Below are 72,089 nucleotides of genomic sequence, written 5' to 3' on the forward strand. Positions count from 1 at the left end.
TCTTGAGAGTATGAAACTCTGAATTTCACGTTGTTGTGCTATTTTGAGGTGACGCACATGCTAGATGATGAGCGTGGGGTCGTGAACCGTTGGGTATTGTGATTTAGTCCATCTCGTATGACTATTAAACCGCGTATTTGATTGAAAACCGTTTGCTATCATTGTGTTTTGGAAAGTATCATCATATTTTTGGCTGAATGCCATATTTGGGCCTCGTGCCAACAGTTTTGGACCCTTAGAGGATTTTTACTACTATTCCTCGCTATTTTGACTTCATATTTGTACTCAGTCATGTTGTATTCTACTGTTTTCATAACTCAACCATATTTACTTCGTTTTGACATTTTAAATGATATTTTGGGCTGAGCATCATGTTTTAATGTGCCCCTGACTGAGTGAGGCTGAGGGCCTGTGTTGTGAGGATATTATGGGATTAGTTTGCGCGTCGTAGTGGTATTGTACTGATTCATGATTATGAGGCCGAGGGCCTAATTTGTTATGCCATGAGGTGGCTTGTTATGAGGCCGAGGGCTAGTTTGATTATGCCACGAGATGGCTTGATATAGCGTTTGGGCTGTAGGAGCCCCTTCGGAGTCTACACACCCCCAGTGAGCGCGGGTACCCAATGTGAGATGTGATATAGCCCGAGGGGCTGATGTTGTTTCATGTTATTGCTCGAGGGGCTAATACGAGTGATTGTGAGGTAGCCCGAGGGGCGGGTTCTATTGGTATTTTGACCGAGGGGCGGTTATGGTACTTGTTTTGCCTGAGGGGTTGATTTATATTACTACCCTTTTTTCCTCACTGTTTTTCATCACTCGTTTGAACTACTGAAAGATGTTTTAAAAAGGCTTTTACTGAACTAAGATGTTTTCACGAATTCTACTGGTTTACTGTATTGTTTTAAATTTATATTGTTTTGTTGTAGCATTATGCTGTGTTTTACATGTTTTCTTACTGCTCAATTGCCTTTACTTTTATTACTTACTGAGTTGGCATACTCACATAACTCCCTACACCCTGTGTGCAGATCTAGGAGTCTTGGGCCATGCTATCGAGTTTTGATTTGCCTTCCAGCATGCTTGTTCGGAGTTGACTAGGTAGCTTCTCGGCGTTCGCAGCCCAGTGCTTCTCCTTCCTATCTTTATTTCACTTTGTACTAACTTTGTATCAGACTATGCTGTCTTTTCATACTCTTAGACGAATTGTAGATGCTCATGACTGGTGAAACCCCGATGTCAAGCTGTGTTTTGTTCCGCACTGTTATATTCTACCTTATATTTTGGGATTTTTGGCTTATTAATGACTTAAAATGACTTATTATAATTGTTTTGGTTAGTTTGGGGTTTGTGTCGACTGGCCTAATTTCACGATAGGCACCATCACGACCGGGTCCGTTTTAGAGTCGTGACAAGTTAGTATCAGATCCTAGGTTGCATAGGTCTCACAAGTCATGAGCAGGTTTAGTAGAGTCTCGTGGATTGGTAAGGAAACATCTGTATTTATCCTCGAGAGGCTGCAGAACCTTTAGAAAAACTTCATATTCTTGAATTCTTGTCATGCGAATCTGTTGTTCTGAGTACTAAACTTCTATTATTATATTCTTTCACAGATGGTGAGGACACGTGCTATCGATCAGGATAGATGACCACCAGCACCACCAATTGGGCCCAGTAGAGGTCGATGACGCGGTCGAGGCCATGGTAGGGGCAGGGGTGTAGCCCGCATAGCAGTTAGGGCAGCACTTGTAGATCTACCAGCCACCCCAGTTCATGATCAGGTCCCAGTTGTGGACGCTCCAGCAACACCAGCTCAGACACCAGCTGTGCCTATTGTGATTCCAGGTCTTTAGGAGGCCCTGGCCCAGATTCTATCAGTATGAATTGGCCTAGCTCAGGCGGTCTCTGTACCACAGCCGTAGCTACTTCTCAGGCCGGGAGAGGTACTCAGACTCCCACCACTCACACACCTGAGCAGGTCATGCAGGGACTTCAGATACCGGGGGAACCTCCAGCCCAGCCAGTTGCAGCGGCTTAGGACTATGTAGCTCCTGTTATGCTAGAGGACGAACATCGCAGGTTGGAGAGGTTTGGTAGACTTCAGCCTCCAACTTTCAGTGGTGCAGAGGGCGAGGATGCCCAGGGTTTCTTGGACAAGTGTCAGAGGATTCTTTGTACAGTGGGTATTCTAGAGACCAACGGGGTCGCATTTACTAATTTTTAGTTTTCTAGAGCTGCCTTCACTTGGTGGGAGGCTTATGAGAGGCGTAGGCCTGTTAGTACAGAAACCCTTACCTGGTAGCAGTTCTCTGTTCACGTTTTAGAGAAGTATGTGCCACAGTCTTATAGAGAGGAGCTGCGCAGGCAGTTCGAGCAATTGCATCAGGGAGATATGATTGTGATGCAGTATGAGATGAGGTTCTCGAAGTTAGCTCGTTATGCTGTTTAGTTAGTTCCTACAGATAGAGAGAGGATCATGAGGTTTGTTGATAGCCGCACATATCAGCTTCAGATTCTTATGACCAGGGAGAGGGTGTTTGGTGTTACTTTTGAGAAGGTTGTTGACATTGCTCGCGAGATTGAGTCTGTTCGTTGCCAGGAGCGAGATGAGAGGGAGGCCAAGAGGCCTCGGTGATCTAGTAGTTTTGGTGGTGCTCCTTCGAGGGGTCAGTTTCAACACGGCAAAGGTCGTCCATTCAAACATGCTCAGTCAGCTCGCCTAGGTTATCGTGGAGCATCATCGGGTCATGGTTCTCACAGTTCTCATTAGGGCCATTCATCACTTAGTGCCCTTCCAACCTAGAGTTCGTCCCGTGCTCCATCAATCTAGAGCTCTTCTATGCCAGATGCATCTACTAGTTATTCTGATGCTAGGGGTTCCCTTCAGTCGCCATCTCCAGCACCACGAAGTTGTTATGAGTGTGGAGAGTTGGGTCACATGTGGAGGCAGTGCCCTCGTCGGCTTGGAGGTTCAGCTCAACAGAGGAGTTAGCCATCGGCTTTAGCGCAAGTTACTTTACCACTACCCACCCACCCAGCTAGGGGTAGAGGACAGTCAACTAGGGGTCGCCCTAGAGGGGGAGGTCGATTAGGTGGTGGTCAGGCCCGTTTCTATGCACTCCCCGCTAGACCTGATGCTATTGCTTCAGATGATGTGATTATAGGTATTGTCTCATTCTGCCACAGAGATGCCTTGGTGTTATTTGATACCAGTTCCACTTTTCATATGTGTCATCATATTTTACTCATTATTTGGATACGCCCAGTGAGTCTCTCGTTTTATCTATGTGTGGTGACTATTGGGAATTTAGAGACCCGCGTGGACCTATTATTGCTTTGTATGGTGGACTTCGATGTGATATTGGGCATGGATTGGCTATCTCCGTGTCGTGCTATTTTGGACTATCATGCTACGACATTGACATTAGCTATGTTGGGTGTGCCATATATTGAGTGGCGAGGTTCCACTGATTTTGTCCCCAGTAGGGTGATTTCGTTCTTAAAGGCTTAGCAGATAGTTGGGAAAGGTTGTCTTTCATATTTAGCCTTCATGAAGGATGTCGGTGCAGAGACTTCTAGTATTGATTCTGTTCCTGTTGTGAGGGATTTTCCTGATGTGTTTCCTATAGACCTACCGGCATGCCACCAGACTAGGATATTGATTTCGTTATTGATATAGTGCCGGTCACTCACACCATTTCTATTCCACCATATCGTATGGCACCAGCGGAGTTGAAGGAGTTAAAGGCACAACTTCAGGAACTCCTTGATAAGGGGTTTATTTGGCCTAGTGTTGCCTTGGGGTGCGCCGGCTCTATTTGTGAAGAAGAAGGATGGCACGATGAGGATGTGCATTGATTACAAGCAGTTGAACAAAGTTACAATCAAGAACAAGTATCCTTTGCCTCGTATCGATGATTTGTTTGACCAGCTTCAGGGAGCGAGAGTGTTCTCCAAGATTGATCTTCTTCAGGGTATCACCAGCTAAAGATCAGGGACTCGGATATTCTTAAGACAACTTTCAGGACCTGATATGGTCATTATGAGTTCCTGGTGATGTCTTTTGGACTGACCAATGCCCCAGCAACGTTCATGCATTTGATAAACAATGTGTTTCGGCCTTATCTCGACTCGTTTTTCATAGTTTTCATTGATTATATTCTGGTGTACTCGCGTAGTTAGGAGAAGCACGCGGAGCATTTGAGAGTTGTGTTACAGAGATTGAGGGAGGAAAAGCTTTATGCAAAGTTCTCCAAGTGTGAGTTTTGGCTCAGTTCAATGGCTTTCTTGAGGCACGTGGTGTCTAGTGAGGGTATTTAGGTTGATCCGAAGAAAATAGAGGTGTTTCAGAGTTGGCCCAAACCGTTCTCAGCCATAGAGATTCGCAGCTTTCTTGGTTTGGTGGGTTATTACCGCCGGTTTGTGCAGGGATTTTTATCTATCACATCACCCTTGACCAAGTTAACTCAAAAGGGTACTCCATTCAGGTGGTCGGATGAGTGTGAGGAAAGCTTTCAGAAGATCAAGACTGCCTTGACCACAACTTCAGTGTTAGATTTGCCATCAGCTTCAGGTTCATATACAGTGTATTGTGATGCTTCTGTAAGGCCCCGTGAAAACTTGTACTCAAAACTGGGTAGCTCGTGGTGTCAAGTCCCGAATATATGTTAGGAATGTGTAAATTTAAGCGAGCCGTGGTTCAGACCCTTTTGGTACTGATCTATGATGTAAAAAGTCAAGAAATACTATTTTCCAGGAAATGCAATTCTGCGGTCTAGAATGCGGTCGCATAATAGATATGCGGACCGCATAATTGCCGCAAAGTGAGTTAGTGTGTTGGTCGAATTGGAGGTTAAATATGCGGTCCAATATGCGATCGCATAACGGATATGCGGACCGCATAGTCGTCGCATATTTCCCTTGGGATTTTGTGAGGGGCAGTTCTGCGGTGCACTATGCGACCGGATAATGGTTATGCGGACCGCATTTCTGCCACTTACCCAGGCAGTGTGTTCAAATTTTGGGAGCACTTTTGCAGTCCATTCTGTGGACCGCATTTTCACTATGCGACCGCAAAGTGCGATCGCATACCTAACTCGGGCTCCTATTTTTCTAAATTTTAAACTCGACCCCTTCTTCAATAAAACACCCCAACCCCTTATTTTAACATATTTTCTTAACAAAACTAGAGAGAGAAGAAGGAACCCAACATTTAAATCATCCAAATCTTGCATCAATCCTCAAGAATCAAAGAACCCAATCATAAGTTCTTCATCTAAGAGGTAAGGTTCTATACCCTAGACTTTAATTTCGAGTTTGGAGTATAAGATGGGTTATTGAGGTATGATTCTTGGGTGTATTAGTATTATGTATACATGCATGTACAACTTATGTTTATGGGAAGATTATTGAACATAAATAAGTAAAGATTGGTTTAGGGAATGAAGGAAATCTTGTAAAAGAGATTAGAAATCAAGATGCTCAACTAGTATTTGATAAAATGCTCAAATGAGCTAGAATTATGAATATCTTCCTAATTTGTGTTCAATTTTGTTATGTCTCGAAGTAGATGGGCATGGCTAGAATTTCCGGAACGTTGTAGTATCTTAAGGAAAAGCTCTTTGAGGTATGTATGGCTAACTTTAACTCTTATAGAATTCCCTTGTTATGACGAGCATACGGTATGTGTACCTTTTATGAAGATATGTGAATTGATTGACTTAGTTGATTTCCATACTACCAAGTTATGTGTGATTGTGAGAAGTGATTTGATGTGCCTATCTTATTATGTGCATAGTTTGTAAATTCTTGAGGATGTCGACATGGAAGTATGTGTTAATGGATGAAATAATCTTAATGTGTCCAAACGTGGGAATGTGTATAGTGGCGTAAATAAATGGCAACAAACCAAGTGTGTGTGTGTGTGTGTGTGTGAATATGGTTATGTGGTAAGAGCTGTGTAACAAATGATAGAAAAGAAATCGTAATTGATGCAATTGAAACAACGGTGGTAATATCATCTGTGACTTATTATGGGCAATTATCGTTGTGACTTGAATTGTATATGATGGAATTGGTATTGATGTTTATGAAAATTCTTGTGAATTGTTGTTGTTGTGAAATGATATTCTAGATGGCCTGAAGCCATGTGATTGAACTGTGAACTACTGTTGTTGTGTAAAATGTAATTGTCCGGTGGGATCGGGTTGCGCGCCGCAACACGAATTTATAAGGTGTGGGTTGTGGTGATAAGAGTGGCCGAGGTAATAAGGGTGGCCAAGGTAATAAGGGTGGAAAAGTGATCTAAATCACTATTGAAATAAAAATATGTGAAAGTTGTGAAATCATTGATGTGATGAAATAATGTTGAAAGGGGAAAAGGAGAGATTGTGGAGTTGTTTGGCTTTGGTTGTTTCTTTCATGTGCATTTGATTGTTGATTCTATTACTGTTTGTTATCTGTGTATTTCTTGATTTTACTTGGGGTAAAGTTTGTTCATACATACTAGTACAATTCAAATGTACTGACGTCCCTTTTGTCGGGGGCGCTACATTCGTGTTATGATTGTAGGTGGTTCCATAACAGGTACTCCAGCCCACCGACAATAGCACTCCTTTACCTCCCGTCAGCTGAATTGGTGAGCCCCTTTCCTCTCGGGGCCCTGCGTGGCTCATGCCGCTTATCCTCCCGAAAATTTTATTTTGGTATTTGCGTAAGGTATAGCCGGAGCCTTGTTACAGGAAAGTATTGTAACACTCTTCTGTATCTCTAGAGGCTCCGTAGATAGGAAATGTGGGTTATGTACATATGTATTTTGGGTAGTATAACTTGTAAACCACGCTAAATAACTATGTATGTTATGTAAATCTCGTAAGAATGTGTTTAAATTTATAAATGGCTATTTCACTTGGTTAATGGGAAATGGAAACACAGGGTATCACGTGGAATAGGAAAGGCACCCAAGTCCGCTTGGCTGGGGGCTACTCGGTCGAGCGCCGGTCGCGCCCCTCGGTTTTTGGGGCGTGACAAACTTGGTATCAGATCCTAAGGTTTTAAGGTGTCCAAGGATGTCTTGGAGCCGTGTCTAGTAGAGTCCTCCTTATTGGTGTGCTGTCGACCACATCTATAAGTTGGAGGCTACATGAGCATTTAGGAAATTACCTTCTTCTTTGTTACTCTATATCGTTCGGTGAAGTGAAAAGTGGAAGCATGTACATCTAACTCGTGCTCTGTTCCAAATTTTCAATAATGGCATTTACGTCTTACTAATTTGATGGTGAATGAGGCTGCTACAGCGGCCTTACACTCAGATATGAATTATGGGAAGATCGTGAGGTTCGCTCAGGCCACAGAGGCTAGGAAGTTGAAAATACGGGCAGAAAGGGAGAGTAGCAGCAGGGCCCGATCAGCGGGTCACTCAGGGAGACCAGTTCCAGGGAGAGGGCCATCAGGGCCATCCCAGTCATATGCCCAGTCCTCAGCAAGCGCACCGCCATCTGTGCACAGTTATCAGCAGAGCAGTTACTTGAGATCAGGTTCAGACAGTAGAAGACCCCATCATTCTGGTCGTCCAGGAGGGAGATCACAGCAGCAGGGGAGGGCTTCATGCCCCAAGTGTGGGAGGTTCCATTTCGAGACTTGTTATTTAGATATTCCGGTGTGTTATAGATGCGGGATGAGAGGTCATATCCAGCAGGACTGCTGTGCGCCCAGTCAGGGCATGGGTAGGGCATTTGCTCAGTCATCCGGTTCTTCAGCTGCCACATCGTCTGTGCGTCCTCCAGCCCCAGTAGGGCACGGTGTAGTTAGGGGTGAAGCTCATGGTAGAGGTGTACCCAGCTGGTTTTACGCCTTGAGTGGTCGCCAGAGTGCAGAGGCCTCCCCAGATGTTGCTACAGTATCTTGTCTGTTCAAGCCATTGATTGTTATGCTCTTATTGATCCGGGGTCCTCTTTGTCTTATGTCACCCTATTCATTGCTTCAAGTTTTGGGGTAGAACCCGAACAACTTCATGATCCGTTCTCTGTATCGACTCCGGTTGGTGATTCTATTATAGCCACGCGAGTTTATAGGAATTGTGTTGTCATGATATGTGGTCGTGCTACCACGGCCGATCTTATTGAGCTTGAAATAGTGGATTTTCATGTGATTATGGGAATGGACTGGCTTTATTCGTGCTTTGCTAAGAGGGGTGTGGCAGACTTTGTATCTAAATGTCCGAATGGTTAGCAAGTAAAAGCTGAGCACCAGCGGCCCGGTGGGTTAACTAAGCTTATGGAAATACCAATGTGGAAATGGGAGATGATCAACATTGATTTCGCGGTAGGGTTACCTCACACTCAGCGCAAGTTCGACTCAATTTGGGTAATAGTGGATCGATTCACCAAATCAGCTCACTTCTTGCCAGTCAAGTCCACGGAAAATGTGGAACAATATGCTCAATTGTATATAAAGGAAATAGTAAGGCTTCATGGCACTCCACTTTCTATAATCTCAGATCGAGGGGCCCAGTTCACAGCTAATTTTTGGAAGAAATTTCAGCAAGGTTTGGGTACTCAGGTGAATCTCAGCACGGCTTTCCATCCGCAGACTGATGGTCAAGCGGAGGGGACTATTCAGACGCTTGAAGATATGTTACGGGCTTGTGTCTTGGATTTCAAAGGTAATTGGGATGATCACTTGCCACTTATAGAATTTGCTTACAATAACAGCTTTCATATTAGCATTCAGATGGCCCCATTTGAGGCATTGTACGGGAGGAGATGTAGGTCTCCGATAAACTTTAATAAAACTTTAATATTAATATGTATATTAATATACTTCAATAAACTTTAATAAAACAAAACCGACCCCTTCTTTAAGCCAACCCCTTCTTCAATAAAACACCCCAACCCCTTATTTTAACATATTTGCTGAACAAAACTAGAAATAGAAAAAGGAACCCAATATTTAAATCATCCAAATCTTGCATCAATCCTCAACAATCAAAGAACCCAATCATATGTTCTTCATCTAAGAGGTAAGGTTCTATACCCTAGACTTTAATTTCGAGTTCGGAGTATAAGATAGGTTATTGAGGTATGATTCTTGGGTGTATTAGTATTATGTATACATGCATGTACAACTTAGGTTTATGGGAAGATAATAGAACATAAATAAGTAAAGATTGGGTTAGGGAATGAAGGAAATCCTGTAAAAGAGATTAGAATCAAGATGCTCAACTAGTATTTGATAAAATGCCCAAATGAGCTAGAATTATGAATATCTTCCTAATTTGTGTTCAATTTTGTTATGTCTCAAAGTAGATGGGCATGGCTAGAATTTCCGGAATGTTGTAGTAACTTATGGAAAGGCTCTTTGAGGTATGTATGGATAACTTTAACTCTTGTAGAATCCCCTTGTTATGACGAGCATACGGTATGTGTACCTTTTATGAAAATATGTGAATTGATTGACTTAGTTGATTTCCATACAACCAAGTTATGTGTGATTGTGAGAAGTGATTTGATGTGCCTATCTTATTATGTGCAATGTTTGTAAATGCTTTAGGATGTCGACATGGAAGTATGTGTTAACGGATGAAAGAATCTTAATGTGTCCAAACGTGGGAATGTGTATAGTGGCGTAAATAAATGGCAACAAACCAAGTGTGTGTGTGTGTGAATATGGTTATGTGGTAAGAGCTGTGTAACAAATGATAGAAAAGAAATCGTAATTTATGCAATTGAAACAATGGTGGTAATATCATCTGTGACTTGTTGTGGGCAATTATCATTGTGACTTGAATTGTATACGGGTTATTGTATATGATGGAATTGGTTATGATGTTTATGAAAATTCTTGTGAATTGTTGTTGTTGTGAAATGATATTATGGATGGCCTGAAGCCATGTGATTGAACTGTGAACTACTGTTGTTGTGTGAAATGTAATTTTTCGGTGGGATCGTGTTGCGCGCCGCAACACGAAGTTATAAGGTGTGGGTTGTGGTGATAAGGATGGTCGTGGTAATAAGGGTGGAAAAGTGATCTAAATCACTATTGAAATAAAAATATATGAAAGTTGTGAAATCATTGATGTGATGAAATAATTTTGAAAGGGGAAAAAGAGAGATTGTCGATTTGTTTGGCTTTGGTTGTTCCCTTTATGTGCATTTGATTGTTGATTCTATTACTGTTTGTTATCTGTGTATTTCTTAATTTTACTTGGGGTAAAGTTTGTTCATACATACTAGTACAATTCAAATGTACTGACGTCCCTTTTGTCGGGGGCGCTACATTCGTGTTATGATTGTAGGTGGTTCCATAACAGGTACTCCAGCCCACCGACAATAGCACTCCTTCACCTCCCATCAGCTGAATTGGTGAGCCCCTTTCATCTCGGGGCCCTGCGTGGCTCATGCCGCTTATCCTCCCGAAAATTTTATTTTGGTATTTGCGTAAGGTATGGCCAGAGCCTTGTTACCGGCAAGTATTGTAACACTCTTCTGTATCTCTAAAGGCTCCATAGACAGGAAATATGGGTTATGTACTTATGTATTTTGGGCAGTATAACTTGTAAACCACGTTAAATAACTATGTATGTTATGTAAATCTCGTAATAATGTGTTTAAATTTATAAATGGCTATTTCACTTGGTTAATGGGTAATGGAAACGTAGGGTATCACGTGGAATAGGAAAGGCACCCAGGTCTGCTTGGTTGGGGGCTACTCGGTCGAGCGCCGGTCGCGCCTCTCGGTTTTTGGGGCGTGACAGCTTCGAGAGTTGGTATTGGGTGTGTGTTAATGCATGAGGGTAGACTTATTGATTATCTTCTCGTCAGTTGAAGCCCCATGAGAAGAACTACCTTGTTCATGATTTGGAGTTGGCTGCCATTGTTCACTCGTTGAAGATCTGGAGATATTATGTGTATGGTGTGTCATGGGAGGTGTTTACTGATCATCATAGCCTCCAGCACTTGTTCAAGCAGAAGGATCTCAATTTGAGGCAGCGGAGATGGTTGGAGCTGCTAAAAGACTATGATATCACTATTTTGTACCATCTGGAGGAGGCCAGTATGGTGGCTGATGCCTTGAGTAGGAAGGCGGTGAGTATGGGGAGTTTGACGTACATTACTGTTGGGGAGAGACCTCTTGCAGTTGATGTTTAGGCCTTGGCCAATTGGTTCGTGAGGTTGGATATTTCGGAGCCTAGTCGGGTATTGGCTTGTGTGATTTTTCGGTCTTTCTTATTTCATCGCATTAGAGAGCGCCATTATGATGATCCTCATTTACTTGTCCTTAAGGACAAATTTCAGCATGACGATGCTTGAGATGTTACTATTGGTGATGATGTGGTTTTGAGGACGCATGGCCGGATATGCGTGCCTAATATGGATGGGCTTCAGGAGTTTATTCTAGAGGAGGCCTATAGCTCGCGTTATTCCATTCACTTGGGTTCGTGAAGATGTATTAGGATCTGAGGAAACATTATTGATGGAGGAGAATGAAGAAGGACATTGTAGGATTTGTAGCTCGGTGTCTCAATTGTCAGCTGGTGAAATATGAGCATTAGAGACCGGGTGGCTTGCTTCAGCAGATGGATATTCCAGAGTGGAAGTGGGAGCGGATCACCATGGACTTTATAGTTGGGCTCCCACGGACTTTGAAGAAGTTTGATGCTATTTGTGTGATTGTGGATCGGCTGACCAAGTCCGCACACTTCATTCCTGTGTGCACTACCTATTCTTCAAAGCGGTTGGCAGAGATATATATCCGGGAGATTGTTCGTTTGCATGGTGTCCCAGTTTCCATCATTTCAGACAGGGGTACTTAGTTTACTTCACAGTTTTGGAGGTCTGTATAGCGAGAGTTGGGTACTCCGGTTGATTTGAGCACAACTTTTCTCCCTCAGATAGACGGGCAGTCCGAGCGCACTATTCAGATATTGGAGGACATGTTGTGCGCTTGTGTCATTGATTTTGGAGGGTCATGGGATCCGTTTCTACCGCTCGCAGAGTTTTCTTATAACAACAGTTATCAATCGAGTATTCAGATGGCTCCATATGATGCTTTGTATGGGAGACGGTGTAGATCTCCAGTTGGTTGGTTTGAGCCAGATGAGGCTAGGCTATTGGGTATAGACTTGGTGCAAGATGTTTTAGACAAGGTGAAGGTGATTCAGGAGAGGGTTCGTATAGCACAGTCGAGACAAAAGAGTCATGCTGACAGGAAGGTTTGGGATGTGTCCTACGTGGTTGGTGAGAAGGTTCTATTGAAGGTTTCACCCATGAAGGGTGTTATGAGATTTGCGAAGAAGGGTAAATTGAGCCCTCGGTTCATTGGGCCTTTTGAGGTGCTTCGGAGGATTGGGAAGGTAGATTATGAGTTTGCCTTGCCACCAAGCTTATCGAGTGTGCATCCGGTACTTTATGTTTCTATGCTCCGAAAGTATATTGGCGATTCGTCTCATGTTTTGGATTTTAGTACGGTCCAGTTAGATGATGATTTGACTTATGATGTGGAGCTAGTAGCAATTTTGGAGTGTCAGGTTCGAAAGTTGAGGTCAAAGGATATAGCTTTAGTGAAAGTGCAGTGGAGAGGTCGGCCAGTTGAGGAGGCTACCTAGGAGACTGAGCGAGAGATGTGGAGCAGATATCCTTAGGCTACCTAGGAGACTTAGCGAGAGATGTGGAGCAGATATCCATACCTATTTAAGACTTCAGGTATGTTTCTTGACCCATTCTAGGACGAATGTTTGTTTAAGAGTGGGAGAATGTAACGACCCGGCTAGTCGTTTCATGAGTTACCACTCTGTTTCCCCCATTTCTGCTTCTTATTGTCTTGTTAAGCTCTATTATGTGATATCGGGTTGGTTGGTTCGGGTTCGGAAAGGTTTTGGAAAGGAATGAGACACTTAGTTTCTTTTGAGTAAGCTTAGGTTGGAAAAGTCAATCGGATGTTGACTTATGTAAAAAAGGGCTCGGATATGAATTTTGACGGTTCGAATAGCTTCGGGAGGTGATTTAGGACTTAGGAGGATGATCAGAATGTGTTTTGGAGATCCGGAGTAGATTTAGGCTTGAATTGGCGAAATTGGAATGTTGGCGTTTTCCGGTTGATCGGTGAGATTTTGATATGGGGCGGTAATGGAATTCAAGAAGTTGGAGTAGGTCTATTTTGTCATTTGTGACGTGTGTACAAAATTTCAGGTCATTTAGACGAGGTTTAATAGACTTTTTGATCGAAAGCAAAATTTGGAAGTTTTTGGAATTCTTAGGCTTGAATCCGATAATGATTTGGCATTTTGATATTTTTCTTAGCATTCTTAGGGTTGGAACAAGTTTGAATGATGTAATGGGATATGTTGGCATGTTTGGTTGAGGTTCCGAAGGCCTCGGGTGAGTTTCGGGTGGTTGAACGGATCAAATTCATGTTGGAGAAATTGCAGAAATTTGTTGTTGGTGTTGCATACATTTGGCTTTTGCGTTCACGAGTGGGCTCTCGCGTTCGCGAAGGGTTAGCGTGTGAGGCAAGAATTTGTCCTTCACATTCACGATATATGTCCTGTGTTCGCGAAGGGTTAGGTCCAGTGTTCAACGCGAACGCGGTGAGCCTCCTGCGTTCGCGTAGAGTAAATGGGAGCGGCTGGGTCCAGGTCATTTGTGCTTCGCGTTCGCGAGCTTGGTGTCGCGTTCGCGATGGGTTGACGAGCTGAAGCTTCGCATTCGCGTACAGGGTGTCACGTTTGCAATGAAGTATTAAGTGCTCCATAGAATTTTTTGCTTCGCGAACGCGAGGTGTTGACCGCGTTAGCGAAGAAGGAAAGGGGTCACCTGGGCAGAATGTTTAAAAGGCCATTGTCCGCGATTTTGGGTCTAAACTTCACCATTGTTGAATGATTTTGGAGCTTTTTAAGAAGGATTGAAGAGTGAATCAAAAGGAAACACTTGGAAGTAAGATTTATAGAATTAATACTCGGTCCTATTGTGATTTCTACCTAATTAAACATGAAATTTGTGGAATCTAAAGCCTAAAATTGGAGAGTTAGGGCTTGGAATTTGAAACTTTGATTTGAGGATTTGAGAGGCCATTTGTGGTCAGATTTTAATGTATTTGATATGTATAAACTCGTAAGAGTGTAAGGATTCTAGTTTTGTAATTTTTGTCGAAATCTAAGGCGTGGTCCCGGAGGTCGGGTTTGGCCAATTTCTGGATTTTTTATGTAAATTGGTTATTTTCGAGTGGGCTTTGTCCCTTTAGCATATTTTGATGGTATAAATCTGTTTTTGGTTAGATTTGGAGCATCAAGAGACCGATTCGAGAGGCAAAGGCATCGCGGGCTAGAGTTTGGACTGAATAGAGGTAAGTAATGATTGTAAATGCTGTTCAGAGGGTATGATACCCTAGATTTCACATTGTTGTGCTATTTTGAGGTGACGCACACGCTAGATGACGAGCGTGGGGACGTGCACAGTTGGGGATTGTGACTTAGTCCATCCCGTATGATTGTTAAACCGCGTATTTGATTGAAAACTATTTGTTATCATTGTGTTTTGGAAAGTATCATCATGTTTTAGGCTGAATGTCATATTTGGGCCTCGTGCCAACTATTTTGGATCCTTAGGGGATTTTTACTACTATTCCTCACTGTTTTGACTTCATATTTGTACTCAGTCATGTTGTGTTCTACTGTATTCATAACTTAGCCATATTTACTCCGTTTTGACATTTTAAATGATATTTTGGACTAAGCATCATGTTTTACTATGCCCGAGTGGCTTGAGAGATTTCTGACTGAGTGAAGCTAAGGGCCTGTGTTGTGAGGATATTATAGGATAGGGCTGCGCGCCGCAGCGGTGTTGTACCGATTCATGATTATGAGGCCCAGGGCCTGATTTGTTACGCCACGAGGTAGCTTGTTAGGATGCCGAGGGCCAGTTTGATTATGCCACGAGATGGCTTGATATAACGCTTGGGCTGTAAGATCCCCTTCGGAGTTGCACATCCCCAGTGAGCGCAGGTACCCAGTGTGAGATGTCATATAGCCCGAGGGACTAATGTTGTTTCATGTTATTGCCCGAGGGGCTGATACGAGTGATTGTGAGGTAGCCCAAGGGGATGGTTCTATTGGTATTTTGCCCGAGGGGCAGTTATGGTACTTGTTTTGCCTGAGGGGCTGATTTATGTTACTACCCTTTTTTCCTCACTGTTTTTCATCACTCGTTTGAACTACTGAAAGATGTTATAGAAAGGTTTTTACTGAACTGAGATGTTTTCACGAGTTCTACTATTTTACTGCATTGTCCTTGATTTATACTGTTTTGTTGTAGCATTATGCTGCATTTTACGTATTTTATTACTGCTCATCTGCCTTTACTTTTATTACTTAATGAGTTGGCGTACTCACTTTACTCCCTGCACCATGGAGTCTCGGGTCATGCTAGCCAGTGCCGATTTGCCTTCCAGCAAGCTTGTTCGGAGTTGACTAGGTACTTGTTCGGCGTTCGTAGCCTAGTGCTTCTCCTTCCTATCTTTATTTCACTTTGTACTAACTTTGTATCAGACTATCTTGTCTTTTCATACTCTTAAACGAATTGTAGATGCTCATGACTGGTGACACCCCGATGTCGGGATATGTTTTGTTCCGCATTGTTATATTCTACCTTATATTTTGGGATTTTAAGCTTATTGATGACTTTAAATGACATATTATAATTGTTTTGGTTGGTTTGGGGTTTGTATCGGCTTGCCTAGTTTCACGATAGGCGCCATCACAATCGGGTCCATTTTAGGGTCGTGACATATTCAAGGGGAAACACGTTAAAGTAATATTTTTGAACTTAAAACTCAATTCTATGGTGATTTTCAATTGATTAAGCATGAAATTTGTGGGATTTAAGGGTGAAAAATTGGGGAATTAGAGCTTGAAACTTGAGAGTTAAAATTGGACGATTGAGGGGTCAAATGAGGTTAGATTTTGGTAAATTTAGTGTGTATGGACTCGTGAGAGGACAAAGATTTTGGTTTTATGATTTTTGTTGGATTCCGAGACATGGGCCCGGGGGTCGGGCTTTGCCAATTTTGGGATTTTTGAGTTAATTTGATAATTTTCGCATGAGCTTTGCTCCTTTAGCGTGTATTAATGATGTGATACTGATTTTGGTTAGATTCGGAGCATTTGGAGGCCGAGTCAAAAGGAAAGGACATCGCGGAGTAAATTTTCGTCTGGTTTGAGGTAAGTAATGACTGTAAATCTTATCCTGAGAGTATGACATATCGTTTCACTACTTTGTAGTGACGCACATGCTAGATGACGAGAGTGGAGGCGTGCACCGTTGGGGATTGTGACTTAGCCCATCCCATATGACTATTAAGTTGCATATTTGGTTGAAAACTATTTGATACTATTGTGCTTTGGAAAGTATTACTATGTTTTAGACAGAATGCCATATTTGGGCTTCGTGCCAAGTTGTTTGGACCCTTAGGGGCTTTTTACTACTATTTCTCACTGTTTTGATTTAATATATGTACTCAGTCATGCTGTGTTTTACTGATTTCATAACTCAGCCTTATTTACTCCATTTTGATACTATAAATGATATTTTGGGTTGAGCGCCCTGTTTTACTGTTAGCTCGAGTGGCTTGAGAGGTTTCCGACTGAGTGAGATCGAGAGACTATATTGTGAGGATATCATGGGATCGAGTTGCGCCGCAGCATGTCGTACTGATTTGTGATATATGAGAGGTTGAGGGCCTGATTTATTATGCCACGAGATGGCTTGTTATAGAACTTGGACTGTAGGAGTCCCTCCGGAGTCTGAACACCCCAGTGAGCGCGGGTACACAAAGTGAGTGAGATAATGCTGCCCGAGGGGCTGATCTTGATTCATTTTGTGCCCGGGGGGCTAATTACGAGTGACTATAAGGTAGCCTGAGGAGCTGGTTCTAATTGATGTTATGCCCGATGGGCGATTTATGATGCATGTCTTGGCCGAGGAGCTATTTATAATTTTCATCATTTTTACTCTAAGATTTATTGAATCTCTGTTGAATCTATTAGAAAGACATTTTTCAAAGAATTTTTACTGAAATTGGATTTTAACAAGATGATTTGAATTATTTACTGTTTTGAAAACATATTGTATTTACTGTGATGTTATGACATGTATTCATGTGTTTCTTGCTGCTCAGTCTTTATTTTCTTTTATTACTTACTGAGTTGGCGTACTCACATTACTCCCTACACCTTGTGTGCGGATTCAGGAGTTGCGGATCGTGATAGCGAGCGCTGATCTTTCTTCCAGCGGGTCTTTCGGAGTCGGCAAGGTAGCTGCATGACGTTCGTAGCCTTGCTCTTATCCCTCTTATCTTCCTTAGACTGTTTTTAGTATATTTCTATACTGTGATAGTCTTCATTATATTCACACCTTAGTAGATGCTCGTGACTTGTGCACCCTGATGTCGGGCTTATATTTTCTTTCTGCACTTGTTATTTAAACTTATGTTATGGAGTTTTACTAGTTAATGTCTTAAAAACACACTTATTATGAAATATTTAATATTTTGAGATTGTGTCGGCTGGCCTAGTTCCATGATAAGCACCATCACGACCGGGTTGGTTTTAGGGTCGTGACAATCATCTATTTAACTCTCAAAATTTTTACAAACACAATCGTTATTTGTATAAAAATCAGTTAAAACATCAACGATAAGAAGGCTGAAGTTCAGCAAATATAAAACAAAAACTTCAGCTCCTAAATGCTGAAGTTCAACAAATACAAAACAAAACCTCAACTCCTAGAATGCAAAAGTTCACTAGTTACAAAACAAAAATTTCAGCAAAAACAGAACACAAACTCAACTACAAATAATATTGAAGTTCATAAAAAATATAACAAAAACACAAAACAACACTTCAGCTCCTAAAATTAGGTATCCTTGAAGTATTATAAACTTTACACTTTAATAGCATCATCTATTTAACTCTCAAAATTTTTAAATATTTCGACGTCTCCAAAAATCACTGAAGAATTTTATCAAAAACACAAACACACGTTCAAAAAATCTAAAAACACAATCGTAAAAGTAAAACCTAGAAAACTAATGCACTAATCAAAGTAAACCCTAGGAAACAATTTTATTATAAATAAAAAAAGGGAAATGATTCAACTAACATGACTATCAACAAAAAAACAAAAAATTAAATCGGAAAAATAATACTAAAATAAAACCTAGAAAGTTAATGCAATGTACTTGTAATTATACGTAATGTTATTGGGGAACAAACAGTTGAAAAATCAAGAGGGATGACGAAAACCATTTGATCTCAGAGAAGAACAAATCAAAAACAAACATGAAGCAAAAGGAAACATAACTAATATAACCCAATGACAATTCAGCTGTAAGGATGAGTAATATCTTTGGCGCTTGCTGTCTTAACTCCCCGAGCTAAATCGAGAGTCTACAATCTAGGCTACCCAAATAAGATATATTAATTGATTCTGCAGATTGTCCCCCCCCCCCCCCCCTTCCAGACAAACTTATAGTTGTTTTGCTAAAAATACAATGGCATGCACATCTATTGCACCTCAAGATGTATTATTTTTCATCTCCAATATCCAACCTTCGAAAAGAAGTTGCTAATATAAAAAGATGTCTGACATATTTCTAACTCATGCAAATATTTTATCAATATTTTTATTCATTACATAGGTGCGAAATCTCGCAATGGAACACTCACCAATAGAAGAAAGATTGAGAGCTTTAACTTCGAAGTACGTGCTACAATAGAAGAAAGAATCAGTTTCATGATAGTTCGCACTATTGAAGAATAAAATAACCTACTGAAATAATTCAAAAAGACTTTCTTTATTAAGAGAATTGGATGTCATATAACTGCAACAAATAGTCACTTCAGCAGGCAACAAGATTGCTGAATAGATATAAAAACATTAATGCTACTTGCACTACTTCTAGCTAATGCTGCAGAGCAAGTTTTCGAGCCTTCTCATGCTTATTGACAATCACTTTTCAACCCTGGCTGATTATATGTGTGCTCCAACCCTCCGTAAAACATCAATTTCGGGTTTCTCTATATTGAAGAATGACACTGAACTACTCCTGAGAGCTCAAAATCTAAAGCCTTCCACCTGCATATATCAAAAAACAAATTTAATAAACCGAATAACATTATAATCGAGACACTAAATTAAAATTCAATTCTCGAATAGTTAAGATCACAAGCAATAGCTCTTCAACCACAATAGCACAATCTACAAGGTTTCTTCTGGTCCTATAACTCTTGCAAATAGCAACATCATCAAATCCAATAATTTAAAAATATGTTGCTTGCATAAGAAAATTTAGATAATTTTTTGATTTTCATATATGTAAAAGCTTTAAATGGACCAAAATGAGAATTATTAAACGCTTTAGTATGATTTTAATGCATTAGTGCGTTCAAAGGTAATACATGGGAAGGAAACAACATAAATCAATAATAACAGTAACATAAAGATTAAGATGACTCAATAACCCAAAATCAGAACATACTCCTACTACTTTTCACAGCAACAAAGAACTATGATAAACTTTAATAAGTTTCTAAAGTAGTTCTTAACAACATACAGTTAAGTTTATCTTTATTAACTTCCAGCACAATTAGAATTAATCAATCGGTAGAGAATTTAAAAATTCCATTTTAGAGCTGATATTAGACTCGGTTAAAAATCTTGAACACATGCACCTTTAGCTCATATGTAACTGCATTTGTAAGAAAAATCATACAAATCACTCAAATATACCAAGGCTCATTGAATATCTTTTCCAAACGCATTTTTATCGCATTTGCAACTATAAAATGTTATAGCATGGACTAAAGTACCAACTGCCTTGAATCTTAATAAAAAGACATTAAATTCATCTTTCGCAAAGTCTTGTTTCCTCAGCTCCTGTACAGCTGTCTAATGCAGCTTCATTTAACGTAGTGATTATTCATGGATCTTCTTTTCTTACTTCCTTCCTTTCTTTCTTTATTTCTTTGACTATTTAATCCTTTCTTTCTTTATTTATTTCTTTGACTATTTAATTGTTGACACAAATTAAAAGTGATTGAACAGGTTGTCCACAAACTCTATTTGATATACCACAAGATTGAGTTAGGTATATTACTTAATCATTTACATAGATAGAACATTTTATACTCATTAACAGTAAAAGCAACTTGTTCCTTCCAAACATAATGAACTTGTCATATTTTTATTAGGGATAAGTGATGCAAGTAATTTGCTTCACGAGCATCATGCATTTATTTTTTATATACCAAAGTTTTCAAATTATTGTCATCGATCATCCTATCAAACTTATCAATATTTCTTTGTTGTACCTTAAAGTTAAATTAGATAACGTGTTAAGAAGAAAAATTCTAAAATAAACATATTGACTATGATAGAATTTGAATTGCATGTAAAGTTTGAACCCTAGAATCTAGAGAATTCAAAGAAGAATAAGAACTTCATTTCATTTTGGTTAAGCTCTGTTACACGACTCAAAACAGTATTTAACAAAATTAACTGACTATTACATGCCTCTCATGTGTGTATATGTGTATTGACTAAAATGCCCTCACTTAACTAACTTAATTCTCAATACTCCCCCTCAAGCTGGATGGTGGAAGATGTCTAACACGTCAAGCTTGGACATTAAGCAGGAATGTTGTGCAGCAGTGAGTCCTTTTGTTAGAAGATCTGCTAATTGTAAGGAGGAAAAAACATGACATGGAGTAATAAGGCCTGTCTTGATCTTCTCTCTGACAAAATGGCAATCAATCTCAATATGCTTTGTCCGCTCGTGGAATATTGGATTCCCGGCTATTTGTATTGCAGTTTTGTTGTCACAGAACAATGTAACAGGTCTAGACACTTTAATTCCTAAGTCTTCCAGCAATCTTGTTAACCATGTGATCTTTGCAGTTGCAGCAGTCATACTTCTGTATTCAGCTTCTGGTGAACTCCTTCTTACTGTAGGTTGCTTCTTTGATTTCCATGATATCAAAGAGTTACCTAATTTAACAACATATTCTGTCACAATTTTTTTTGTATTAAGGCATGATGCTCAGTCTGAATCACAGTAGGTAATGAGATGATCAATAGGTCCTGCTTCCATCAACAACCACATGCCTGGTATTCCTTTGACATATCTCACTATTCTTAATGATGCCTCCATATGCGACTGTTTGGGCCTTTGTATGAACTGGCTGAGAGTTTGCATTGCAAAATTTTTATAAGGTCTGGTGATAGTTAGGTATAACAACCTTCCTATCAGTCTTTGATAAGCTGAATTATCTTTTAGCTCTAAATCTCATGTCTTCCCAACACATGTGTCATCTTCCACAATTGTCAATTTTTTATTCAACTCTAAAGGAGTTGCAACTGATTTTGCACAACTTAAGCCTACCTCTGAAATTAATTCCAGAGCATACTTTCTTTGATTGAGCAAGATTCCTTTCTTTGACCTTGCTACCTCAATTCCCAGAAAATATCTTAGCTTGCCTAAGTCCTTAACTTTGAACTTACTGTGTAGAATTGTCGTGTCATCATTAACTAAGTTGGAGGAACTCCCAGTAATTATCAAATCATCTATATACACCAGTATAATGACTATCTCTCCTCCTTGTTGCTTTGTGAATAAGGAATGATCAAAAAGACTTTGTTTGTAACCACTCTGAACAAGTGCATCTATGAGCTTTATGTTCCACTACCTAGATGCTTTTTTAAGACCATAGAGAGATTTCATAAGCATGCACACTTTCAACTCCCCCTGTTTATGAAATCCCTGAGGCAACTGCATATAAACTTCTTCATAGAGATCCCCCTGTAGAAAAGCATTACTAACATCCAGTTGAGATAAAGGCCAACCCTTAGCAGCTGCTATGCTGATAATGGTCCTGATTGAGACCATATTTGCTACAGGTGAGAATGTTTCATGGTAGTCCAGTCCTTCTTTTTTATTATAACCTTTAGCAACCAACCTTGACTTGTATCTTTCTATCTCTCCATTAGCCTTGTACTTAATCTTGTATACCCCTTTGGAACCAATAGCTTGCTTCCATGCTGGTAAGCCCACTATCTCCCAAGTACGATTATCTTCAAGAGCTTGGATCTCCTATTGCATGGTTGTAACCCATATGCTATCAGTGGAAGCCTGCTGAAAATTAGTAGGTTCAACTTCAGTTGAAAAAGCCTGCAAGTATGCTTGATAACCTGCTATGAGATTAGCATAAGTAAGGGTGTCGGTCAATGAATATAAGCATTAGCTAGAAAACTTCTTAGTAGTTTGGTAGTCTTTCAACCAAACTGGAGGTTTGGATGTCCTAGTAGTCTTCATAGGCTCTTGATCATTTCTAGACACAGGTATTCTATTGTCAGAACTAACATCGAGCTCTGGCTCAGTATTTGGAACTAAGTCAATGTAGGTATTTTGTTCATCATGCTCAACCTCTGCTACTTCTGTGTTTTGGGCTGTGTGATCAAGTTGTAGGACTTCTGTAGTATGTATATTGGTGTTCTCTATGACTAGAACATTGTCTGTAGGTGGAATGTGAGGGTCTGTGGATGTAAGAAATGAGGGATCAGGATGTGATGGTATAGAAGCTTGTGTAGGAAAGGAATCTTGTGGAATGGTTACATTTTCCTTAAAAGGAAAGATATGTTCTCTAAAACTAACGTCCCTACTTACAAAGATAGTCTTAGTTTCTAAATCAAACAATCTGTACCCTTTTGAACTTCTGAGTAACCTATGATGACTGATTTTCCTTCTCTCTTTGCAAACTTGTCTCCTTTTGGTAAGTTGCTAGAGAAACATAAACAACCAAACACCTTTAAGCGATCAATAACAGGTGCTTTATTATACAAAACTTCATAAGGAGATTTTCATTGTAGTATGGATGTAGGCCACTTGTTGATTAGGTAAACAGTTGTCTTGATGCAGTCTCCCCAGAATCTACTAGGAACTGAACTCTGAAATAATAATGCTCTAGCCACTTCAAGTATATGTTTGTGCTTCCTTTTCACCACCTCATTCTGTGGGGGTGTGTATGGGCAACTGCTTTGATGCACAATGTCTAAGGATGTTAACAGTGCATTACAACTGGAATAAAAAAAACTCTCTTCCATTATCAAATCTCAATACTTTCACATTCATGTCAAATTGAGTCTTTACCATTATAAGAAAGTCTTTCAACACTGTTACAACTTCATAACTAGACTGTAACAAACACACCCAGGTATATCTATTAAAGTCATCCATAATTGTAAGAAAATAATATTTTCTATCATATGTAGGCAGCTTGTGAGGACCCCAAACATCAAGATGAATAAGCTGAAAAATACACTCAGTCTTGCTGCTACTGAGAGGAAATTTCAATCTACTTTGCTTAGCTAAAGGACATACTTCACAGTTATGTTGTAAACTATCCACTACTTTATTTTTCAAGACAGAAATGTGCTTCATTGCTATTATTGATGGATGTCCTAATCTCATATGGCAAAGACTGCACTCATCAGTGTCCTTGGTATCCAATGCTACTACAGGCTTGTCTCTCCATTTGAGAATATAAAGTCCATAGTTCTCTCCACCAATCCCCATCACCTTCTCATTGTGAAGACCCTGCAATACACAAAAGTCAGGGAATAATAGAGCACAACATAGCAGCTCCTTGGTCAGTTTGGAGACTGACAATAGATTGAACTTAAAATCTGGAACATATAACACATCCTTTAGTTCATATCCCTGTAGAATAGAAGTATTTTCTTTGTGTGTTACTGAACATTTGCTACCTGTTGAAACCTACACTTTATGATTCCTGTGTTGCTCAATGTTCTCTATATTAGATAAAATTTCTTTATGACAAGTGATATGGTGAGATGCTCCTGTATCTACTACCTATTCACATAAAGATGCATCAGATAACAATGTGGTTATACCTGCCATTAGTGTATGACAATCACCTGCAGGTGTTTTGTTCAGAAGCTCCAATATCTGTTTGTATTGATCTTCATTGAACAGTTGTCCCATCTGTTGGCCTTGAGATGAGCTTGTAGTTTCTTCTGTCATCATGTTAGCATAAGTTCTGTTTCCTTGTCCTTGTTGTTTCTTTTTGCTCTTGAAGTCAGGAGGATATCCTATTATTTTGTAGTAATTTTCCTTGAGGTGTCCTTTATATCCACAGTATTCACAAACAATCCCAATCTTCTTACCCTTATATCTTTGATTTTGTTCTGCCATCATAGCTAAAGGTCCCATATTTACCTCAAGCACACTTAGTTCACGTTGGCTTTCTTCTTGAATGACCAAAGCATAAGCTTGATTTACAGTCAATACTGGCATTTTAAGCAATATCTGACTTCTCACCTGACTATAGCTTTCATTAACCCCAACTAGGAACTGTAATAAATGCAAATTCTTAAATTTTTCAATGAAAGGCCTAGTTTCTTCACAATCACAACCAGGCGCTGGAACTAATAGGTCAATTTCATCCCAGAGATCTTTCATTTTCGTATAATATGATGTTACAGAATTAGTACCTTGCTTTAATAATCCAATTTATATCCATAAAAGATAAAAACGAGTGAGATTAGACTTATCAAACCTCTCCTTGAACTCCTTCCACACTATTTTTGGATTCGAAGCATAAATAATGATGGGCTGTAATTTTGCATATATTGTACGTCCTATCCATGAAAGAAAAACCGTGTTGCACCTTTCCCATCGATTCGCCAATTCTCCTTTGTAAGAGCTTTTCAAGCAAGTTCCTTCTATGAAACCTAGCTTGTTTTTCACCAAAACTGCCATCCGCATCGATCTACTCCATAAACCATAATTTTCAGGTCCGGTGAGCTTGATATCGTGCAAAGCAACTCCAGGCGTATCTGTTGCTGCTAACAATAGAGGATGATTGTGATCAATTGGAAAACTTCCTGTTTCCGCCATGGATGATGAAATCGAAGCTTCTAATCAGTGTTCGATGTTCAAATCCTGCAGAATTTCAACTCGATTACAATAACCTACTCTGATACCATAATAGAATTTGAATTGCATGTAAAGTTTGAACCCTAGAATCTAGAGAATTCAGAGAAGAAAAAGATGAAGGAAGAAGAAGAACTTCATTTCATTTTGGTTAAGCTCTGTTACAAGACTTAAAACAGTATTTAACAAAATTAACCGACTATTACATGCCTCTCATGTGTGTATCTGTGTATTGACTAAAATGCCCTCACTTAACTAACTTAATTTTCTATAGACTATATTAACAAAATTCACTATAATAAAACTAAATCATTTGTGTCAACAAATTTTTAGTAGTCTTTATTTTACCCAGGAAGAAAACAATAAAAACAAGAGATAAAGGAAAAAGGAAACACATCAAAGCAAAGACTTTAACAGTACCAGGCTGCAAGATATACAAAAACATAAGGTAAAAGAGAACAAAAAGATAAAGCAGAGTATTTTTAAAATTCTTGGTCATAATATATATATATATATATATATATATATATGAATGTTGAGACATCAGCTATGAAAAATGAGTACAGAAAGCTTCCAATGCTTAAGTTAATGATTCATATCAAGTGGATCCAGTGCCGTAGTTAAGGAAAATTAACTCAAAATTAGAGAAAAGATGAGGCCTTATAAATGTAAAAACAAGATTGTTTTTTATTAATATAGCAGGAAACATATCTGGAAGCACACTAAAGTGCCACAAACAAAATATTTAGTAACAAACGATTAATTAGAAAGAAAAAAAATTACCGAGAGCAAAACAGATTAAGCCATGACGATTTGAGAGTACGAAAAAGGAAACACTGTCTAAGCTCATGATCTTATGAAACTCCAATCCATCCCTCGATTAAACTTCTTTGTCAACATTTTAGTACTATCTGCAGTTCTTGCAAAACAACTGCCAAGTAAAACAAAGGAATAAAAAGCATAGACAGATAAAAGAAAACAATTAGAAACTTTATATCTCTTAACGATATATTAAAATTTCATCTTAAAACACTACTTTGCTCAAATAATAGCAAAAGGTAGAGAGAAATTAGCCCTAGGTAATTTTGTCAGAATGAACGATATTTAACAAATAAATGATCTACCATTTTACAAACTCGATCTCAATGGAAGATATTTTCCTAGATTAAACAGAAGAAGATGCGGCTCCGTTACATCAGAAAGCTCTACCATTGTCACGGCCCAATGTCGCACCTCCATTTTACAGCGCCCGCGGGGCGCGTGGGGGAGTTTTCTCCAATTGAAGGACAGTCGAAACGGGATTTATTTAATTATTTCAGAGTCGCCACCTGGGAATTTTAAGGCGTCCCAAGTTACCAATTTTAATCCCTGAATCGAGGAGAATATGACTCTGTTTATTATTCTGCGAACCAGAAATCCTGAGTAAGGAATTCTGTTAATCCGGAAGAAGGTGTTAGGCATTTCCGAATTCCGTGGTTCTAGCACGGTCGCTTAACTGTTTTTATTATTGGCTTAATTATCTTGATTTTACTAAATACGTTTTTATTGCATGATTTTACTACCGCTTTTTTACTTATTGTTTACAATTATATGGACGAATTACGCGTACGTATATTCGTATTATATACTTTTTATAATTATCGGGGATCATGCCACGCGTACGTGTACACAATAAAATTGTCCATGTTATAGTTTTTATAAAAATATATGTTCGAAATTTAAAACAAAATCAGGAACATCATTACCCTTTTTATTTAAATAATGAACTGCACATCTCGGGTTTTATGAAATAAATTTAATGTTTTTCAAAGAAATTCGTTTTTATTAAATATTCACTCGAAATTGCGCGTACGCATAATCCGATTTTTTGCTTTTTTTTTTAAAAAAAAATATATATATAATCAGGGTGCGCGAACGCATCCCCGATTGCGCAAAATCTTTGTTAATAATATTATGGACTTTCCCCAAATTGTTTATTATATCATGAGAAATATCCATTTAAGATACCCTTGAACTCTTGAAAAGAATTCACAATTTATTAAATGTTGCCCGTCGATTATAATTCCCGCGTATAAATTATATTTATCCAGACTATTCAAATTCAAAGAAAAGAAAAAATATGATTAACACTATTTTCGGCAAATACAACATTATATATCTACCAAAGAATGAATTGCATATGAAACTTAAAAACAAATGATTCATAAAGGGAAGAAATATTTTCCAAGAATTTTCATTATTTTTATTTAGTGCAAATTCTATTTTTTACTTACCATTGATTTAAAGTGTTGCAATCTGTGCATGTACATCTCAACTTATTCTCATATACTCGTTTTTAATCTAATAGGCGAAATTATTTTAATTAATTATGCTTGTGATTGAGTTGGGATAGATATATATAATCAAACCAATTTGATTCTCAATCTATATGAATTATTACTAAGCATTATCTTTCACATTGTATAAGTTCCTAGGCCCTTTATTATTAGGAAAGAAAACAAATCTTCCTGTTGACTTAATAAAAAGATATTGCATACAATATTACTCATCATATTTGACATTGTGAACATAGCGGATTATACTAACGCGTCTTTCAACTATTGATTATAACACAACCAAGGTTGTGCCAAAAGATAGCAAATTGCAACCAACATCATCTAGCTTTCAACAACAACTAACTTACTAACAAAATAAACCAATAGCGTATTTTTCCTTGATATTTCCATATTATACTATACCTAGCTAACAATACCATAAAGTGTAAATAAAAGCCAACTTTCTGCCATGCTTCCTATTTACACAACTCAAAGATAACTAAACTAATGAAATTTTGACATGGATAACATTATTACAAAGTTTTATATGAATTTCAAAATAAGACAATTAACTTGTAGCCATCGAGTCGAACTCACTACTGGTTAACCAACATGAAACCAAAGCTGAAATTTTTAACTAAAGAACTTAAATGAATAGAAGATAGTATTACAATTCAAACTTTATTTATTTGTCATGTTGAATCTCTTTCCAACATAGAATTTAAGAGATATGTACCTGAAAATGAAGGTAGAAGAAGTAAATTTTCAGCAGTTGCAGCAGTAACAAAACCAGCAGAATATACCAACAACACAGCAAGTCTGAACAAGACCCGTTAACCCAGATGAATAGTGACAGACACTTGAGGGAAAGATTTCAGATTCAGACTGAATAATATCCACACAAAAAAAACAACGGACAGATTCTAGAAGGATAACATTTTTTCAGATTTTCAGTTTCTTCCTGTTTCGGATTCCTATTTCTGATTTTTTTTCTGTTTCTGTTTTCTTCTCTTCTTTCCTTTCTGTCTGAAAGCCCTCCTCTTCAGTTTTAAAATCTAATCCTTAAAACTTATTCCTTTCTCTTTACAATCTGACCTTAAACTCTGATTTTTCCTCCTCAATTTCACACTCTCTTTTTCTCTCTGTAAAATCTCTTTTTTTTAAATCTCTCTTAAAAATCTGTTTGCTTCCTGTATTTATACAGGTCTATCCCTTTCTTTTTAAGTGCTGCCTGGACCCCCTTTTTGTTATCTAAGGCAGATTTTCCCTTAAAATCTGCCACTGAACTGCTTTTTCTTATTCAAACAGCACTAAGGATACCTTTACTTTATTTTCAGCCCCTCCACTTCCTTTGGTTTCCTATTATCCTATTAGATTAACAGCCACTAACACTCCACTTCCAGCACACTAGCACTAACACTATTTTTTACTGATTCATTCCCAGAAATGCCCTGAAATCCTACTGTTATTACTGCCCATTAATACAAGATCAGAATCTATTATGAAACAGATTTAAAAATCTGTTCAAACCTAATTATCAACCTGATTTAAAACAGCTAATACCAATTCTCTTAAGTTCCTAACACAGTTGTATCTACCCAACAATTGTGAAATTGAATTTACCTAACATCTCAACAACATTATACTGAATTTCAACATAACAAATTATACTAAACTTCAACTTTGAACTAAAATCAAACAAACACAGGAGCATTGTCAATATATTGACAATGCCCTGAAACTTAATGTTCAGACAATAACATATATACAGCACTTATTTTGACAGATTCATATAAACCAGGATGATTTAACTGACGAGTATTAATTAAAAATGATTATCTACAACATCTGTCAACAAACAGTCCATAAAAACAGAAACAGATTGTTTCAATCAGTATTATCATAAATGAGAATTCGTAATATAACTAATCGACGAACTTAATCGAGTCGATTACTCACATTGTAAATAATCACAACCAACAGAAACAGTTTCATATTTTGATCATATAGACGAGTATGAGACAGTATAACAATAAAAGATGGGAAAATTACACAGACTAATGAAACAAACATAAAATACACGTAGAATACACAAAAGAAATAGAAAAAATACCTCTGAATCTTCAAACTTCATACGGACTCGAACTCAACTTGGGATTCGGACTTTGTTTGAAATCAAACAGACCTTAGTCGAAGTATTTTCCACTGAAAATACTTCGACTAAGGTCGATTAAACCTCAATCTTTATTTAATTTGGACAGAATCCAAAAGTCTGGTATTTCTAGGTTTTTTTGAAGATTCGATTTGGGACTTAACCATTTCTGGTCAGATTCGAGGGGGACCAAATACGACACAAGGGTGAGGGTAACCTAGGGGTCATTTGGTGTCAATTTAGAATAGATCTGAGTTTGTTCTTGTTTGGTCCGAATCTTCAAAAGAAGATTCGAGAAGCTCGGAAGTGATTCGATCCAAACAAGCAACAGAACCATACCTAGGGTGGTTAGGGAAGCTATGGTGTCGATTTGGGGCTGTTAGGTTTAGATCTGAGTTTGGCTCGAATCTTCAAATGAAGATTCGAGAACCTTCAGCAAGATTCGAGCCAAGAGGCTAACATATTCGGATAGAGGGTGTTCAGGGGGTTCTGGGGTGTTAAGGTGGTGACCAACGCCGCCGGGTTTCAAGCGAAGGGGAATAGGGGCGGCTAGGGTTAGGGGTTTGGTTTGGGAACGATGATGAACAGTGAGAGGAGGGGGGTGTTAAGTTAGGGGCCGGGGTAGGGGTTTGATCCTTAAATAGGGGTGGGGTGGATTGATCTCATCCGTTGGATCAATTAAGATGCACGGTTGAGATCAATCCACTTAACCAAACGTTGTCGTTTGGTCTAAGTTCAGGGTCAGCCTGGATCGGGTCATTGGGTCGGGTAGAGGGTTCCGGGTAAGGGCAAGGTATCTCAGTCGTTGAATTGATTTAATCCAACGGTCCTTGATGAAGCGGGACCAAACGTCGTCGTTTGGATTTGCTCCTGAGTTGGACCGGACCTGGGTTGTTTTGATTGGGCTGAGGGGGGGTTAACTTGATTTTGGGCCTGGATTTTAATCCAGGTCCTATTTTTTATTTCTTTTTCAATTATTTCATTTTTCTAATTTAAATTTCTAATTTTAATTATAAAACAATTTTAACTTCACAAAAATATATTAATTACTTTATAACAATTATTTAACATATAGACAAAACATTAATCACACAGTAACATATTTAAAAATAGAACGAATGCATATTTTTGTGATTTTATTTAAATTATATTTCAAATGCATAATTAAATCCTATATGCATGCAACATGTATTTTATTTTAATTTTCATTTTATTATGACAAAGTAAACATTTACGGACATAACACAAATATTTAACACCACGCAAATTCAAGAATTACACAGTAAAAGAAATTTATTTTATTTTTTGATTTATTTTGGAGTAGTTTTCGTAAGGCAAAAATCACGTGCTCACAGCTGCCCCTCTTTGTGCGGAAACTCGAAGAGTTTTCGTGCAAAGATAAAGTGAGCGGATACGAGCGATTTTTGCCCGTTCAAATACTCCGTGGGAAGCATTTTTTGAAAGATTTGACTGAACCTCTGCTTCAAAGGTTTCCTACATATCCTTGGCTATAAAGGAATCAGGTCAATGTAGTTCGGGAAGTTTTGGGTAGCTGGGACTACCGTGGGACCGTGATGTTACTGCTGCTTTGTGCTGTTTTTACTGCTTGCTGACCTCCTTATTACACCTTACTTCCAAGGTAATACAAAAAGCTAAACTAGACTATGGTACATGAATTATAAAATCTTATCTAGATTATGCCCTTGCGTTTCTTGTTGTCTTGATTTCTTGGTGACTCTTGGGCATTTGGCTTATTCCGTATTCCCTTTCATTGTGTCCCGTATTTCTTTTGACACTCTTGTTGTTTCTTGCTGGGGATTTTGTTGGACTCCTCTGCTTTATTGATTCTAAATGTGCTACTTTATCATATAAGCGGGATTTTGATTTCAAAACTTCAATTGCATTCCCTCGTTCTCCAGGTGGGTGCCTTGACTGCTTCTTTTCTTTCTTCATCCTCATTCTCCAGGTGGACGCCTGACTTCTTTTTAACTTCTTCATCCTCATTCTCCCGGTGGACGCCTGACTTCTTTTATTCTTATCCTCGTTCTCCAGGTGGATGCCTGACTTCTTCAATTCTCCATCCTTATTCTCCCGGTGGACGCCTGATTTCTTCTTTTCTCATCCTCATTCTCCAGGTGGACGCCTGACTTCTTCTTAACTTCTTCATCCTCATTCTCCAGGTGGACGCCTGACTTCTTTAATTCTCATCCTCATTCTCCAGGTGGACGCCTGACTTCTTCTTAACTTCTTCATCCTCATTCTCCAGGTGGACGCCTGACTTCTTTAATTCTCATCCTCATTCTCCAGGTGGACGCCTGACTTCTTCTTTTCTCATCCTCATTCTCCAAGTGGACGCCTGACTTCTTTAATTCTCATCCTCATTCTCCAGGTGGACGCCTGACTTCTTCTTTCTCATCCTCATTCTCCAGGTGGACGCCTGACTTCTTTAATTCTCATCCTCATTCTCCAGGTGGACGCCTGACTTCTTTAATTCTCATCCTCATTCTCCAGGTGGACGCCTGACTTCTTTAATTCTCATCCTCATTCTCCAGGTGGACGCCTGACTTCTTCTTTCCTCATCCTCATTCTCCAGGTGGACGCCTGACTTCTTTAATTCTCATCCTCATTCTCCAGGTGGACGCCTGACTTCTTTAATTCTCATCCTCATTCTCCCAGTGGACGCCTGACTTCTTTAATTCTCATCCTCATTCTCCAGGTGGACGCCTGACTTCTTCTTTTCTCATCCTCATTCTCCAGGTGGACGCCTGATTTCTTTAATTCTCATCCTCATTCTTCAGGTGGACGCCTGACTTCTTCTTCTTTACCAGGTATTTCCTGACACAAATATTGTCTTTGCCCCTGTTTTAAATCAAAGAAAACTTCATTAGTTTAAAGCAGGGTGGTTAACTGGGGTATTCTTGCCGATGGTGAGGCTTCTCTTCGTCTCTTTTTTATTGCCTTGGAATGGTTGAAAAAGACCGTTTTGTCCTTGTAATTGATCCTTGACTATAGGATTTCCCTCTGTATGTTTTCCTTCAAATCCTTTTAACTGTAATCATATGTCCCTTCTGACTTTGCTGATCCACTTTTGATTTCACTTTTCTTACACCAATATCTTTTTATCTCCCGCCTTTCATGGCCGTATTTTGCATCATGTAACCTTGAATCTTGGTAGTATACCTTGACATTCCTTCTTATTTGTTTGGAATAAAACTTATCTCAAAGCTTTTAGAAAAGTAAGATTATTAGTGACGAAACACGCTGATTTCGACAATTATAGAATGAAAAGAAAATCCAAGTTTGGATGACTGTTGGAGAAAGAATAAAAACTTATCTGATTGGAGTTACTGGCGCCAATGATCAGGGTATGCATTTTGGATTAATCAACCCAGTCTTTTAATCAATCTCCTTTCAATTGTCTCATTTTTATTTTCCCCCAAAATTTCCGTAATCCAACTTCATTTTTCATTTCACAGACCTGTTGGACTTGTAATGTCTCAAAGAGTTTTCACCGATAAACCTTCCTCATTTGTTCATTTCTCACTTCCTTTTCGCCTTATGGTGCCTACGAAGGTTTTCACCAATAAGACTCTCTCATTTTACTTTTCTCTCAACTTCCGTCGCCTTATGGTGCCCGTGTGGGTTTTCACCTATAAGACTCTCTCATTTTTACTTTCTTTTCTTGTTTGTACCAGAGTGTTATGAACCATCTTCATTTGCTTGTCTCAGCATTTTTCTAAGATTGATCGAAAGGTCTTTTTGGTATGGGGTTAGAAATGGAAAAGGTATTAAAAGCTAAATAGCTTTGGTATGGGTTTAAAATTACAACTCTTGGAATCTTTTCTTATTTCCAATACAATTCCTGCCCCAGTTTCTTGATTGGGGTCTCTTAATATTTCTTTTCCGTGCACATTGTGCATGTTGTGCACCCTATGACCGAGCCGTGAGGCGCCTACGTATCCTTCTTTGAGGAATCAGGTCAAACGTAGTTCACTAAATAATAGTGATGTTTTTTTTTTGTTTTTTTTATTTATTTTTTTTTATTTTTTTATTTCATACAGGGTAGGAAAGAAACAAGTATGGCTCAAAGGGGAAGCAAATGGTATAGTGTTTGGATAGCAGAATAAATTGCCTTTGTCATTTCAATCTTCGAAATAGTGCTAAATACAAACATTCAAAAAGTTATGCATAATATCTCTTTACCGCGTCAGAATTGATCGCCATATCTATGCATTTGCCTTCAATATCTGTTAAACATAGTGCACCATTCGATAATACTCTGGTCACAATGAATGGTCCTTGCCAATTCGGGGCAAATTTGCCTTTTGCTTCAACCTGATGTGGAAGAATACGTTTCAGCACATGCTGACCTACTTCAAACTTCCGGGGACGCACCTTTTTGTTGTATGCTCTTTCTATTCTTCTTTGATATAATTGACCATGGCATACTGCGGTCAATCGTTTTTCATCAATCAAGTTTAACTGTTCTAGACGGGTTTTGACCCATTCATCATCATCAATCTTTGCTTCGGCGATGATCCGAAGGGAAGGAATCTCAACTTCTGCAGGAATTACTGCTTCAGTGCCATATACCAACAAATAAGGAGTTGCTCCTACTGAAGTGCGAACAGTAGTGCGGTATCCCAATAATGCAAATGGTAATTTTTCATGCCATTGTTTTGAACCTTCTACCATTTTCCGAAGTATCTTCTTTATGTTTTTGTTGGCTGCCTCCACTGCTCCATTCGCCTTGGGCCGATATGGGGTAGAGTTGCGATGTGTAATCTTAAACTGTTGACATACTTTCTTCATTAAGTTGCTGTTAAGATTAGCACCGTTATCTGTGATGATCACCTTTGGGATTCCGAATTGACATATGATATTTGAGTGGACAAAATCGACCACAACTTTTTTGGTCACTGATTTGAAGTCTTGGCCTCAACCCATTTGGTAAAATAATCAATAGCTACCAGAATGAACCTGTGCCCATTGGATGTTGCTGGCTCAATCGGTCCAATCACATCCATGCCCCAAGCAACGAAGGGCCATGGTGCCGACATTGTGTGCAATTCGGATGGTGGAGAATGAATCAAATCTCCGTGTATTTGGCATTGGTGACACTTGAACACAAAACTGATACAATCTCACTCCATGGTAAGCCAATAGTAACCAGCTCGGAGGATTTTCTTTGCCGATACATATCCACTCATGTGGGGTCCGCAAACTCCCGAATGTACTTCAGACATGACAGTTGTAGCTTGTCTGGCATCTATGCATCTTAATAATCCAAGATCTGGTGTTCTTTTATACAAAACTCCTCCGCTTAAGAAGAATCCATTTGCCAATCGCCTAATGGTCCTCTTTTGATCTCCTGTGGCTTGTGCGGGATATATCCCCATCCTGATATACTCCTTGATGTCGTGGAACCATGGTTCACCATCAAATTCTTCTTCAACCATATTGCAATAAGCGTGCTGATCATGGACTCGAATATGTAGTGGATCCACATAAGCTTTGTCTGGATGGTGCAACATTGATGCCAAAGTAGCCAATGCATCGGCAACCTCATTACGGATCCTCGGAATATGCCGGAATTCCACTGATTGAAACCGCTGACAAAGATCATGTAGACATTGTCGGTATGGTATGAGCTTCAAGTCTCGGGTTTCCCATTCTCCTTGAATTTGATGTACCAAAAGATCCGAATCTCCCATGACTAAGATTTCTTAGATACCCATATATGCGGCTAGCCTTAACCCCAAAATGCAAGCTTCATATTAAGCCATATTATTGGTGCAATAAAATCGCAATTGAGCCGTAACAGGATAGTGATGCCATGTTTCAGAAATGATTACGGCTCCTATCCCGACTCCTTTCATGTTAGCGGCTCCATCAAAGAAAAGTTTCCAACCAGGTTTTTCAATTCGCTCCACCTCGTCGATATGCATTGTTTCTTCATCAGGAAAATAGGTTTTCAACGGCTCGTATTCCTCATCGACCGGGTTTTCGGCTAAATGATCGGCCAGTGCTTGAGCCTTCATTGCAGTCCGAGTCACATAGATGATGTCAAATTCTGTGAGCAATATCTGCCACTTTGCAAGTCTTCCCGTTGGCATAGGCTTTTGAAAAATATATTTCAATGGATCCAGACGAGAAATGAGGTAAGTAGTATAGGACGACAAATAGTGTTTCAACTTTTGAGCTACCCAAGTCAGGGCGCAACATGTCTTTTCCAGATGAGTATACTTAACCTCATAGGCTGTGAATTTCTTGCTAAGGTAATAGATGGCCTGTTCTTTTCTGCTAGTGAGGTCATGTTGCCCCAATACACAACCAAATGAATTTTCCAAGACTGTCAAGTAAAGAATCAAAGGTCTTCCTGGCTCTGGCGGGACCAACACGGGTGGGTTTGACAAGTACCCTTTTATCTTATCGAATGCTTCTTGACACTCATCGGTCCATTTGACCGCAGCATCCTTTTTCAACAATTTGAAAATTGGTTCACAGGTTGTTGTGAGCTGAGCAATAAACCTGCTGATGTAATTTAACCTTCCCAACAAACTCATTACTTCAGTTTTGTTCTTTGGAGGTGGCAATTCTTGGATGGCTTTGATTTTTGATGGGTCTAGCTCGATGCCTCGCCGACTGACTATGAATCCCAGCAACTTTCCAGATGGAACTCCAAATGCGCATTTGGCAGGGTTAAGCTTGAGGTTGTACCTGCGAAGTCTTAAGAAGAACTTCCTCAAATCCCCAACGTGGTCGGCCTGATGCTTTGATTTTATGATCACATCGTCCACGTATACCTCAATCTCCTTGTGTATCATATCATGAAACACTGTGGTCATCGCTCTCATGTAGGTTGCTCCGGCGTTCTTCAAACCGAATGGCATTACCCGGTAGCAATAAGTTCCCCATGGTGTGATGAATGCCGTCTTTTCTGCATCTTCTTCATCCATTAGAATTTGATGATACCCAGCATAACAATCCACGAAAGATCCTATATCATGCTTGGCACAATTATCGATCAAAATATGGATATTGGGTAATGGGAAATTATCCTTCGGACTGGCTTTGTTGAGATTGCGGTAGTCGACGCATACTCTAATTTTGCCGTCTTTCTTTGGCACAGGAACGATATTAGCTAACCAAACAGGATATCGAGTGACTCGAATGACCTTTGCTTCCAATTGTTTGGTGATTTCTTCCTTAATTCTCACACTTATATCAGCCTTGAATTTTCTCAGCCTTTGCTTGACATGAGGCACCGTTGGATCGATGGGCAATTTGTGAACCACTAAATCAGTGCTTAGGCCCGGCATGTCGTCATATGACCATGCAAAAACATCTTTGAATTCTATGAGTGCTTTAATTAACTCCTCCCGGATCTTTGGTTCCAGATGGACACTTATTTTAGTTTCTCAGATATTACTCGTGTCCCCTATATTGATGTCCTCGGTATCACTCAAGTTAGGTTTGATTTTTTCCTCAAAGTGAATTAACTCTTTACTAATCTTTTCAAAAACCTCATCTTCATCATATTCTGATTCATAATCACAATATATTTCTTGAATTAATATTTCGGAACCAGATTTATTTTTAAGACTGGGCTGAGGATTCCTCATGCATGCCATATCACTAGAGCCGGCGTAAAAAGAACTGTACAGGAAAAAGAAAAGAAAACTATCAGGAATGATAATAAAAAGGAAACTACTTTTTATTGGATGATGAAAGATAACAAGGTTTGCACACTTAAAACAAACTGTAAGATAAGCTTTGGGATTACAACCCTGAAGTAACCCAAACAAACTTGAAAGAAAATCAAAATAAACTACCAAGACTCATTTCGAATGGGGAGAGGAGTGGCTTTCCAATTATTAAGCTTTGTTTCTGGCCCAACGAATTGAACTTCTACGTTGCTACACCCTTCTCCGCTTTCCAACATATTCACATCATTAAACAATTTCGCGAATCTTTCAATTAATTCCTCCTCAGGATTGACCCGGGATTTAGGAATTATTGTTATCGGGCAGTTTTTAACGTCGATCTTGACAAAAGATTTTGACAGACGTGGGACTGGTTTTGGAAGAACCCATGCTTGGTGTTTCAACTTCCTGGCTTTTATCACATCATTTACGGTGGGTATGAACCCCAAACCGAATGTTCCCCAGTTCTCGGGGAGAGATACTGGTTGTATAATTCCTTGCAAAGATAAACCCAGACCTTTGCCGGGTATAAAACCATTCTTTAACATTTCATAAGCTACCATGACTGATGCAGAGGATATCTTTGGATTCGGAAGGTATTTCCCTCTGGAATTTTCTCCACCGACATTGTGTTGGACACTTGGTATACCCATGGTCCCTGGTCATTTTCTGTTCCCTCGACTGGTACAATGGTACTGCTGCGAGCATTTAAACTTTCTTCCCCATGCACAACTATTTCTTGATGATCTCATTCAAACTTGACAACCTGATGTAGTGTTGATGGGACTGCTTTAGCAGCATGGATCCATGGTCGGCCCAACAACAAGTTGTAAGAGACAGTTATGTCCACCACTTGAAATTCCATTGTGAATTCAACTGGCCCTATTGTTAGTTCCAACACTATGTCGCCAAATGAATCTCTGCTTCCACCGTCAAACCCTCGTACGCAGATACTATTCTTCTGGATCCTCTCCTCTTTAATTTTTAATTTGCTTAAAGTGGAGAGAGGGCATATGTTTGCACTTGACCCATTGTCAACCAATACCCGGGTTACTACGGAGTTTTCACATTTCACGGTGAGGTAAAGAGCTCTGTTATGCTCGGTACCTTCCACAGGTAATTCATCATCAGCAAATGTAATTCTGTTTGTCTCAAAGATTCTATTAGCTATTCTTCCCAAATGATTTACAGAGATCTTTTCAGGAACATGAGCCTCATTCAGGATTTTCATTAAAGCAAGACGGTGCTCCTCTGAATGGATCAGTAATGACAACAATAAAATTTGCGCGGGTGTCTTCTTCAATTGATCCACAACAGAATAATCATGGAGTTTCATTTTTCTTAAAAACTCTTCCGCCTCTTCTTCCGTCACAGCTCTCTTTATTGGTGTTGGATTATTTTTAGTTTTTCTTAACTCTTCGGGCGTAAAACATCTTCCCGAACGAGTCAAGCCTTGCACCTCACACACTTCTTCCTTGACTTCTTTTCCCTTGTACATTACAGTCACCCGTTCATAGTTCCATGGGATGGCTTTGTTGTTGATGACTGGCAGCTGGGTCACAGGTGTGATGATGACCCGATCTGTACGGGCTCCTTCCACGAATACAATGGGTTTGTTAGCAACCCCTGGTACTATCACTTTCGGCCTTTCTTGTTTTGGGGCAACTTTGCTCGATGATCCCTCCTTGTCTACCACAGATGATTCATCGCCATTTCTGCTCTGTTTAGGTACCGGCTTCTCCTCTGTTAACTGCTTATCTGGCTTGGCTTCATGAGACTTGATCATCATGACAGTTTGTGACGGCTTCTTTGTCTCCCCATCAGCTTGTATGATTTCTATCATATTGGCCTCTTGATGGGCTGGCATTGGATTTCTATTGATATTGGGAGCTTCGGGGGTTTGAACCTCGATTTTATTAGTATCAATCAGCTCTTGTATTGCATTTTTTAAATGCCAGCATTTCTCCGTATCATGGCCTGGTGCACCGGAGCAATATTCACATCTAATGGTGTAATCCAGATTCTTTGGAGGAGGATTGGGTAGCTTGGATTGTATTGGTCTCAGCATGTCTAGCTGTCTCAGCCTATGGAACAGACTAGTGTAAGACTCTCCCAATGGAGTGTAATTTTTCTTTTTCTGTTCTCTTTCCCCCCTGAACGCTGGCCTCGGCCTGAAACCTGGTCCGGGATAGGCTCGTGGGTAAGTACTTGGTGTGGCAGGAGCACGCCAATTGGTGTGAACATGTGGCTGATTGTATGCTTGAGCATGGTTAATGGAGAAATGAGGCTCCGAAGGGTGATAGTAGTGTTGGGATGAATCATGGTGGTAAGCTGATTGGCGAGGTCGTTGTTGATTATAGTAAAGCGGTGAACCTCTGGGTCCCGACCAAATTCCTGAATCAACTACCGCTGCTTCCTCCCTCTTCTTTCTTCCGATTCCTCCTACCCCGCCTTGAATAGCTTGAGTAGTTGCCTTAATTGCTGAATAGCTCATAATTTTATTTGTTTTGAGACCTTCTTCCACCATACCTCCCATCTTCACCACTTCGTTGAATGATTTTCCAACCGCTGAAACCAGATGGGCATAGTAAGTTGGCTCCAAGGCTTGGAGGAAGTAGTCTACCATTTCGCTCTCCTTCATAGGAGGATCCACTCTTGCTGCCTGTTCTCTCCACCGAAAACCATACTCTCTGAAACTTTCATTGTGTTTCTTCTCAAATTTTGTCAAAGATAATCGATCTGGGATGATTTCCAGATTGTATTGGAAATGGTATGCGAATGCCTGTGCCAGGTCATCCCAGGTGTACCATCTCCCATGGTCCTGGCGTGTATACCACTCCAAAGCTGATCCGCTTAAACTTTGACTGAAGTAAGCCATCAATAATTCATCCTTTCCCCCAGCTCCTCGCATCTTGCTACAGAAACCCCTTAAGTGGGCTACTGGGTCGCCGTGCCCATTGTATAGGTCAAATTTGGGCATCTTGAAGCCAACTGGTAATTGTACATTGGGGAATAAGCACAAATCTTTGTATGCTACACTGACTTGCCCACCTAATCCTCGCATGTCTCTGAACGATTGTTCCAAACTCTTGACCTTCCTGAACATCTCTTCTTGCTCAGCATTTTTGGCTGGCTTGTCAATTTCGGTTGGGAGATCAAAACGAGGAGCAGTTGAATTAATTTCGGAGGCTTTGAGGGTAGGCTCCGGGGGTAATATTGGTTGTCCTGGGCCTGGAATGTAGGCTCACTAGGAGATTTGTGAAATGTAGCAGGGGGAGGTGCTACGAAAATAGGAGTCATAGGTGGAGGAAAGTATGGAACTGGTTTCGGAGGTGGAGACTGTGGTGTCTGAGAGGTGGTGCCTCGGTAATGCTGGTAAATGGGGAAGTTTGGGGATAATTCAGTGGTAATATTATCCTGAGTTTGGGTCATTGATGGAGCAGGGTTATTTGGGTAAGATGGGGGTAACTGTCCTGTAGACCAGGCTTGGTACATCTCAGCCATTTGCTGCTTGAGTTTAAACATCTCTTCTTTCATTTTCCCGACATCCATCTCCTCTAGCTCCATACCTGTGTCAACATCTGGGATAGACATACTTTCGGGTATTGGTCCTTTTGATCTTGTGTGATAGTGATAATATGCCAGTATACTCTTTAGAGAAACTAACTGCTTGAATTCTGAAAATGAACAAACTTGTTAGTTTTGAGAGTTTAACACATATATAATCACACGTTGAGATGCAATGCTCCTAGACAAATAATCCCTTTCTATTATGCATTTGCTCGGCTGCTTGTGTCGTCCCAGCTTTCTTGAAATTTTTATTGTTATTCACTTTTATTTATTATATATATCTTTTATTGTGGTGGTCGAATCCTATAGAGATTGCCTACGTATCATGCCCCCGCATGAATCAGACCTTGCGTAGTTCGGACTAAAGGCAATCACTTTTGTTCATTATACAAAGATGGAATTACATTTGAAAACTTTTAAGAAAATGGTTTGAAACACACACACTTAAATCAAAATAAAAGATACAATTCTTAACATCTCACAACATGCCCCACTTTCCACTTTTGTTGTCAAATATTGGATTATCTGCTCAATGTGGGGCTTGACCTGGATGGCCTCCCAGCGTACGATACATCCTTTCCAACTCCATTGCTAGATGACGAGCAAAAGTGGGCGCATGCTCTGTAAACCTTTCATAATCCATTCCTTGGCAGTTTACATAACTTTGAGATGTGAAGACTGCCAGGTCGTGGATTTGTGCCCTGAAACCTTGGAGACGTTGGTCTTGGTCTTGCAATTGCTGCTGACGAGTGGTGGCTATATCTCTGACACGGTTTTCACGATCTAGAGCTGATTCTAACAGAGCTCGGAGTCTGGCCTGCTCTAATCTTGCTTGCGATCTTTCCCTGTCGAGGTCTGCTTGTTGATGTTCTCTGTTGCATCTTCTTGCCTCTTCTAGTTGTGCACGAAGCTGGTCTTCTGATCGCATCCAATAGTCTTTTTCCTTCTTGAATTGTGCCTTGTCTTTTTCGGATTGCCTATCTTGGCGTTCCTTGTTAGATCTGGCTTCTTCGTTTAATTGTTGGATCCTTTCTTTTGCTTTGCTCAATGCCCTTTCGTTTTCTGCAAGAATAGAATCATAATCTTGCATTCTTTCAAAAAGATTGGCAATGGTTTTTTGATCCTTCCAGCTCCTCTTTGGTGTCTCAGAAACTCGTTTCATTCTTTGGAATCGAGCATGAAGATTTTCATTCTCACAAGCTAGACTCTTCTTCTCGCCTTCGGCTTCTTGTGCTTGCAAATCTTTCTCCAAACTGAGGCTTCTCAGATTTTCTTTTAGGGCATGGATAGTTGCTTTGTACCCTTTTTCCTTTTCTCCCCAGATCAACCGCTCTTGGATTTTATCATTGAAGTTTTGAACATGGGGTCTTTTTGTTGGCCTTCTTAGCTCAGGCTCTGGTACATCATCCACGCGAGACCGTTTTTCAAACCACCTTGCATATCCAGGATTTATCTCACCCTTTGTAGTGTCTGGGACTTGAGTATCACTTTTCAAGTATCGACATCCATTCCACATCTGCTGAAGTAGAGCCTCGGGAATAGTGGCTTCTGGGTGTAATTCGATTACTTGCATACTCAAATCTTCATCATCAGGAACTACTTGATATCTCCCTAATTGCCTTAGGACTCTTAGTGGCGCATACGGCTGAATGCTTCTCAATCCCAATAGTAGTAGATAACTATTTGAGGTTGACATGTGTATTACTTCCCTCATCGGGAGCCATCCCAAAGTCCATTCAATTTGATTTGCCGTTAAAGCCTTTAGATGAGATACCCATGCTTCTATCCCTTCTGGAGCCTGATAATTTTTTGTTCTTTCCTCATAGCTCTCGATGCAATTATCATTGTTTGACCCATACTGTATGATCTTGGGCTGTTGTTGGAGATGTTCCATCACCCACATTTGCAACAAAATTTTGCATCCTTCGAAGACTTTTGCTCCTGATTTACATAAAGTCAAAGCCCGATAAATATCTGATAGAATGATGGGGATAAGGGTGTGATTTTCTTTGGTGGTGAGGATTTGCACAACTTTCGCGGTGCGAATATCAATTGTTCGCTCTTTGTTTGGGAAGACCATGACTCCTAGAAAAGCCACCATGAAGGCAAAGCGACGGTGAATCTACCAAGTGTCTTTGTTTTGCTTGTTAGTAAGGCCTTTCTCATGAATTTCGAACCCATCTGACTTTCCGAACCTTGAATACAAAAAGTTGAAGGAACAACATCCATTGATGACATTGTTTTTCCTGATTTGACTGCTGATGTTCAGAAGACCGAAGAATCGATGTACCGAAGGAGCCTTTGTGAATATCAAGCTTTGATTTCTTAGACTTCCGTCAAAACCAGCATATCCAGCTATCTCCTCTAATGTAGGAGTAAGCTCGAAGTCAGAGAAACGAAAGACATTGTGAACAGGGTCCCAAAAAGTTACTAACGCCGCAATCAGATCATCACGGGGTTTAACTTTCATAATGTCCGTGAGATTTCCCAAATGCTTGACGACCCATTTTTGACCATCTTCGCCTAAATCATACCACCACATTTGAAGCTGAAATAGAAATTCTTCTGTACTCGTGGATGAGGGGCTTTGTGTGGTGCTCATTTTGTATCTGAAATTTAATTTTAATAAAGTCAAACTTCATTTTGAAAATTTATACTAAAAAAAATCATTTTCAAAATTTTTTTATTTATTAAATACCTTTATTTCAAGATTTAAAACTATTTTTCTTTTTTCGAAATTTTTAAAACAACCCATTTTATTCCTTTCTTCTCACCATGATTTCATTTAAGCTGGTCAACAAGCATGTTCGAGGCAAATGAATGCACAAGTAGCAAGTAGGATGCATCATGATGGTCTTTTTATTTTGGGTTCACCTGTCCTAGACAGACCCAATCCCTGTGTTGAGTCTCCGAGGCCAAATGTACATGATGTAAATATACGTTCCTACTAAGGATCCGGTACATGGCTGAGTTATTCTAAGTGAAAAACCTGAGGTTGATTGTTCTAAACCTGGCTTACCCAAACAGACAGTTTGAGCCGAAGCGGGGGCAACGTACCGGGAGCACGAAAGTCTACCCGGCCTAGTTACTTGTCACAACTTCGTCTTATTTGGTATGACTTTAACAGAAAGGTGGGCCACGCGCATGTGTGCACCATAAATTTAGAAGACTCAGAAAGAGGGAGGTTTCGTAGCAATTGTATATGCATAATTCAAATAATATTAAAGCAGTAAAAATTTCATTTAGCATATTGAGCATATATCATGTAAAAATCAGATAATAAATAAAGCCAATTATAACAGTTATTTTAAGCTTGAATTCTTAAACCCTGAACCAGTGGTTCTGGGTTTTATCCCCAGCAGAGTCGCCAGAGCTGTCGCACCTCCATTTTACAGCGCCCGCGGGGCGCGTGGGGGAGTTTTCTCCAATTGAAGGACAGTCGAAACGGGATTTATTTAATTATTTCAGAGTCGCCACCTGGGAATTTTAAGGCGTCCCAAGTCACCAATTTTAATCCCTGAATCGAGGAGAATATGACTCTGTTTATTATTCTGCGAACCAGAAATCCTGAGTAAGGAATTCTGTTAATCCGGAAGAAGGTGTTAGGCATTTCCGAATTCCGTGGTTCTAGCACGGTCGCTTAACTGTTTTTATTATTGGCTTAATTATCTTGATTTTACTAAATACGTTTTTATTGCATGATTTTACTACCGCTTTTTTACTTATTGTTTACAATTATATGGACGAATTACGCGTACGTATATTCGTATTATATACTTTTTATAATTATCGGGGATCATGCCACGCGTACGTATACACAATAAAATTGTCCATGTTATAGTTTTTATAAAAATATATGTTCGAAATTTAAAACAAAATCAGGAACATCATTACCCTTTTTATTTAAATAATGAACTGCACATCTCGGGTTTTATGAAATAAATTTAATGTTTTCCAAAGAAATTCGTTTTTTATTAAATATTCACTCGAAATTGCGCGTACGCATAATCCGAATTTTTGCTTTTTTAAAAAAAAATAGATATATAATCAGGGTGCGCGAACGCATCCCCGATTGCGCAAAATCTTTGTTAATAATATTATGGACTTTCCCCAAATTGTTTATTATATCATGAGAAATATCCATTTAAGATACCCTTGAACTCTTGAAAAGAATTCACAATTTATTAAATGTTGCCCGTCGATTATAATTCCCGCGTATAAATTATATTTATCCAGACTATTCAAATTCAAAGAAAAGAAAAAATATGATTAACACTATTTTCGGCAAATACAACATTATATATCTACCAAAGAATGAATTGCATATGAAACTTAAAAACAAATGATTCATAAAGGGAAGAAATATTTTCCAAGAATTTTCATTATTTTTATTTAGTGCAAATTCTATTTTTTACTTACCATTGATTTAAAGTGTTGCAATCTGTGCATGTACATCTCAACTTATTCTCATATACTCGTTTTTAATCTAATAGGCGAAATTTATTTTAATTAATTATGCTTGTGATTGAGTTGGGATAGATATATATAATCAAACCAATTTGATTCTCAATCTATATGAATTATTACTAAGCATTATCTTTCACATTGTATAAGTTCCTAGGCCCTTTATTATTAGGAAAGAAAACAAATCTTCCTGTTGACTTAATAAAAAGATATTGCATACAATATTACTCATCATATTTGACATTGTGAACATAGCGGATTATACTAACGCGTCTTTCAACTATTGATTATAACACAACCAAGGTTGTGCCAAAAGATAGCAAATTGCAACCAACATCATCTAGCTTTCAACAACAACTAACTTACTAACAAAATAAACCAATAGCGTATTTTTCCTTGATATTTCCATATTATACTATACCTAGCTAACAATACCATAAAGTGTAAATAAAAGCCAACTTTCTGCCATGCTTCCTATTTACACAACTCAAAGATAACTAAACTAATGAAATTTTGACATGGATAACATTATTACAAAGTTTTATATGAATTTCAAAATAAGACAATTAACTTGTAGCCATCGAGTCGAACTCACTACTGGTTAACCAACATGAAACCAAAGCTGAAATTTTTAACTAAAGAACTTAAATGAATAGAAGATAGTATTACAATTCAAACTTTATTTATTTGTCATGTTGAATCTCTTTCCAACATAGAATTTAAGAGATATGTACCTGAAAATGAAGGTAGAAGAAGTAAATTTTCAGCAGTTGCAGCAGTAACAAAACCAGCAAAATATACCAACAACACAGCAAGTTTGAACAAGACCCGTTAACCCAGATGAATAGTGACAGACACTTGAGGGAAAGATTTCAGATTCAGACTGAATAATATCCACAAAAAAAACAAACAACGGACAGATTCTAGAAGGATAACATTTTTTCAGATTTTCAGTTTCTTCCTGTTTCGGATTCCTATTTCTGATTTTTTTTCTGTTTCTGTTTTCTTCTCTTCTTTCCTTTCTGTCTGAAAGCCCTCCTCTTCAGTTTTAAAATCTAATCCTTAAAACTTATTCCTTTCTCTTTACAATCTGACCTTAAACTCTGATTTTTCCTCCTCAATTTCACACTCTCTTTTTCTCTTTTTAAAATCTCTTTTTTTTAAATCTCACTTAAAAATCTGTTTGCTTCCTGTATTTATACATGTCTGTCCCTTTCTTTTTAAGTGCTGCCTGGACCCCCTTTTTGTTATCTAAGGCAGATTTTCCCTTAAAATCTGCCACTGAACTGCTTTTTCTTATTCAAACAGCACTAAGGATACCTTTACTTTATTTTCAGCCCCTCCACTTCCTTTGGTTTCCTATTATCCTATTAGATTAACAGCCACTAACACTCCACTTCCAGCACACTAGCACTAACACTATTTTTTACTGTTTCATTCCCAGAAATGCCCTGAAATCCTACTGTTATTACTGCCCATTAATACAAGATCAGAATCTATTATGAAACAGATTTAAAAATCTGTTCAAACCTAATTATCAACCTGATTTAAAACAGCTAATACCAATTCTCTTAAGTTCCTAACACAGTTGTATCTACCCAACAATTGTGAAATTGAATTTACCTAACATCTCAACAACATTATACTGAATTTCAACATAACAAATTATTCTAAACTTCAACTTTGAACTAAAATCAAACAAACACAGGAGCATTGTCAATATATTGACAATGCCCTGAAACTTAATGTTCAGACAATAACATATATATACAGCACTTATTTTGACAGATTCATATAAACCAGGATGATTTAACTGACGAGTATTAATTAAAAATGATTATCTATAACATTTGTCAACAAACAGTCCATAAAAACAGAAACAGATTGTTTCAATCAGTATTATCATAAATGAGAATTCATATTATAACTAATCGACGAACTTAATCGAGTCGATTACTTACATTGTAAATAATCACAACCAACAGAAATAGTTTCATATTTGATCATATAGACGGGCATGAGACAAAGATGACAGAATTAATCAAATAAAATCATGAAAAATTAACAGGCTATTAAGACAAACAACAATACACGTAGAATACACAAAAGAAATAGAAAAATACCTCTGAATCTTCAAACTTCATACGGACTCGAACTCAACTTGGATTCGGACTTTGTTTGAAATCAAACAGACCTTAGTCGAAGTATTTTCCACTGAAAATACTTCGACTAAGGTCGATTAAACCTCAATCTTTATTTAATTTGGACAGAATCCAAAAGTCTGGTATTTCTAGGTTTTTTTGAAGATTCGATTTGGGACTTAACCATTTCTGGTCAGATTCGAGGGGGACCAAATACGACACAAGGGTGAGGGTAACCTAGGGGTCATTTGGTGTCAATTTAGAACAGATCTGAGTTTGTTCTTGTTTGGTCCGAATCTTCAAAAGAAGATTCGAGAAGCTCGGAAGTGATTCGATCCAAACAAGCAACAGATCCATACCTAGGGTGGTTAGGGGAAGCTATGGTGTCGATTTGGGGCTGTTAGGTTTAGATCTGAGTTTGGCTTGAATCTTCAAATGAAGATTCGAGAACCTTCAGCAAGATTCGAGCCAAGAGGCTAACATATTCGGATAGAGGGTGTTCAGGGGGTTCTGGGGTGTTAAGGTGGTGACCGGCGGCGTTGATGCCGCCGGGTTTCAAGCGAAGGGGAATAGGGGCGGCTAGGGTTAGGGGTTTGGTTTGGGAACGATGATGAACAGTGAGAGGAGAGGGGTGTTAAGTTAGGGGCCGGGGTAGGGGTTTGATCCTTAAATAGGGGTGGGGTGGATTGATCTCATCCGTTGGATCAATTAAGATGCACGGTTGAGATCAATCCACTTAACCAAACGTTGTCATTTGGTCTAAGTTTAGGGTCAGCCTGGATCGGGTCATTGGGTCGGGTAGAGGGTTCCGGGTAAGGGCAAGGTATCTCAGCCGTTGGATTGATTTAATCCAACGGTCCTTGATGAAGCGGGACCAAACGTCGTCGTTTGGATTTGCTCCTGAGTTGGACCGGACCTGGGTTGTTTTGATTGGGCTGAGGGGGGGTTAACTTGATTTTGGGCCTGGATTTTAATCCAGGTCCGATTTTTTATTTCTTTTTCAATTATTTCATTTTTCTAATTTTAATTATAAAACAATTTTAACTTCACAAAAATATATTAATTACTTTATAACAATTATTTAACACATAGACAAAACATTAATCACACAGTAACATATTTAAAAATAGAACGAATGCATATTTTTGTGATTTTATTTAAATTATCTTTCAAATGCATAATTAAATCCTATATGCATGCAACATGTATTTTATTTTAATTTTCATTTTATTATGACAAAGTAAACATTTACGGACATAACATAAATATTTAACACCACGTAAATTCAAGAATTACACAGTAAAAGAAATTTATTTTATTTTTTGATTTATTTTGGAGTAGTTTTCGTAAGGCAAAAATCACGTGCTCACACCCAAAACTCGATCTATCGTGATGGTGCCAATCGATGATACTAGGCCAGCCGACATTACCAAAATGCTTCCAACATTAACCAAAAACAAATCAAGACTTTTAAAATAACTAAAATTTTGCCATAAAACGGGGTAAACCCCAAAACATGAGTGCCAAAATAAAGCCCGACATTGGGGTGTCATTTGTCATGAGCATCTAAATATAACCAATCCAAAATTAACAAGAATAACATAGTCTGAAAATCTAAAATACAGAAAAAGGAAAGATACGGAAGAAGAAAGTAGGGTTGCGAACGCTGGCAGCTACCTCACTATCTCCAATGATCAGCTAAGAGAACCATAGAAACCCTCAGCGTCCAAAAACTCCTGGATTTGCATACAAGGCACAGGGAGTAACTTGAGTATATCAACTCAGTAAGTAACAGAAATAAATAAAGCACTGAGAAGTAGTGACGAGATATACAAATACAATTCAGTTCAGAAATTTTAGGAAAAGATAGGCATGCTTTCAAATCCGAAAATTCAAGTCAAATTATCTTGTTTCAGTCAAGTTCAAGTAAAAAAACCAGATAAAATATATTTCTGAAGTTTTTCAAATAATGATAAGAGGCATCTGCATGCACAAATAATGGAATCAAATACAGCCTCTCAGGCATTTATCAGTCAGTCCTCACATTCACTCCAACCTCACAATCACTCATTCCTCACAATCGCTCAGCACTCGACACTCGCACTCAGTAGGTACTTACGCTCACTAGGGGTGCGTACAATCTCCGGAGGGGCTCCTATTGCCCAAGTGCTATTTCAGGCCAATCATGGCAAAAATCAATGAAACATGTTGCAGCGTGCAGCCCGATCCCAAAAATATCCTCACAATCAGGCCCTCAGCCTCACTCGGTCATCAATTTCTCCAGTCTTGGGCTTTCAGAAAAATCAGGAAAATCAGTCCAATAGCAATAACATGATACATCAAATAGAATAACAGAAACAGAGAAATGATATGCGAGTAAAAACTGCGATTTAGTACAAATAGCATTTATTAGGCAATTCAACATGTAACTCGGCCTCTGTGGGACCCAACAGTGCCAACACATAGCCTAGACATGGTTTCTAACATGATTTACAGTCAATATCCATAACACATAGAGAGCGTATAGCTAACAGCATATTGTTCAACTTTACAGTTTCCACGGGATGGACCAAGTCACCATCCCCTCGGTGCACGCCTGTCACCTAGTATGTGCGTCACCTCCAAAATAATCACATAACATCAAATCCGGGGTTTCATACCCTCAGGACCAGATTTACAACTGTTACTTACCTCAATTTGAGCAAAATCCTACTCCGCAATGCCTTTGCATCTCGAATCGGCTTCCAAACATCCTGAATCTACCCACAATCATTAAAATATAATTAATATATGCCAAAGAAATCAATTCCACAAAAAACTACTAAATTAGACTCAAAATCCGAAATCAACTCAAACCCGATCCCCGAGACCACATCTCGAAATCCGACAAAAGTCACAAAATCCGAAAGTGCATTCACTCACGAGTCTAAACATACAAAATTCACTCAAATCCAATAACAAAATTCCATTCAAAACTCCAAAATTCTAACTCAAGAACACTTCATCTTCTTCCACAATGTTTCATCCCAAATCACAAATTAGATGATAAAACCAACGATATAATCATGGGATATATCCAAAACCAAACAAGAAACACTTATCCAAATCAACTCCCTAAAAATCCCTTCAAAAATTGCCCAAATCCGTGGTCTCTAGCTCAAAATATGAAATATGGGTTCAAACCATCAATTTTGAAATTTAATACTGCCTGCCCAGATTCCTTCTTCGCGATGCGGTAGACCCCTCGTGTTCGCGTAGACCACTTGGACTACCTCTCAAATTTACTCTTCGCGAACACGACCAATGCTTCGCAAACGCGACATAAGCTTTGTGAACGCAAAGCTTTACCAGCTCAACCCATTGCGAACGCGGCCAAATGAATAGGGTTCCCAGTTACCTCTCCTCTTCTTCGTGAACGCATTACTCCTCTCATGTTCGCGATGCACTCTACTCCTGAACCTTCGCGAATGCGTCCTCTCATACCAGACGTGAAGAAAATTTCTTCCTCGACCTCCAGATACGTTTCGCGAATGCGAGACCTGCCTCACAAACGCGTAAGAGAAAACCAGCAACAGCCAAAAACTAGCAAATCAGTTATCTTTCAAAGGCCATAAATGATCCGTTAACCACTCGAAACTCACCCGAGATCCTCGGGACCTCAACCAAACAACCAACACATCTCATAACATCATACAAACTTAGTTGAATGCTCAAACCACCTCCAACAACATCGAAAACATGAATTGCACACGAATTCAAGCCTAATGAACTTTGAAATTTCCAAATTCTACAAATGACGCCGAAACCTATCAAATCACGATTGAATGGCCTCAAATTTTGCACACAAGTCAGAAATGACACCATGAACTTACTTAAACTTTCGTAAATCTAATCCGATCCTGATACCAAAATTTCCACTACCAACCAAAATCGCCAAAATTCCAACTTTCGTCAATTCAAGCCTAAACCTATCATAGACCTCCAAATCATAATCCGAATGCGATCCTAAGTCCAAAATCACCTAATAGAGCTAACATAAACATCTAAATTCAAATCTGATGTCATATACTCATAAGTCAATATCCATTCAAATTTTCCAACTTAAACCTTCACATAAAATACTAAGTGTCTCAGCTCATTCTAAAACCACTCCGGACCCGAACCAACTAACCTGGTAAGTCAAAATAGAGCAGTAGGACACAAAATAAGAAGAAAATAATAAAATGGAGCTACAACTCTCGAAACGACCGGTCGGGTCGTTACATTCCCCCCTCCCTCCTCTTAAACAAACTTCCGTCCTCGAACGGGTCTAGAAACATACCTGGAGCTATGAATAGGTGTGGATATCTGCTCTGTATCTCCTGCTCGATCTCCCAAGTAGCCTTCTCCACGGGTGGAGGATATTTGAGCTATCCTTTGACCTCAACTTCCGGACCTGCCGTTCCAAAATAGTCACCGCATCTACATCATAAGTCAAATCACCGTCCAATTGAAACGTGTTGAAATCCAAAACATAAGACGGATCACCGATATACTTCCGGAGCATAGAAACATGAAATATTGGGTGCACACTTGACAAGCTAGGTGGCAAAGCAAGCTTGTAATCCACCTCCCCGATCCTTCGAAGTACCTCAAAAGGACCAATGAAATAAGAGCTCAGCTTACCCTTCTTCGTGAATCTCATAACACCCTTCATGGGTGAAACCTTCAGGAAAACCTTCTCCCCAACCATATAAGACACATCACAGACCTTTCTATCAGTATAACTCTTTTGTCTTGACTGCACCGTGCGAAGCCGCTCCTGAATCAATTTCACCTTGTCCAATGCATCCTGTACTAAGTCAGTACCCAATAGCCTAGCCTAGCCTCGCCCAACTCAAAGCAACCCACTGGAGATCTACACCGCCTCCCATATAAAGCCTCATACAGAGCCATACGAATGATCGACTGATAACTGTTGTTCTAAGCAAACTCCGCGAGCGGTAGAAACTGGTCCCATGAACCACCAAAATCAATAACACAGGCACGTAACATGTCCTCCAGAATCTAAATAGTGCGGTCGGACTGCCCGACCGTTTGAGGATGAAATGATGTGCTCTACTCAACCTGAGTTCCCAACCCTCGCTGCACGGCCCTCTAAAACTGTGATGTAAAATGCGTGCCTCTATCTGAAATGATGGAAACTGGAACCCCACGAAGGCGAACAATCTCTCTGATATAAATCTTCGCCAATCGGTCTGAAGAATATGTAGTATACATAGGAATTAAGTGTGCGGACTTGGTCAACCAATCCACAAACACCCAAATAGCATCGCACTTCCTCAAGGTTCGTGGAAGCCCGACTACGAAGTCTATGGTGCTCCGCTCCCACTTCCACTCCAGAATCTCTATCCTCTGAAGCAAGCCACCCGGTCTCTAATGCTCATATTTCACCTATTGACAGTTGAGACATCGAGCTACAAACCCAACTATTTCTTTCTTCATTCTCCTCCACCAGTAGTGCTGTCTCAAATCCTGGTACATCTACGTGGCACATTGATGGTTGGAATACCGCGAACTGTGGGCCTCCTCAAGATTCACTCTTGAAGCCCATATACATTAGGCACACATATCCATCCCTGCATCCTCAACACCCCATCATTTCCAATAGTCACATCTCTAGCATCATCATGCTTCACCCTGTCCTTGAGGACAAGCAAATGAGGGTCATCATACTGGCGCTCTCTAATATGATCAAGCAAGAAAGACCGAGAAACTACACAAGCTAGAACCTGACTAGGCTCCAAAATATCCAATCTCACTTGCTGGTTGGCCAAAACCTGAACATCAACTGCTAGACGTCTCTCCCCAATAGGGATGATGCAAGATTGCCCATACTCACTGCCTTCCAACTCAAGGCATCGGCCACCACATTGGCCTTCCCCGGATAATACAGAATAGCAATATCATAGTCATGTAGCAGCTCCAACCACCTCCGCTACCTCAAATTGAGATCCTTCTGTTTGAACAAGTGCTAGAGGCTATGATGATCAGTAAACACCTCACAAGACACACCATAGAGCCTTCAAGTATGAGATCACTCTACTAGGAACATAGTCTAAAGAACCCCGCCACTCAATCCGTGGCAACCCCAGCATTGCCAGTGTCATGGTCTTTGCATGAAAATCTAGAATAGCATGACATAGAGACAACCAGTTGTGAGCACGTGATTTTTGCCCTATATATGAATAATTCCCAAAATCCCAAACAAAATAATTTTTCTTTATTTTTACAATTTTTGTGCGTTTTGGTGTCATCTTCTGATAATTATTGCATTTTATTTGTGCGCGTTAATTTTTATAAAATACAAAAAATACGCATTTTTGCATTTAGGTTTTAGTTTTATATTTTAGTATCAATTAGGGATTAATTTGTTTAGAACAAAACATGAAGAATCACAAAAAATAGTTCACTTTTGCATTTTTAATGATTTTATTGTGAATTTGTCACAAAATAGTTTTTGAACAATTTTAGGAATTAATTAGTCTTTGTTTTAAAACAATCAGGATTTCGTGTTAAGTTTTACATCTTTATAAAATTTATAAAAATTATTATAAAAATTGTAAAAGCAAGAAAAGAAAATGAAAAAATAATAAGAGTATAAAAGTGGTCTTATTTGAGACCCAAAATTTGGGCCAAATGCACTAAAACATTTCAGGCCCAAACGCCTCAAGCATTTTAATTCAGTCCAGCTCAGGTCCTTACCCGGTCTTCCCCCCTTCTAAACGAAACGGCGTCGTTTCGGGGTCCTTGGATCAGGACCGTTGGATCTCATTAATCCAACGGTCCAGAACTAACTAGGTTACTGGTATTTAAGTGTCCGAACCTTCCCCCCTACCCCCATTTGCCTCGTCTTCTTCACCCCACCCCTTCTCCTCAAACCCTAATCCGCGCCGCCCCTAAATCCCTTGCCGGCGGTGAACACAAACTATGCCGTTCACCCTGAGATTAACACCACAGATCCCCCTCACTCTCCTCTTTCCATTGCACCCAATGGCTCACCTCGAACAAGGCCGGAACTCTTCGAATCTTAATTTGAAGTTCTCCGGCCAAGTGACAAGTTCGTCCAAATCAGTCCAAAATCACACCCCACAACCCCCAGCCCTTCCTCAACACTAATCCGTGGTTGTTTTATTTCAAATCACCATGAAATGGCCCAAATCTTAGATCTAAGAATTTCTGGCCAAACCCTAAAACCAAATCCTTTTGATTTCGAACCGTAGTATCCATAACCATGTGTTTTCTTGTCAGAACACATGGTTAAGGATGTTACGCGTCAAAAATCTGAAAGGATTCAGATGTTTATGACTGGATGGTATCCCTTATGCCTTTGTGAGTTTTTTTTACTGCTTCTTTCACTCGCATGATTGAAGTATTATTTACAGTTGTTGTTTCGTTATTTGTTCTGTTAATTTTATGGTTTGAATGTGTTAGTTTAAGTTCTGTTAATTACTGTTGATTCTGAGCTTGATATGGGGTTGAATGATTATAAGCTCATGGTTTAAGAATTAGTTTTAAGTTCATTTAATATTAATCGTGGTAGCTTAAGCTCAGTTTAATTTCTTTTAGCTTGTTTGAGTGGTATAATTGAACAGAATTGGTTCAGTCAGTCTGATTAGCTAGTTTCTGAATGCTAGTTGATTAATTTCAGTTAGTTTCAGAATGGTTTAGGATATTGGGTATAGCTGTTAAGGATGAGGGTAGGTTCAGTGATTTTGAAAGGCTTTCAGGGGTAATCTGGGTATAGAAAAGGGTAGTTCTGATAGGAATAGTAATATCAAGGTATAGGGAAGGGCAGTATAGGTATTGTATGGGTAGAGGAATACCTTAGAGCCTTCTAGAATGGGGTGCAAGTGTAGATTTTGATAATTGTAATGCAGTTACTTGTTTAGGAAGATAAGAATGAAGGGACCAAATTGAAAATAGGGAGGGACTGATTGGAAAATCAGAATCTAGTCTATTCTCTTTGGGGTTGCCTATAAAAGAGCATAAAATGCCTTGGGAAAGGGGGCTGCTCTCAATTTTCCTGCCTTCAGCCCTAAGTTTCAATTTAGGCTTTCATTCCTGCTTTTAATTTCAGTCAGCATTTCAATTCTAATATTTTCAGAAAATAAAAACATCAAAAAATGGAGAAATTCGAAACAACTTCACAGTTTCATCACTAGTCCTGGATTTCAATTTTGGGCTTTGGGGTTTAGCCTGCTTACAGAGGTGCTCAGGTGCAGCTGAAGGGTCAAGGGTATATTTGAAGCATGTTAAACTGATCTGTGGGAGTCTGCTTGCATATTTGGTTTTTCAAAGCAATCTGCCTGTGTTTCTGTGGTGTAACATTGCTGAGTGTGTTGCTGTTGCTGTTGAAAGTAGCTGATTCTTCTCCTTTTCTCTATTTTCATTTCAATTTCCAGGTATTGGTTCTGTAACTCTCAAGTTTGTGAAAATTGAAGTAAACATGCTGTCTGAAGTTGATCTCTGAATTTTTATGTTGTTACTGTCAAATTGAATGTATGAAACAATTAGTTTACCCTTGTCATTTAGGTACTGTACTAATTTTGGTCTGTATGAATTGGACTGATAAGCTGTCAAGTATAAGCATGTTCATTCTGAGTAGTAAGTGGATATTTGGGTATTTAGATTCATGTATATAGTCCAGGGTGTGGACATGTTTAAATTGTGCATTTCATGTTTATGTAATTGTCATTTTCAATTTGTTTAAGTTCCATAGTATGCTGAAGTCAAATCTGCAAAGTTGTAGTTGATTTGGAGTTCCATACGTATGGCTGACTTTAAGTTGGTCTAGTATGAATTGCATATTTAACATCTTCATATTGGGCCAGTTTTGGGCCTGGCATACTAGCAGATAGCCCAAGAAATTAGTTAAATCAAAAGGTGCCCAAGGATTCGATCCCTGGGCTGTACGATTGCAAGCCAAATTTTGGGCCTGCTTTATACCTAACGCCTAAGTGCTCTAAGGGCATGTGCCCGCAGCATGTGCAATGGCAGGAGTTGGGCTTTGTGGGCGCAGAGCCCATTTATTCGACATTCATGTCCGGATGTTCAAATTCAACAAATTGTAGGCCTAATCAATTAGGATCCTCAAGTAATTAATAGCATAATTATTTCATTGTGTAGACTTGGAAAGGTTGTTTAGTGAATTTCACCGCCTTCCCCAAAATAACAATACGTTAGAATCTTTAAGCACGACTTACTTAAAAATTACTTTCCTAAACTCGGGTGCGCATTGATGCGACCCAAATCCAAATCTCGACAAAAATCAAAATGTGTTGATAAATCACGGGTGCATTGATTGTGACGTGGTTCGAAACATGTTTTCATGACGTCGTAATTCCTAAAAATAAATAATGATAGAAAAGAGTTTCACAAATTGAGACGAGCCTCACCGAAAAAAATATAAATAAATGCGGGCCTTTAGTAAATAATTATCGAAACAATTAGAATTTGGGATGGCCGTTTAGCGAACTTCATGGCTCTTCCCCAAAATAACACTATGTTAGTATCTTTAGGCACGATTTAATTAAATAACCTTCTTAAAATTAGAGTGCGCATTGATGCGACTCAAATCCAAATCTCGACGAAGTCGAAATGTGTTAGACAACTACGGGTGCATTGATTGTGACGTGGTTCGAAATGCGTTTTTCATGACGTCGCAATTCTTAAAAACAATGATAATAAAAGCGGTGTAAAATTAATAAAAGGCACATGAGCTAGCATGTATTAAAATCAGATAAATTCAAATACAACAGTTAAGCGACCGTGCTAGAACCACGGAACCCGGAAATGCTTAACACCTTCTCCCGGGTTAACAGAATTCCTTACTCGGATTTCTGGTTCGCGGACTGTTAACAGAGTCATATCTTTCCTCGGTTCGGGATTCAATCGGTGACTTGGGACACCATTAATCTCTCAAGTGGTGACTCTAAATTATTAATAATTAAATCCCGTTCCGATTGTCCTTTAATTGGAAAAACACCTTTACGCCCTTCCGGGGGTGTGTGTGAAAAAGGAGGTGTGACAGCTCAGGCGACTCTGCTGGGGATCGAACCCAGAATCTCTGGTTTCGTAGACCAGAATTCGAGCTTAGAAAAATTGTTGTATTTAATTATATCTGATTTTCTTACATGTTTTTGCTGTGTGTTAAATGTTACCGCTTTGATATTATCTGAACTGTATATAAACTGTGCCGACACCTTTCTCTCTTCACCTCCGGGGATGTGCTTACTGGTTGAGACTCCCTATTCTGTTAGTGTCATACCTTGAAGTAAGAAAGAGGCCAGACAAGTTACGAAGCCGGATGGCCTTTTGGTTCTCGGTAAGTTGCCCCCTCCTCGACCCGAGTTGTCCGCTCGGGTACACAGTCTAGAACACCGACCCAGGTTTTGAACATAGAATAACGTGACTTCATGCCGGATCCCTAGTAGGAATGCTTATTTGCATCACGTTGCATTTGACTTAGGGGACTCAACACAGGGGTTGAGTCCGTCTAGGACTAGCAATCTGAAATGAAAAGACCATCCTGATGCATCATACTTGCTTTGTACATATATTTGTTTGGAACCTGCATGTTGACCAGTTTCTGAGTCTCGGGAATGTTGGAAAATCGAGAAAAAAAAAGAGAAAAGAAAAAAAAAAAGAAATATCAGTTAGGAAGGTAATTGATTATTTTAGAAATAAAAATCAATGACCAATTACCGGCGAAACTCTGCCGAGATTTTGAGAAAATAAAAAAGGGAAAATGTTTTATTTTGTTTTACTAAAAAAAAAAAGAGCAAAGAAAAATAGCAAAATAGAAAAGAGTTTTATTTTTGGAAAGTTGGTTGTTGAAAAAGAAAAGGATAAGAAAAGTTTTTGTTTTAGTTTGAAAAACATAAGTTGTTTCATTAATTGTTGAAAAGGGAAGAAAAAAAAGTCTTTTATTTTAGTTTGGAAAATAGATTGTTTTATTGTCTGTGGAAAATGAAAAAGAAAAAAAGAGTCTTTCAGTTTTGGTTTGGAAAAAATAGGCTTTGTTTCTAAAAATAGTTTTTATTCGCTTATGAAATGCCAAAAATAAAAATGGAAAAGAGTCATGTTTTAAAATAGTTCGGTTAATTTGCCCGAACTACGCATGGTTTGATTCTCACAGGGCGTGAGATACGTAGGCAGCCCTCATCGGGTCCAACTTACCCTTTGCAAAAATAACCAAAAATATCAAATTTTAAATTTTGTCATGAATAAACCAGATAATGCCGTTTTTGTCAAAATGTTCCCAAACGGGACGCCGGAAGGCTGATTCTGCGTAAATAGCCTTAAAATCTTTGTCCACAAAAGTTTATTTTTTGTGGCAAACAAAAGTTTTTCTGTTGCTTAAAACGCTTTAATAAATGTGCAGGATGAGCACAATGGTGAATGAGCCCTTTTCAATAATGACCAAAATCCCTTTTGAGCTGCAATTATGGTGGAATGACTTAGGCAAAGAGGGGCAAGATGAAGTGAGAAGATATTTGAAAGACCTTCCGGATTTATTAAACATCCAGCCTCGGGGGGGTATTATCAGGGCATTGGTCGCCCATTGGGATTCAGCACATAATGTATTTCATTTTTCAGACTTTGAACTCACCCCAACATTGGAAGAAATAGCGGGGTACATTGGAAGTGATCAAGCTCCATTGAGATTCAAATACTTAATTGCTCCTAGGGCCATTACCATACACTGATTCCTGGATTCCTTGAAAATACCCTGAACAGTTCATCACCCAGATTTTGCAAAGGGTTTCTGCAGTTTCCGCTTCATGTATGATAGATATGGCCATGTGGGCGGGTTCAATAATCCAGACTTTAAGCTTTGCAGCAGAAATAGCCGACAAAAATGGGAGGAACACAGGCGAGTGGCATTTATGATAGCTTTTTTGGGCCTCGTAATATTCTCGAGGAAAGATGGTAATATTAATTTGAAAGTAGCGGGCGTCGTCAGTACTTTGCAAACCATGGGGAAAAGCACCTATGATCGTGGCTGATATTTTTCGAGCTCTCACTGCATGCAAAGCTGGGGGCAAATTTTTTGAGGGATGTAACTTATTGTTACAAATGTGGATGATTGAGCATTTGTGCCCGCGCTCTCAGTTATTGAGTTATGGTTCGGCTGAGAAAACTTGTATAGGAGAATTTTGTACGAGAATCAAAGGGGCTAGTCTACCTGAAGGAGTCACAGCTTGGGCATTATTTTTTCGGAACCTCAAGGCTAGCCAGATACAGTGGGTGCTTGGATGGTTGCCTATCGAAGAAGTCATATATATGCCAGCATCCCGACCGCATTTTTTGTTGATGGGACTCAAAAGCATACAGCCCTATGCACCATATCGAGTTCTGAGGCAACTCGGAAGATATCAAGTAGTACCAAGAGATGAAGATCTGAGTACCCAGGTGGTCGAAATTAGTCCTGACGGTCGATTCCCCGAGGAAGAGGTTCGTCAAATCTGGAGTGAATGTCAATATCTGATGACGAACACTTGTGTGTCTGATAGGGTCAAAGAAGAAGTTGCCCCAGGGTATCACGAGTGGTTCAAGGGTGACGTAGCCTGTGGGAGACCGGCTAAAAGACCTCATCTCGAAGATTTCGCCAAGTCGTCCCAAGAGCAGTGGGATTGGTTAGCAAAGGAAGAAAGCTATCGAGTTGAGATTGGTAAACTAAAGCAGCAAGTTGAAAATCTGAAATTCGAGAATAGTGTACAGGTTGCCGCAGATCAAGGTGAAAAGAATAGACTGGCTCGAGAAAATGAAGCGCTTAGGACCCAAATCCGACAGTTGAAGATAACCATCGATAAGCAACCAAGGAGTCGATCCGATGAACAATTGGTAAAAAGATTGGAAAACGAAGTCAGGGAATGGCGGGATGAGTTAGAAAAATCTGAAAATGTCATGGCAGAACTTAAAGCACAGTGGGCAACAAGAACCGAAGAGCGTCGCCAATACTTGAATCAGTTGAAAAGGGACCATGAGAAAATTGTTGCCAATTTAAAGAGAAAAGTGGTTGCCCTTGAGGTTTTGGGCAGGCTAGAGATTTTGAAACTGAAAGTGGACATTGTTACAACTTGTTGGCCCAAATGGAGGCAGAAGTGCAGCAGCTGCAAGACCAGCACTTGCAAGACTCCCGAGCTTTAAAGATGTGCAGCGATCAGATAAGATGCTTGCTCATAGAAAAGAAGCAAACAAAAGACAGGATTAGTGTCATTGCTCATGCTATTGTCAGGAGATGCCGGGTTTGTGAAGACATGACCCGTACTACTTTTGTCTTAGCAGTGGTGATCTATGTGAAGCGAACCATGAACGAGTTAGAGCAGCTTAAAAGGGATTTGGATCCTAGACCCGCGGCGAGGCCGAACGACGCCCCGCGGACACCTAAGTTTAAAGCACTAGAATATGCATAGTCCGTGTCTGTAAGTGTCTACCGTTTCGAGTCAGTCTTTTGTATATCCGTTATCTTTCTGGATTGAGTATGTTTGCAGTCTTAGAGTCTGTTGGTTTGCTTTTAGGTTGCGTCTGTTAGCTTCTTTCCAAAAACAAAAAAAAACGTGGAGTTTGTAAGAATTTGTTTAATTAATGAAAGTTGACAATTTTATTTTCACCCTTTTTGTTGCATTTATTTTCACAAACTATGCTTGGTCTGATTCGTGAGGGGTCACGATATGTAGGAAATCTCCATAGGATTCGACCATAACCGTAAAGAAAACAAACAAAAAATGAAAAGGGAATAGTAGGAAAATCGAGAAAAAGAGAAAGAAAGAAAAGAGCGGAAAAACAGAGAGAGAAAAGAAAAGCACAAGAGAGGGATAAGGTGAAAGAATAGTAAAAGGGAACAAGGAACGAAATGCCGGGATGATGCATGCAATCGAGCAAACGCATAATAGAAATGAATAACTGTATAAGTGCATTCATGCCAACGTGCGGTTATTAAAATCTGATAAGACCTAATTTCTAACAAAGTGGTTGTCTAAATGTGTGAGTCCAGGCAGGTGGTTAGTTGATTGGCAATTTTGGCAACTCATCCGTACAACACACGGTCGAAAGATCAAGTAAAAATGACAGGGCAGGATTCGGAAATCAGCATCGTAGACCCTTCGAATGAAGTTGAGGTAACAGATGTGGGTGCTATGAAAGAAGAGATGGGGAAATTAAAGGCACAAATGGCTAAAATGCATCGGGCAAGGTCTCAAGGACATCCGGCACCACTATATCCTGCTAACCTATCTTACATCCCACCCCTGGCTCAAGCTCAGGAGCCTACCACTGCCCACGCATCTTCAGCTTTCCCTTATCAAGCCCAGGGTTATGGTACCACTTCATACGCTCCCCCAGCTCCACCTCCTAAGCAGAACCCTCCACCACTCATGGTTCCCGTCTTTGTGGCACCTCCCCCAGCTCCACTACATAGATCATCCAGTGAGACGCTATTCCAAGCTCACGACACCCAATATTACCCTTCCGAACCCACTTTCAAAGCGCCTGAGCCATATACCTATTCTCCCTATTTTGAAATCCCGGGAGAAGTTGAGAAACCGGTTAAGAATGCAGAACAAGAGGAAGTGATTCGTAAAGTCAAAAGCCTGGAGCAATCCTTCAGGAACATGCATGGTTTAGGTAACCAAGTTAGCGTCGCATACAAAGATTTGTGCCCTTTTCCGGATGTCCAGTTGCCTGCGGGGTTTAAAATGCCGAAGTTTGACTTATATGAGGGGCACGGTGACCCAATAGCCCATCTGCGTGGTTTCTGTAGCAAAATGAGAGGTGCTGGGGGAAAGGATGAATTGTTGATAGCATATTTCGGTCAAAGCCTGAGTGGGTTAGCGCTAGAATGGTACACGAGGCAAGACCCCGGTCGATGGTATACATGGGATGATTTGGCACAAGCATTCATTGCCCATTTTCAATATAACCTCGAGATAGTACCCAATCGTTTGTCATTGTTGAAACTGGAAAAGAAACCTGGGGAAAGTTTTAGAGAGTTTGGTTTCCGATGGAGGGAACAAGCTGCAAGGGTTGATCCTCCCATGAGGGAGAGTGAGATGGTAGACTACTTCTTGCAAACATTAGAACCTACCTATTTTGGTCATATAGTAACATCTGTCGGAAAGTCGTTCAACAAAGTGGTAAAGATGGGAGCCATGATTGAAGAATGATTGAAATCTAACAAGATATTGAGCTACTCGGCGTTGAAAGCAACCACCCAGGCCATCCAAAGCGGTATTGGTGGTGTGCTTGGGAAGAAGAAGAAAGAAGAAGTTGCTGCAGTTGAAGCTAATGCTTGGTCCAGGCCCAATAACCCCCCACTCTACTACAACCAACCCAGACCCCACCACCCAAACTACCAATATACCCCATATGGCCCACCGCAACACTATTATCCATCACCAGAACCACACTTTTCTATTCACCACGCCCAGACCTACACTCAGCCCCCGGTGCACTCGCAATGGCGTGCACCAAACCCCCAAAACACACATCCACCCCCACAAAACATCTATCCACCGCCCAGGGCAAACAGACTAGGAACCAGCTTCCGCCCAAACCAAGCTTTTAGAAGTGAGAAGGCCCCAAACAGAAAAACATTTACTCTGTTGGGAGAATCTTACACTGCTCTCTTCCATAGATTGAAACAATTGAATCCAAAACACCAAACCCCCTACCCCAAAACCTGGACCATTCTGTTAGCTGCGAGTACTACTCAGGGATGCCGTGGCACGATACGGAAAAGTGTTGGAAGTTGAAAAATGCAATACAAGAGCTCATTGATAATCGCCGTATTGAGGTGCAGGCTCCAGAGGCCCCAAACATCAATCAAAATCCGTTACCGGCGCATTATGAGGCCAACATGATCGAACTGATACATAAGGGGGAGGAGCCTAAGAAACCTTCGCAGGTGGTTATGGTGATTCATTCTACGGAAACCAAAGAAAAGACAGTGAGTGCAAGGCCAGTGGTTCAGTTAAAAGCAATAAAAGACAAGCCAGTGTTAGTAATGGGGAAGGGACCGTCTGTGGCCAAGAAAAAGCAGGAGCCAGCCAAGATAGTTGTACCAGGGTCAGTATCTGCGCTCGTGGTGATTGTGAAAGGAGCTTATGTAGAACCGGTTGTCATAAAACCGGTAGTCCAGTTACCCATGGTTGATAGCAAAGCCATACCGTGGAAATATGACAAGGTAGTGGTGACATACAAAGGAAAGGAAATTGAGGAAGAGAGTTGTGAAGCACAAGGACTAACCCGGTTGGGACGTTGTTTCGCTCCCGAAGAGTTGAGAAAGGCTAAGGGCGCTAAAGACAATCCAGTACCAGTCAAAAAAGCTGTAACGGAAGAAGAGGCAGAAGAGTTTCTGAAAAGATGAAAGTACAAGATTATTCCATTGTTGAACAACTGAGAAAAACACCGGCTCAAATATCGTTGTTGTCGTTACTGATTCACTCTAATGAGCATTGCCGATCTTTGATGAAGATATTGAATGAGGCTCATGTGCCTGACAAAATTTCAGTGAACCATCTAGAGATGATTGCCAACAAGATCTTTGAAGTGAACAGGGTAGCATTTTATGATGATGAATTGTCTATGGAAGGCACAGAACATAACAAGGCTCTCTATCTGACGGTCAAATGTGAAGGTTTAATGGTTACTCGGGCTCTAATCGATAACGGGTCGAGCGCTAATATTTGCACGTTATCCACATTGAACAAGTTAAAGATCGATGAGGATAGAATCCGAAAAAATAGCATTTGTGTTTGAGGGTTCGACGGAGGAGGAACAAACACAGTAGGGGATATTGTACTGGAATTGACTATTGGACCAGTCGAGTTCACGATGGAATTCCAGGTGTTGGATGCTACAGTATCCTATAATCTTTTGCTGGGTCGACCATGGATTCATGCGGCCAAAGTCGTGCCCTCCACGCTGCACCAAATGGTCAAATTTGAGTAGGACAGACAAGAAATTATGTTACATGGGGAAGATCCCACATGCGCCATAAATGATACCGTAGTACCCTTTATAGAGACTGAAGATGATAGGGGACCATGGGTTTATCAGGTCTTTGACACGGTTCTGGTGAGCAGGGTGCCCGAGGGTAAAAGCATGCCATGTCCCAGGGTGCCAGCTACGACCGTCATGGTAGTGTCAGAAATGCTGAATAACGGGTTCGTGCCCGGGAAAGGTTTAGGGGTTGAACTTCAGGGCATTACTCAACCTGTGTCTTTGCCCAAAAATCTGGACACCTTCGGGTTAGGGTTCAAACCAACAGCGGCAGATGTCAGAAGGGCCCGTAAATTGAAGAAGAAAGCTTGGGTGCTGCCTAAACCAATTCCTCGATTGTCCAGGTCCTTCGTAAGACCGGGTATCAAGAAACAGCCATTGGCAAAGATGTCAGGTTCGTTAATTGGGGCAGAGGGGAATTTGGATGAGGTGTTTGAGAAAGTATTTGCTGAAGTAAACATGGTTGAGGTTGGGCAAGGGTCAAGCAGAGCAGACATACAGTACATCGGACCACATGCTAACATCAACAATTGGGAAGCTACTCCTCTTCCAGTTCGGAGGGAGTCGTGGTAGTGGGTTTTGTTTTCCTTTTTTGTCACCTGGATTATTCTAGGGTTTGTAATCCAGTTGCTATGTTCCGTCCGTTTGGACGAGTTAAAACCTTGTTGTGTTTACATTTAATGAAATGCAATTTTCTTCGTCCCTAATTATCTTTCCATTTTCTTTTCTTTTCTTTCTTTGTACAGTTCTTCGAGTGTGATGATGGGGTGGATCGTAACAATGATGAAGCTTATGAGGAAATTAGTAAAGAATTAAGTCATTTCGAAGAAAAACCCTAACCTAACCTAAATGACACAGAAGCAATTAATTTAGGGGACCAAGACAATGTGCGGGAAACTAAAATAAGTGTTCATTTGGAGCCACAACTCAAGGAGGAGATAATTAAAGTATTGCATGAGTACAAAGATGTTTTTGCATGGTCATATGATGATATGCCAGGTCTAAGCACTGATTTGGTGGTTCATAAATTACCCGCTGATCCAGCACTCCTTCCTATCAAGCAGAAGTTGAGAAAGTTCAAAACAGACGTAAGTGTGAAGATCAAAGAAGAGATTACCAAGCAGTTTGAGGAAAAAGTCAATCAGGTTACACGGTACCCCACTTGGTTAGCTAATGTCGTGCTTGTGCCAAAGAAATATGGCAAGACCCGGGTGTGCATTGATTATCGAGACCTTAACAATGCAAGTCCAAAAGATAACTTCCCACTGCCCAACATCCACATACTGATCGACAACTGCGCCAAACATGACATTGGCTCTTTTGTGGATTGTTATGCGGGTTATCATCAGATTCTAATGGACAAGGAGGATGCAGAAAAGACGGCATTCATCACGCCGTGGGGAACATATTGTTATCGGGTCATGCCGTTTGGTTTGAAAAATGCTGGGGCAACTTATATGAGGGCCATGACAACCATCTTCCATTATATGATACATAAGGAAATCGAGGTATACGTGGATGATGTGATCGTGAAGTCTAGACAGCAATCCGACCATGTCAGAGATTTGAGAAAGTTCTTTCAAAGGCTTCGCAGGTACAATCTTAAGCTCAATCCTGCAAAGTGTGCTTTCGGGGTGCCATTAGGGAAGTTGTTGGGGTTTATAGTCAGCCGGCGGGGTATTGAATTAGACCCGTCAAAGATCAAAGCTATTCAGGAGTTGCCACCGCCAAGAAACAAAACTGAGGTGATGAGTTTGTTGGGAAGATTGAACTATATCAGCAGGTTCATTGCCCAGCTCACGGCGACATGTGAACCAATTTTCAAGTTGTTGAAGAAGGATGCCGCGGTCAATTAGACAGATGAATGTCAAGAGGCTTTTGATAAGATAAAGGGGTCTTTGTCAAACCCACCTGTGTTGGTTCCGCCAGAACCAGGGAGGCCTTTGATTTTATATCTGACAATTGTGGACAGTTCATTCGGCTGTGTACTGGGACAGCATGATGTTACGGGCAGAAAGGAGCAGGCCATCTACTATCTCAGCAAGAAGTTCACATCTTATGAGGTTAAGTATACCCATCTGGAAAGGACATGTTGCGCCCTAACTTGGGTGGCACAGAAGTTGAAACATTATTTGTCATCTTATACTACTTACCTTATATCTCGCTTGGACCCGTTGAAGTATATTTTTCAGAAACGCATGCCTACAAGAAGGCTTGCAAAGTGGCAGATCTTGCTTACAGAATTCGACATTATATATGTGACACGGACTGCCATGAAAGCATATGCATTAGCCGATCATTTGGCTGAGAACCCCGTTGATGAAGATTATGAGCCTTTGAAAACTTATTTCCCTGATGAAGAGGTGATACACATTGATGAATTGGAACAAGCCGAGGAGTCGGGATGGAAACTTTTCTTTGACGGGGCTGCAAATATGAAAGGCGTGGGAATAGGAGCAGTACTTATTTCGGAAACAGGTCAGCATTACCCTGTTACAACTCGTGCTTCATTTCTACTGTACAAATAATATGGCAGAATATGAGGCGTGCATATTGGGATTGAGATTAGCTGTGGATATGGGTGTACGGGAGGTCTTGGTCATGGGTGACTCGGACTTACTGGTACACCAGATTCAAGGGGAATGGGAAACACGGGACTTGAAGCTTATACCGTATCGGCAATGTCTGCATGAGCTTTGCCAGCGTTTTCAGGCCATAGAATTCAAGCACATTCCAAGGATTCATAATGAGGTTGCCGATGCTTTGGCAACTTTGGCTTCAATGTTGCACCATCCAGATAAGGCTTATGTTGATCCATTGTAGATTCAGGTCCGTGATCAGCATGTTTACTGTAATGTGATAGAGGAGGAAATCGATGGAGAGCCGTGGTTCCATGATATCAAAGAGTACATTAGAGCGGGAGTATATCGAACACAGGCCACCGGTGATCAAAAAAGAACAATTTGGCGATTGGCAAGTGGGTTTTTCCTTAGTGGAGGAGTGCTGTACAAAAGAACTCCAGATCTCGGTTTGTTAAGATGTATAGATGCACGGCAGGCCACAACTATCATGACGGAGGTGCATTCCGGAGTTGGTGGACCGCATATGAGTGGGTATGTTCTAGCAAAGAATATTCTCCGAGCGGGTTATTATTGGCTCACGATGGAGCGGGATTGTATCAGTTTTGTGCGTAAGTGTCATCAATGCCAAGTACATGGAGATTTGATTCATTCTCCACCATCAGAATTACATACGATGTCCGCACCATGGCTTTTTGTTGCGTGGGGCATGGATGTTATTGGGCCAATTGATCCAGCAACATCAAATGGGCACAGGTTTATCTTGGTAGCTATAGATTATTTTACCAAATGGGTGGAAGCTAAGACATTCAAATCTGTGACCAAGAAGGCTATAGTTGACTTCGTGCATTCAAATATCATCTGTCGATTTGGGATCCCAAAGGTAATCATCACAGATAATGGGGTTAATCTTAATAGTCATTTGATGAAGGAGACATGCGAGCAGTTTAAGATTACTCACAGGCATTCTACTCCGTACCGTCCCAAGGCAAATGGTGCGGTTGAAGCAGCCAATAAGAATATAAAGAAAATACTCCGGAAGATGGTTGAAGGATCTAGACAATGGCACGAGAAATTGCCTTTTGCATTGTTAGGATATCGCACCACCGTTCGTACCTCGGTAGGGGTGACTCCTTACTCATTGGTATATGGTACCGAGGCAGTAATACCCGCAAAGGTGGAAATCCCATCCCTGCGAATCATTGCAGAGGCTGAGATCGATGATGATGAATGGGTGAAAAGCCGTCTTGAGCAGCTGAGTTTGATTGACGAGAAGAGATTGGCATCAGTATGTCATGGCCAACTGTACCAACGAAGAATGGCAAGAGCATACAACAAGAAAGTACGTCCAAGGAAATTTGAAGTCGGGCAATTAGTACTAAGGTGGATCTTGCCTCATTGGGCCGAAGCCAAAGGAAAGTTTGCCCCAAACTGGCAGGGACCATTCGTAATAACCAGAGTGTTGTCTAACGGAGCATTGTATTTGACAGATGTGGAAGGAAAATGTATAGAAATAGTCATCAATTCCGATGCGGTCAAGAGATATTATGTATGATTTCTTTATTTTCTGAATGTATCTGTTTGTATTTGGCATATCTTAAAGATTGAAATGATGAAGGCATTTTGTCCTACTATCCAAACACTCTTATCCCTTGTTATCCCCTTCGAGCCTTACTTATTTCTCATACCCCTCTTTTCGGAATCAGTGGCACTATCAAGGAACACAGGTGCCGAACATAAAGGAAAGAAGAGAAAAACAAAAGGAAAAGAAAGAAGAGAAAAAAAAAAGAAAAGAAATAAAAAAAGAGAAGAAGAAAAAAAAAGAAAGAAAAGAAAAAGAAAAGAAGGAAAGGAAAAGGAAAGAGGAAAAGAAAAGCGAAAGAAAGGGAAAGAAAGAAAATCACAACAACAAAGGTTAAATATACGAACTACGTTTGACTTGATCCCGAAAGGGTACGTAGGCAGCCTTACTCCGAGGTTCAGTCATATCAAATAGAAATCCTAAAATCCCCAAGCAAGAAACTGGGGCAGAAGTTGTGATTGTTATGAAAGTTGGATTCCGAAAGTTGTAATTTGAACCCATTCGAATTGTTTTGAGTCTTTTATACCTTTCTTTCTAACCCAATCCAAAAGCCTACATTACGGTCCAAAGAAAGACCTTTTGATCAATTTCTAAGAAATGCCAGGTCGAGCAGGTGATGGTAATTCGTATCAGTGGCGACACTCTGGTTCAAGCAAGAAAAAAAATAAAAGTAAATGAGAGAGTCTTACTGGTGAAAACCTTCACGGGCACCGTAAAGCGACGGGAGTCGAGAGAAAAATAAATGAGAGAGTCTTATTGGTGAAAACCCGCGCGGGCACCTTGAGGCGAAAGGGAGTTGAAAGAAGGTTAAAAGGCAAAAGGTTTGTGGGTGGAAAAATGTTTCAAGGTACCGCAGGAAAACAAGGGTAAGGTCTGGGTGATTCAAACCATTGATGGGAGTTCTGGGCAACAAAGTACGGCAATTAAAAGCTGGTTATTTGGACAGATTGGGCCGATTAATCCAAAATGTATGTCATGACCATGGGTACCAGCTATCTCGCTCAGATAAGTTTCTTTTCCTTCTCTTCTTAAAACAGTCATCTGGTTTTGGATTCTTCTTATCCTTAACTCAAAAATCGTCGCATTTCATTTTTCTGTTGAGGGTTTTATCTAACTGAGATATTCCAATGCTAGTTTTGGTCAAAGCAAGCAGAAGGGACTTCAAAGCTCACTACCAGTTTTCGGAATTGTAAAGCACAACGTGGTCAGAGCATGTCAAAAACAACATGATGTAAAGTGGAATACAGGGAATTAACGGAAGTTTCATCGGGGAAATGATTTGGGAATGTCGTGGGAAAGGCAAAAGCTCAAACAAAAAGGTCAGAAAAGTAAAACAACAGCAGGGGTGTAAAACATTTCGGTCGCCAGATGTTGGGAAATTTAAAAGTTGGTCAGGAAGTCAAGCGGTTTAGGGTCAGTATGTGGAAATCAGTCAAAACAAAAGCAATGCAGGGGAAGGGTTTTTCAGCAAGAATGCCATCAACTAACCACCATTTTAAACTGACGAAATTTTCTTTGATTATAACAGGGGCAGAAAGTTAGTCGTTGAAAGGGAACTCTCCAAGAAGAAAAACAAGCAGTAACCAGGTTTAATTGTAAAGTGCGGTTTGATTAAATACAAGATAACCCTAAAATGCATAAGGGGAATCGAATTTGATTACAAAGTTGGTATGATTAGAATAAGTGTAAGTTGTCAGGACCTTCCTGGATAATAGGATGTAGTTCAGATACCCGAAAATCAGGAGTCCGCCTGGAGAATAGAGACATACAATTTAATTTTAGTAATCAGGAGTCCGCCTAGAAAACAGAGACATACAATTTAATTCTAGCAATCAGGAGTCCACCTGGAAAACAGAGACATACAATTTAATTCTAGCAATCAGGAGTCCGCCTGGAAAACAGAGACATACATTTTAATTTTAGCAATTAGGAGTCCGCCTGGAAAACAGAGACATACAATTTAATTTTGGAAAGTCAGGAGTCCGCCTGGAGAATAGAGACATACAATTTAATTTTAGCAATCAGGAGTCCGCCTGGAGAATAGAAACGTACGGTTCAATTTTAACAATCAGGAGTCCGCCTGGAAAATAGAGGTGTTGAATATTTTAAGCAGTCGAAATCAGGAGCCCGCCTGGATAATAGAGGAGTAGTTTTGATTTTAAGTCCAGCATGTCAGGAGCCCGCCTGTATAACAGAGGAATACATACAGTTCAAATTTCGGAAGTTGGGGGTCTGCCTAAGGGAATGGCAATATGGATTTTTATCGAGAAAGCACAAGACAATGAGACAACAAGAAAGAACAAGACAACAAGGCAACATGGAAGTACAAGAGCAAGTTTGAAGAATTTAGATAGGATTTTTACAATTCATAGAGCATAGTTAGTTTAGCTTCTTTTATCTTTGACACAAAGTAATAAGGGAGGTCAGCAAGCAGCAACATCAGTAGTAACAGCAACAAGCGCAGTGCAATCACAGTTCTGGTAGTCCCAGCTACCAGACACTCCCGAACTACACTGACCTGATTCCTATTTAGCCCAGGATATGTAGGCAACCTCCGAAGCAGGATGCGGTCAAGCTTTTCAAAAAATGCTTCGCACGGAATTTTTGAACGGGCAAAAATCGCTCGTATTTGCTTACTTGTCTTTGCCCGGAAACCTTTCGCGTTTCCGAGCAAAGAGGGGCAGATGTGAGCACGTGATTTTTGCCCTATATATGAATAATTCCCAAAATCCCAAACAAAATAATTTTTCTTTATTTTTACAATTTTTGTGCATTTTGGTGTCATCTTCTGATAATTGTTGCATTTTATTTGTGCGTGTTAATTTTTATAAAATACAAAAAATACGCATTTTTTGCATTTAGGTTTTAGTTTTATATTTTAGTATCAATTAGGGATTAATTTGTTTAGAACAAAACATGAAGAATCACAAAAAATAGTTCATTTTTACATTTTTAATGATTTTATTGTGAATTTGTCACAAAATAGTTTTTGAACAATTTTAGAAATTAATTAGTCTTTGTTTTAAAACAATTAGGATTTCGTGTTAAGTTTTACATCTTTATAAAAATTATAAAAATTATTATAAAAATTATAAAAGCAAGAAAAGAAAATGAAAAAACAATAAGAGTATAAAAGTGGTCTTATTTGACACCCAAAATTTGGGCCAAATGCACTAAAACATTTCAGGCCCAAACGCCTCAAGCATTTTAATTCAGTCCAGCCCAGGTCCTTACCCGGTATGCCCCCCTTCTAAACGAAACGGCATCGGTTCGGGGTCCTTGGATCAGGACCGTTAGATCTCATCAATCCAACGGTCCAGAACTAACTAGGTTACCGGTATTTAAGTGTCTGAACCTTCCCCCCTACCCCCATTTGCCTCGTCTTCTTCACCCCACCCCTTCTCCTCAAACCCTAATCCGTGTCGCCCCTAAATCCCTTGTCGGCAGTGAACACAAACTATGTCGTTCACCCTGATATTAACACCACAGATCCCCCTCACTCTCCTCTTTCCATTTCACCCATTGGCTCACCT

At 39.8% G+C, this 72,089-nt stretch overlaps 1 protein-coding gene across 1 annotated transcript; it reads right to left on the reverse strand.

Annotated features, from left to right (window-relative positions):
- Positions 1 to 19,068: 19,068 nt before the first annotated feature.
- LOC138871729 (uncharacterized) lies at positions 19,069 to 38,963 on the reverse strand. Its single transcript, XM_070149627.1, has 11 exons — positions 38,676 to 38,963; positions 25,350 to 25,425; positions 24,726 to 24,952; positions 23,964 to 24,563; positions 23,427 to 23,642; positions 23,166 to 23,240; positions 22,332 to 22,826; positions 21,783 to 22,139; positions 21,551 to 21,698; positions 20,662 to 21,037; positions 19,069 to 19,126 (listed from the first exon to the last, which is right to left on the reverse strand). The coding sequence occupies exons 1-11, from the start codon at positions 38,961 to 38,963 to the stop codon at positions 19,069 to 19,071; spliced, it is 2,916 nt and encodes a 971-aa protein (XP_070005728.1).
- Positions 38,964 to 72,089: the final 33,126 nt, after the last annotated feature.

The sequence above is a fragment of the Nicotiana sylvestris genome, chromosome 6 (genome assembly GCF_000393655.2).
Source record: "Nicotiana sylvestris chromosome 6, ASM39365v2, whole genome shotgun sequence".
Classification (NCBI taxonomy): domain Eukaryota; kingdom Viridiplantae; phylum Streptophyta; class Magnoliopsida; order Solanales; family Solanaceae; genus Nicotiana; species Nicotiana sylvestris.

Bases quoted from the DNA above. Each gene is read 5' to 3' on its own strand.
- LOC138871729 (XM_070149627.1), bottom strand. From the start codon at position 38,963: ATGATGATCAAGTCTCATGAAGCCAAGCCAGATAAGCAGTTAACAGAG. The intron at 25,426-38,675 runs GTAATGTACAAG...TATATCTTGCAG, and splicing joins GGAACTATGAACGGGTGACT to CCTGGTACTGTTAAAGTCTT. The intron at 24,564-24,725 runs GTTTTTCTTTCA...GGATTATTAAAG, and splicing joins GATGGGAAAGGTGCAACACG to CAAGGTACTAATTCTGTAAC.